This window comes from Gossypium hirsutum, chromosome D13, assembly GCF_007990345.1.
Source record: "Gossypium hirsutum isolate 1008001.06 chromosome D13, Gossypium_hirsutum_v2.1, whole genome shotgun sequence".
Lineage (NCBI taxonomy): Eukaryota > Viridiplantae > Streptophyta > Magnoliopsida > Malvales > Malvaceae > Gossypium > Gossypium hirsutum.
The window spans coordinates 5,403,865-5,475,953 of NC_053449.1; the positions used below are offsets into that span (position 1 = coordinate 5,403,865).

The 72,089-nt window shown below is 32.2% G+C and overlaps 2 protein-coding genes, 1 long non-coding RNA gene and 13 other non-coding genes across 37 annotated transcripts; 3 read left to right on the forward strand and 13 right to left on the reverse strand.

Annotated features, from left to right (window-relative positions):
• The first annotated feature begins 6,615 nt into the window (after window positions 1–6,615).
• LOC107920701 (ADP-ribosylation factor-like protein 8a) lies at window positions 6,616–10,397 on the forward strand. The gene is made up of 6 exons (XM_016850524.2): window positions 6,616–6,771; window positions 8,584–8,665; window positions 8,773–8,805; window positions 8,929–9,050; window positions 9,634–9,795; window positions 9,936–10,397. Exons 1-6 carry the CDS (start codon window positions 6,734–6,736, stop codon window positions 10,051–10,053), a joined length of 555 nt encoding a protein of 184 aa, XP_016706013.1. The 5' UTR covers window positions 6,616–6,733; the 3' UTR covers window positions 10,054–10,397.
• A 5,372-nt stretch (window positions 10,398–15,769) lies between these two features.
• LOC121225691 (uncharacterized) lies at window positions 15,770–19,380 on the forward strand. 4 transcript variants are annotated; one of them, XR_005923561.1, is made up of 3 exons: window positions 15,770–18,409; window positions 18,589–18,645; window positions 19,277–19,376. It is a non-coding gene; the product is annotated as an uncharacterized lncRNA (long non-coding RNA). The 4 variants fall into 4 exon arrangements; XR_005923563.1 differs by having other exon boundaries at window positions 15,772–15,954; window positions 19,277–19,380; XR_005923562.1 differs by having other exon boundaries at window positions 15,772–18,409; window positions 18,589–18,654.
• An 84-nt stretch (window positions 19,381–19,464) lies between these two features.
• On the forward strand, window positions 19,465–51,842 carry LOC121225689 (uncharacterized). Of its 19 annotated transcripts, none has more exons than XM_041110096.1 (8): window positions 19,495–20,983; window positions 21,061–21,127; window positions 43,192–43,232; window positions 45,071–45,179; window positions 45,276–45,315; window positions 48,233–48,329; window positions 48,437–48,476; window positions 50,942–51,842. In XM_041110096.1, the coding sequence occupies exons 4-8, from the start codon at window positions 45,147–45,149 to the stop codon at window positions 51,020–51,022; spliced, it is 291 nt and encodes a 96-aa protein (XP_040966030.1). In that variant the 5' UTR covers window positions 19,495–20,983; window positions 21,061–21,127; window positions 43,192–43,232; window positions 45,071–45,146; the 3' UTR covers window positions 51,023–51,842. The 19 variants fall into 19 exon arrangements, 4 of the variants coding, with proteins under 4 accessions (XP_040966030.1, XP_040966029.1, XP_040966028.1 ...); XR_005923543.1 differs by lacking the exons at window positions 19,495–20,983; window positions 21,061–21,127 and adding exons at window positions 41,357–41,570; window positions 47,696–47,871 and having other exon boundaries at window positions 43,023–43,232; window positions 48,007–48,329; XR_005923544.1 differs by lacking the exons at window positions 19,495–20,983; window positions 21,061–21,127 and adding exons at window positions 41,357–41,570; window positions 47,696–47,871 and having other exon boundaries at window positions 43,023–43,232; window positions 48,114–48,329.
• Window positions 19,719–19,790, reverse strand: TRNAP-UGG (transfer RNA proline (anticodon UGG)). Its single transcript has one exon. It is a non-coding gene; the product is annotated as a tRNA-Pro (tRNA).
• On the reverse strand, window positions 21,509–21,580 carry TRNAP-UGG (transfer RNA proline (anticodon UGG)). Its single transcript has one exon. It is a non-coding gene; the product is annotated as a tRNA-Pro (tRNA).
• Window positions 22,280–22,351, reverse strand: TRNAP-AGG (transfer RNA proline (anticodon AGG)). The gene has a single exon. It is a non-coding gene; the product is annotated as a tRNA-Pro (tRNA).
• Window positions 22,432–22,503, reverse strand: TRNAP-UGG (transfer RNA proline (anticodon UGG)). Its single transcript has one exon. It is a non-coding gene; the product is annotated as a tRNA-Pro (tRNA).
• Window positions 45,506–45,577, reverse strand: TRNAP-UGG (transfer RNA proline (anticodon UGG)). Its single transcript has one exon. It is a non-coding gene; the product is annotated as a tRNA-Pro (tRNA).
• TRNAP-AGG (transfer RNA proline (anticodon AGG)) lies at window positions 46,470–46,541 on the reverse strand. Its single transcript has one exon. It is a non-coding gene; the product is annotated as a tRNA-Pro (tRNA).
• Window positions 47,367–47,438, reverse strand: TRNAP-CGG (transfer RNA proline (anticodon CGG)). The gene has a single exon. It is a non-coding gene; the product is annotated as a tRNA-Pro (tRNA).
• TRNAP-UGG (transfer RNA proline (anticodon UGG)) lies at window positions 48,667–48,738 on the reverse strand. The gene has a single exon. It is a non-coding gene; the product is annotated as a tRNA-Pro (tRNA).
• On the reverse strand, window positions 49,628–49,699 carry TRNAP-AGG (transfer RNA proline (anticodon AGG)). The gene has a single exon. It is a non-coding gene; the product is annotated as a tRNA-Pro (tRNA).
• On the reverse strand, window positions 50,574–50,645 carry TRNAP-AGG (transfer RNA proline (anticodon AGG)). Its single transcript has one exon. It is a non-coding gene; the product is annotated as a tRNA-Pro (tRNA).
• On the reverse strand, window positions 51,321–51,392 carry TRNAP-UGG (transfer RNA proline (anticodon UGG)). The gene has a single exon. It is a non-coding gene; the product is annotated as a tRNA-Pro (tRNA).
• Window positions 51,843–52,964: 1,122 nt separating the features above from the next.
• Window positions 52,965–53,036, reverse strand: TRNAP-UGG (transfer RNA proline (anticodon UGG)). The gene has a single exon. It is a non-coding gene; the product is annotated as a tRNA-Pro (tRNA).
• An 800-nt stretch (window positions 53,037–53,836) lies between these two features.
• TRNAP-AGG (transfer RNA proline (anticodon AGG)) lies at window positions 53,837–53,908 on the reverse strand. Its single transcript has one exon. It is a non-coding gene; the product is annotated as a tRNA-Pro (tRNA).
• Between the last annotated feature and the right edge of the window lie 18,181 nt (window positions 53,909–72,089).

Consider the following 72,089-nt stretch of genomic DNA (forward strand, 5'->3'; position numbering starts at 1 on the left):
CTTAAAAAGTAAGCAAGGAATTTCATTTTATTTTCTTTTTAACTAGGAGTAAATTAAATGATTATACATATTTAAAAATAAATTTAAATGAATTTCATTTTTTGATGATATATAATAATTTGATTTATTGATGGTACTTAAAATTTTATGTTTTCAATACATCAAATACTAAATTTTAATTAATAGATTTAATTTGTAAATTTGTAACTAAATTACGATATTCTTCTTTTCATTCTGGTATCTAGACATTCTTTTGATCACAAGTGGTACCTAATTTATTTTTTTCCCTAAGTTGATATCTCTGATAGTTCAACCATTAGTCAAACCATAAAGTCTATTTAAATTTGATAACTAATTAAAATTTGTTATATGTCAAGAATAAGAAGAAAATTATTATTTTCGCTTTATATATATTATTGTAAATCCAGAGGTAAAAAAATATCCATATAACTTTCAAACCCTGAAGAATTTATTCTTTCGTAACCCCTAACGAATTTATAGGGTACCTTAATTCTTTTATTTATGTTTTTGTAATGTATGGTAATTGAGATTTTAAAAATCGTTGGCATGTATAAACTTTTTAGTATCCAAGTGAACGTTGAATTGTTCTTTCTTTTTTCTACTATTCTCTCTTGTTCTTTTTAAAATTCTCCTAGTTTATAATACGTTATTAGTACGAATTTACTTAAGATTTTTTGTTAGAATCAAATTTCATTTCTATTTTGATTCAAACTTGAATAATGTCAAATCTTACCAAACTTGAAGTTGCAAATCTTAATATATCAGACAAAAATTATTTGCCATAGGTATTAGATGCCAAAATTCACCTAGATGCTAGGGGCCTAAAGAAAACTATTTTAGCAAATAAAGAGGCATCTAATCAAGATAAGGCAAAAGTAATGATTTTTATTTGTCATCATCAACATGATGGATTAAAAGTAGAATATCTAACTGTAAAAGACCCTTGTGAGTTGTGGAATAATCTGAAAAAACAAATTGACTATAAAAAATGTAATACTCTCTAAAGCTCGTTAATTGGATGCACTTATGATTTCAATATTTTAAGACTATAAGTGAATACAATTCAGAAAATTTCAAAATTACTTAATTAAAATAATGTGGAGAAAAAATAACTGATGAAGACTTGTTAAAGAAAATATTTTAACTTTTCATGCGTCTAATGTGCTCATGTAGCAACAATATCCTGAAAAATGTTTTAAAAAGTATTCCAATTTGATCTCATGCCTTATGGTAGCTAAGCAAAATAATGAGTTATTGATAAAAAAAAATCATTGAATCTGTCCCATTAGTTTTACTCCATTCCTTAATGTGAATGTAGTAGTACATAACAATTATGAAATTAGAAATTATAAAGGCCATGGTTATTGACGTAGTTGAGGACGTGGTCATACTAGTAACTAGTATCACGGTGGTCATAATGGTGGTACTTCTAACCACAAAAAAAAAAAAGAATAACAATGAAGGGAAATAAAAAGGTGGCCAAAATAACCCTTCAAAGATAATTGAAAAATTATGCTATCGATGAGATATGAAGGGACATTAGTCACATAGCTATCATACGCCTGAGCATCTAGTGAAACTTTATCAAGCATTTCATTTAAAGGAAGAGAAATAATATTGAGACAAATTTTACACCCCAAAATGATGAAATAAAGGCTATTTTTTTTTGCAAAAGATGAAGATTTTTACTATGATGCTAAAGCCAACCATGCTTGCAAGGATGATGGTTTTTATGGCCTGAATGATATAACTCATTTGGATGTGGCAGATTTCTTTGAGAATTATGATACAACATAGGGATATGCTATTTTGCATGCAACAGTACTTGTGTGCATCAAGTCAACAAATTATAGTAATTATTCCCCTTTACAATTGGCTTTTGGTCAAGAGTCAAATATTATCCATATTAGAATTTTTGGATGTGCGGTATATGTTCTAATTGCTCTACCACAACGCATAAATATAGGCCCCCAAAGAAGGTTGAGAATGTTGGTTATGAATCTCCTTCTATAATTAAGTATCTTGAACAGTAAACTAGAGATTTATTTATTGCTCGATTTGTTGATTGTCATTTTGATGAAACAACATTCTCAACATCAAAGGGAGAGAAAAAATTGGTAAAAGAGATTACATGGAATGAGTTATCATTATCTCAATTAGATCCCCATATAAGTCAATGTGAACATGTAGTTAAGTAAGTTGTCCACATCAGTTTTGGGACGTGATTAGCTTAGCTTTCCTGAAGACCTAATTATATGCCCTAAGTCCAAACATATTAAAGCCCAATTGAATGTATCGATACAAGAGTTTGTGACGAGAGGCCTTTAGGGAAGTGTTTTTTAGGGCTTAAACATTGAAGACTCCATTTTGAGACAAGCTTGGCTCATGAACGTAAGCCTAGAAGTTGGACCTAATTCGAAGATATTTTTAAGCTTGAAAGAGTTAAAGTCTTAAAGTGAGTAGCCCAAATCCGCACACCTTTGAAGATCAGCTCATTTGAAGCTCATTTAGATCACTTGAAAACTTAATTATTTTATTTTTGGCCTAATTTTTCAATGGCCCAACTAGAATGTTTATTTTAAGCCGAAGTTAGTTTGTTTTCTTGTAAATTTGGTTCATGCACAATTCCCATAAAGCGGTCGAATTCACTTAATCTTTTCTTTCCTTCTTTAAGTTTCTTAAGAAGAAAATGTTATCTTTCTTAGCTGCCCACCTTTTTAGGCTAGCTTTCAAAGGATTTGTTTTTCTTTAGCCACCCACATTTTTAAACTAGTTTTTAGGGATTTGTTTCTCTTTTTTTTTTGGGGGGGGGGAGGGGGCAAACTACCAAAATAATGACTTTTGTTTATCTCATATTACATTTTAATCACTTATGTTTGAAATGTTACGTTTTAGTCACTTATGTCAACGTGTTGTAACGTTTTAGTTGCTGAGTTGTTAATTATCGTTAATGGTGTAACGGTAAGCTGACGTGGCAAGTTAAATCATCATTTCAAACAAAAATTTTAGGTTAAAGTATACAATTGGTCCCCATATTTTTTTTTCATTTTGAGTAATTTAACTTTTTTTCTTTAGTTTCCATTCCCTTCTACTTCTCCTTTTATTTTTCTCCTTTTTCCATTCCTTTTAACGTAATTTTTCTATGTTTTCTATTTGTTAAACTTTTTTATGTTTATGAAAAAAGAACAGGCAAACGCTGAAACCAAAGTAAAACGTGCTTCGCATATTCTCACCCTACAATTACAAACTCTCATCGTCTATCATCGCTTTAATGAACCAATTTGGATCTCTCAATGACCACCTTATTTATCTTACCTACAATATTCTCACCCTATCAAAACTACGTTGTTTCACAAATTCTTCAAACGAGCTCTACACTCTCAATGACTAAAACAACCACCATACGAAACTTACCCTCAATTTTACCCAAACCAGTTTGGCACCATGCTCTCTTTCTCTTTTCGGTTCATCCATGCTCAGCTTCCAACAAGTTTGCTTGGGAATATCCAAGAATGTTTAAATCAATTTTATTGTTTGCTTAATTTTATTCTTCAGAAAATAAAAGAAAAGGAAATGAATAATCTACATGATTCTGTAAAAGTTTAGAAGCAGAAAAAAATTTGTTTTGAATATAAAAAATTCAATTTATGTTTAGATTTGATTAAGAATATGAATTTTTATATTGAATAGTTAGATCCAATTTTAGTTTCAAAATTAAGTTATATTCAAATCGAGATTTGATTAAGAATGATTGATGTTCGATTTTGAGTGAAATTCAATTTAAGAATCATGTGAAAGAAATAAGGACTTGGTTTTTTTGGTGAGCAATGATTATGTTTTTGCAATGAAGAATATGAGAAGAGAGAAAAATAAAGAGGAAGAAAAAAAGTAAAATAAAGAAATAAAAAGAAAAAAATTAAATTGTTCAAAATAATAAAAGTATAGGGAGTAGTTTTAACAAAAGGAGAACATAAAAAAAACTACGTTAAAATAAATGGAGAATGGAGGAGAACAGAGGGAGAATGAGAAGAGAATGGAAAACAAATAAAAAAAAGGGAAAGTTCAAAGAACATAAAAGAAAAAAATTAAATTGCTCAAAACAAAACAAAAATATAGGGACCAATTGTATAATTTAACCTAAAATTTTCATTTCAAATGATGATTTAACTTGCGACAATTAACGCTCAATGATTAAAATGTTACAACACGATAACGTAAGTGACTAAAACGTAACATTTCAAACATAAATGACTAATATGTAACCTGAGATAAACAAAATTGATTATTTTGATAGTTTATCCTTTTTTTTCTAGCTCCATTCTTTTATAAAAAGGGGTAGCTCTATTCTTCTCATTTGCAAGAAATCTTTTCTTATTTGTTTTAGAAAAGTTTTCAACTCAATCTTCTTTAAGATTGTTCGTGGGAGTTCTTCATCCTTCGATTTACCAAGTTATTTAACTTGGATGGGTGATTAAAATCATTAGTAAAATTTGCTGAAGCTTATTGTTCAAGGAATTCCATTGAATGTTTGTTTCGAGAGAAAGGACCTTTTTTTTTCCTCTCTTTGAACATCAAAAAGGGAGGGAAATAAAAACAAGCAAATACAGAAAACAAAGGGGATTCCTTATCCTTCATTGTCTGTTTATCACGCCATCATCATTTTTAGTCTTCTTCCATCTTTCGTCTCGCTTTATTTATTCTTAAATTGTTTAAGTTCTTGAATAATTCATAATTTATTTATTTTTCGATTTCAGATTCAAGAGAATGAAATTTGGTCTCACCTTTTGGAAAATAATATTTGATTTTTCTGCTTCCAAAATCCATCAAACATTGGCCAAAGTTCATCTCTTCTTGTTTCAATATGTTTCTTTCCAAATTTTGTTTTATTTTCATTCTTTCTAATAATTTTTTTATTTATTTTCAAATTCGGTTCTAAACATTTCAACATCTTGAAATCAATCCACTCGTTGCCCTCTATCATTAGACATTGTAATATATATTAACTATATAATTAACTATAATCATAACTATTTTATTAATAATGTTTCTATTAAATTTTGAATATAAAATTAAGTTCATAAAAATTTATTAATATAATAATTATAATTATTTTGTTAATACTATTTGTGTTATCAATGTAATAGTTATTATCACTTAATTAGTGTTACAATATTTAACACTATAAATATATGCATTAGTAAGACATTTTCATTCAAAATAACATCTAAAGAATTAATGAAAAAAAATTCATATTTAATACTATTGGTCGCTTCTCATTTTTACATTACTTTTAAAAAGTTGTTTCAATATCTCAATTATTTTTAAAATTAATAGAATTTTATTATAAATTAGATCGATTCTCATTTAATCAATAAATATAATTTTTAAAAATTATAAAAATATATATATGATTTAATAAATTTTAAAAATAAATACGTAATATTACATACAACTAGACTTGTCTATGGGGCTCGAAAAGTATGAGGGTTTGGGTAAAAATTAGGCCCAAAAAATAGGTTTGGGCAAAAAAATAAAGCTCATTTAGAAAACGGGCTAGGCCTTGAGTAAGGCTTTTTTTTCCCGGCTCGGCCCAAATATGCAAAAAAAAACCTATTGTTTCTTGTTGCTATTTTTTTTATTATTTTGCTATTTTCTTGTTGTTTTTCACTATTTTGTTACTATTTCACTATTGTGTTGCTATTATTTTGTTGTTATTATTTGAATATTGTATAACTCTTGTTTTATTGTTGATTTTGTTACTATTTCAGAGGCATTTGCTTGTTAAGTTGTACTAATATTAGTGTTATATAAGTATACATATTTTTCAATTTATTTTCAATTTGTTGAGAAATATTTTTTTAATATTATATATATTAAAAATTATATAAAAATTTAATATGGGTGGGTTGAACCCAAATTTTAGCATTTTTATCCAGACCGGACTTGGACAAAATTTTAGACCCATTTTTCGGGCCAAACTCAGGCCTAGCAAATAAGTCCTAAAATTTTAATTGGGCCCGACGTATAGGCCTAACAAACAGACCTAAACTTTTGACTAGGTTCGACCTAACGTATGAACACCTCTATGTACAACATAAGTGACATAGAACTTGGCTCGAAATTATTCACTAGTAATTTTTAACAAAGCTTGATAATAATAGTTCTATTATTTTATTTTTATAAAGAATATTTATTGTAATATTTTTTATGTTTACAAAAACTTAAAATAAAAAATAAAAAATAAAAACAAACTTTATCTTAAATTCAACCATTGGACTATGGACTCGTAAGCGACAACCTGGAGATTGCAACTAAAGAGCTGGACCGTATAGCCCTCATCTGACAAATAAAAAAAGCACAAGTGTAGCCCGGAACGACGCCGTTTACCACTTCCCAAAAGTACTTTTGTTTTCATCTAATAACTCATCACCCACTCCGTATCTTATCGTGTAAACGACTCACAACTTATATGTCGCCAAGTGTAAAAAACGAGGTTTAGTATTGGCTTAAATTTTCCACTCTCCTTTTCTGGCGCGTGAAGACCAGAAGGGAACATTCTTTGTAATCATTTCATGGTTCAATTTTTATTTTCTTTTTATTGATTTAAACAGAGAGGGAATTCAATTCAATCGTTGAAAAAAAATTTAGAGATCCTTTTCAGCTAAAAAATTCAAACCCTAATTTCTTGAAAATTTTCTCTTACGGAAAAAAAATGGGATTATGGGAAGCTTTCCTCAATTGGCTTCGAAGGTAAGTTGTTTTGTTTGGTTACTGAGAAAACAAAGGAATTAAATAGAAAGTTTGAAATTTTAATATCTGTGTTCATTTTAAAGTTGTAATCTAAGCGAGGGTAATGTTTAAAAAAGAAAGATTCTTTATTCAATTCATTTTTCCTGGAAAATCTTTTTCTTGTTTATTATTGACATTTGAAAGTTGGATTGAGTAAATAAACGTATGGAATCAATCTATTGTGACCGGGGTTTTTTTTTTTATTCCCTTTTAATGTTGTTTTTTTCTGGATGCTAAAAATATGCAATTTTTTGTTTCTCTATATGTAAAAGTTATCAATGTAATAAATAACAATTGCCCTTTTAAGAAACATTATAAATTACTATAATGATGACTAGATTTTAAGCGATTTTTATGGTGCTAATTGGATGATGGGTAGTTAAGTTGATTACACATATGGTTGCCCTTTGATGCTTACATGGTTTGTTGACCATTCTATTGAAGTGCTTGATGTTGGTAACTTTTAAAAGATGGAGGAGACTGGCCAAGGAGGCCTTGGCTGTAATGGCAAAAGGCCTTGGGACGTTGAGCGCTCAGGTCCGAGTCCCAACTATTTAAATCATTTGTTGGCAAGTTAGTTTGAGTTGAGTTAATTATTCAATTCGGGGATTGTAATGATTAGTTTTGACAATAACCATTGACATCGTTGTAAGTAACTTAAAAAAAAGATAGAGGAGATTGGAGAGGAGTTTCTTTTTGTCATATCTATTCTCAAGGGGCTTGTTTTTTATACTTTAATTATATGTACGTGGCTTTGTAGAGGTATTTAAGCAAACAATGTTGATTGTCGCTTGAGGTCCAGCTTGTCCGGTTTTGCAGTTAAGAGTAATAGGATTATCTTGCTGAAGTACTTGAGAATTGAGATAAGGATGGCTTGTTATTCTGGGATAATCTAGATGGTGATGAATGGACCATAATGTTATGGTAGCAATGGTGTTCATGAGGGAAGTGCTGACTGCTGATGTGGACAATGCTCAGTTAGGAATTAGACTGGAGAGGATGTTTATCTCATCTATGCTCAAGGGGCTTTTTTTTTATGTTTGAATTACTAGTACTTGGCTTTGTGGAGGTATTTAAGCAAACAACATAGATTGTTGCTTGAAGTCCTGTTTCTTCTATATTGCAGTTAAGAAAATCATAGTTGCAGCTGGTGGCAGCAGCTATAGTTAGAGGGCATTGAGAGTAATAGGGCTATCTTGATGAAATACTTGAAGATAGGAGGGCTTGTTATACTGGGATCATCTAGATGATTGACCAATTTACCATAGTGTAATGGTAGCTACGGTGTTTGTGACGGAAGTGCTGATGTGGTCGACACTAAATTAGGAGAATTAGACAAGTTACTTGACAGAGTTCTTGTGGATCAGTTCTCGATTAAGGACTAACAGGTTTTGTAGCATATATCTTTCCTAATGGTGTATTGAACTAAAATAGCATCCTTCGGTGCCCTCCTACTCTTGCTTTTCTTCTCAAGCCAAATTGGCCAACTGCCGAAGAGCAGTATCTGTTATCTATTACTCAAACAAGAAGGAATTATATAACCTATGGTAACAAAGGAAGGTTTTGGTTATTGGCTCATAAACCCAAAACTTATCTTGTTTCCTTTGGCCATTTTATTCTTTGCATGCATTATATGTAATACTCGGGGAATGCCATACAATTTTCGAAGAGCTCCCAATGCATGTTTGTGATTGACCATTTTCCGGCATATTAATCTGATACATATTTGTATCTTCTTACATAGTGATTCTTATTATCTTTCTCCTCTTGTAGTCTGTTCTTCAAGCAAGAAATGGAATTATCCTTAATAGGCCTCCAGAATGCTGGAAAAACATCCCTAGTTAATGTCATTGCCGTAAGTGAATATTTATTTGAGTTATAACATTGTTTTGTTTGTTATTGTTTTTCTCTTTTTAGCTTGGTTCTGACTGCTAGACTTATTCTTCTGTATCTTTTTTCAAGACCGGTGGATATAGTGAAGATATGATACCAACGGTAAGTCATATGGAAAAAAATCCGATTCAAACATTGATTCTTGAAAATTTGGCATGCAGCATGTTTTTTCTGGTTCGGTATTGGGGTTGTTCCCTGAAATTTCCATATCTCTTCTGTTTGCAGGTAGGATTTAATATGAGGAAGGTAACTAAAGGAAATGTCACGATAAAGTTGTGGGATCTTGGTGGTCAACCAAGGTTTCGGAGCATGTGGGAGAGATACTGCCGTGCTGTTTCAGCTATTGTGTATGTTGTTCATGCCTTTAAGCTTTTATATGTCTCTGTATGATATATGTTACCTTGCAACATGTTACATTGTTTGATGTTACCATGTTCATTTAAGACATTCCTTTCTCTGTCTTGTTTCGAGTGTTGAACTAAGTTGATTTTCTTATATACCTCCTCATTTTTCTCCATACTGCCACCATCTGAATTTTCGGTCATTTAAGTTCCTTTCTCGTACCTTGAACACAGTTAAAAAAATCGGGAAAGGATCTATGTAATTCTTATTCACAAGTAAGCTATGCATTCCCTGAACAGTTGTGAATATGATTTGATCTTTATTTTCCACGAATTTTACAGTTAGCAACCCCAACAGCACCCCATGCTACCTGTTTCCTTGTCTTAATTACCAATAGAGAAATTTTAAGATAGCTTTTTTTATTTTTAAGACCTGCAAATCACTTATGTAAGAAGGATATATTGATACATGCTCTCTGCCGAGTAGAACATGCATGTGTTATTGCCCTCTTTGTGTAGGTAACTTTTTATTAGTATATTGTTGTCCAGATTGATGATCAACTAGTGCTTCGATTTTCACAATTTGCAGTTATGTTGTGGATGCTGCCGATAATGATAACCTATCTGTCTCGAGAAGAGAACTTCATGACCTGTTAAGTAAATCCTCACTGAATGGTATTCCCGTGCTGGTACTTGGTAACAAGATTGACAAACCAGAAGCCTTATCTAAAGAGGATTTGACAGAGCAAATGTAAGTGGAAGCTATCGGATAAGAAAGCTCTGAAACCAGTTCTTCTTTCTCCATAAATCTCAAAAGAAAAACCAGATTTATGTTGTTAATTATTGCATTGCATGATAATATTCATTCATGGTGCCGGCATATATATGCAGGGGGCTCAAATCCATTACTGACAGAGAAGTGTGTTGCTATATGATTTCGTGCAAGAATTCCACCAACATTGATGCAGTCATTGATTGGCTTGTGAAGCATTCAAAATCAAAGAATTGAAGTCTCAAAGTTTCTGTAACATTGTTTTTTGTTTTTTCAGTTTGTGATTATAATCAGTTAGAGGTTGCTTCTTCTTGTTCTCTTGGTCCAAGGTGGTCAAATATGGCTTTGCTGTTGGGTCTGTCTTTGTGTCTAACAGGGTTTTGTCTATGTCTGACACCATTGTCTTGATTTTTAAACTTAGCTGGTATCATAAGGTATTTATATAATATATTTGTTTGGTGGATGAGTGGGGCATAAATTTTGTTTTGATCCTCTATATGTACATATATTGGGTTGTAAACATGGTTAATGTGTTGTGGTTTTGAATCAAATAAAAGGTTATTGATACATTTTTAGTTCCACTCTTATGGATCTCATGTTTATGCAAAAAAAGGGTTAAATTCTATATGAAGTTCATATAGTATGCATTTTTTTGCAGATTTAATCCTACTTTTCAAAATATGTATTTTTAGTCTTGAAAAAAAGGTTAAATATGTATATATATTGATGCAATGTTTAGAATTACTTATAATTTCTCTCTAATTTTTAAATAAGAAGATAAATGCGTTTTAGTGCGTTCGGACTTACGTTTTCCTACATTAGTAATAATATTGATGTCAACCAATTTAAAACTCAGTTAGTGATGTAGTATATTTTTAAAAATATATGACGGCCTGACATATATTTTGATGCTTTTTATACAATTGGATGATATTTGTCCTAATGTATAAAAAATGTTGAAATTAGGCTTTGGTTTAGTTAATTTTATAAATTAGTTTTAAAATACTATGATGACATCATCCAACAAATTGAATATTACAATATATATCTTAGTTTAGGGTAAATTGCATAAAAGGTCACCTTAAAATAGAGTCGTTCTTATTTTGGTTACTTTAATTATTAATCGTCAATTTAATCACTCTAATTAAGATAATTGCTCGAATTAATTTCTGCTATTAAAAAATCACTAATCCACTAATGGATTGCTAACATGATTTTTTTTGACTAAAGTTACGAACATCTCTATAATTAATTCAAAATACTTTTTTTTTAAATTTATTTGCAACATGAAAATTAAATGATAAAATTATCAACATTTATATCCTGTTTAAGAAGAGAGAATATGGTAATCTCAATATCATTTCTTCCAAGACAGCAAAGTGCAGAGCTTCATTGAATAATTGATTTCATTGAATAATTGAGTGTTGGAAGGTTAAAAAGAATATTCATATCATTGTTTTTATTTCAAATAGTTTTTGGTTTTCAAAACCTTCTGTAAAAAGCCCCATATGCATGGTAGTGGATGTAAAAATAGCAATTTTTAGCCAAAATCCAATCTTCAAAACAATGTAGCTGAGCCATCCAAAATTGGCAAACTCTATGGTCGACCAAACATAACATTATGAAGGCTTAAAAACTTTAGACAAGGATGCCTCTCTCTCCATATATGTTTGTCCTTTGCATGGAATGGTTAGGTCACTCTGTCAACTCGGCACTATCGAGAGGAATCTGGAATCTTATACGCATTTCCCGCTCGAGACCGCCTCTTTCTCATCTCTTATTTGGTGACGACCTTGTCATATTCTACAAAGCGGATGCAAAACACGGCAAATTGCTAAAGGAAATCCTCCATGACTTTTTTGAGCTCTCAGTACATAAGGTCAATCCCAGGAAAACAAATATTTTATTCTCTAAAGGTGTTGAGGAGTATGTGTCATCCATGCTTAGCAATATGCTTGGGTTTCAAAAGGTTCATGATCTTGGACATTATCTTGGAGTTCCTCTCTTCCATCAAAGAGTTACAAACAACACCATGTACTTTGTGGTGGAAAAGGTTTAAATGAAGCTACAAAGTTGGGACGCGCGTCAACTATCTATCGCTGGTCGAACCACCCTAGCGCAGTCAGTTCTCCTTTCCATCCCAGGGTATTTCATGCAATCCATGATGATTCTTAAGAAAATATGCGATGAAATTGAAAGGTTGGCGCGGACATTCATCTAGGGCACCACAGATGATAGGATGAAGATGTCATTTGTAGGTTGGGACTCTGTATGCCAACCAAAGGACCGCGGTGGGTTGGGTATGAGACAACTACGTAACCAAAACATATCTTTCCTGCTGAAGCTTGGATACAATGTGGTTTCTAACGAAGAGGCTTTATGGGTTCGAGTCATCAGATCAAAATACGGGTTGGACGGTTCTTTAGCTGACAACATTAAGAGGGGTTTGAAGCTCATTTCTTTGGAAGTCACTCTCTAAAGTCTGGGGCCTCTTGCGCGAGAACATCATATGGTCAGTCGGTAATGGGAATAAAATCCAATGCTAGAAGGACCCCTGGATCCCTAATGTTGGCCCCCTTATCAACTATATCCCTAATCACATCAATATTAGTCCCGACAGCCTGCTTAGAGAATAGACCATAGAGGATGGCAATTGGAACTTTGACCTCTTGTAGACTTGGTTACCAGATGAGATCATTGGCCATATCAAGGGCATCCCACCCCCACATCTACTTGAAGGACCCGACATACTATCTTGGTGTCATACTTCAACCGGAGCTTTCACCATTAAAAGTGCTTTCAAAATGTTGAAGGAGAGTCTTAGAGCCCCAAAGATGAATTATGAAAGAAAGCGTGGAAACTCCTAGGACCGCAAAGAGTTCATTTTTTTCTTTTGGACTGTTTATAAGCAAAGACTCCTTACTACTGCGGAAAGGGCTAAGCATGGCTTAGCAGAGGACCCCTCTTGTCCAATTTGTAGTCATTCATTAGAGGATATCTTACACGTCATCCGAGACTGCACATTGGCTAAAGAAGTTTGGAAACAGGTAATCTCGAGAACCTAACAATTTAACTTTTTTCTAACGCTCTGAACGAATGGTTCTCTTAATCTACAGGTTAACCCAAGTTCCTACGGTGTGGAAGCTAACTGGGCGTGCCTCTTTGGGTTATTGGCTTGGCGCCTATGGAAGAATCGTAACCTCTTCATTTTTCAAGGAAAATTGTGGAGCCTAGAGAAGATAATCAAAACCTTGGCATCTTAGGCCAAGCATTTATCCTTGGCAAGTAGACAGGTTGCGGACGTTGAAATCAAAATGACTCGTGGAGAACCATTGGCAGGAGAGTGGACTTACCTCAACATAGATGGTGCCAGGGGATACAGCTGCAGGGGGAGTGCAGCGCGGCAAAAATGGAGAATGGATCCTAGGTTATAACAAGTACCTAGGTAATTGCTCAATCCTTGATGCGGAACTTTGGGGTATTCTTGACGGCCTAAAACTCATCTAGCGAAGAGGTGATGCCAATATGGTAATTCAATCTGACAGCTTGGAGGCAGTTAAAGCTAATCATGAAGTGCCTTGAAAACCTCACACTCTGCTTTAATTAGAAGGATACGTCACATCCTATCCCAAAAAAGTAGTTGGCTCCTACGCTACATTCCTAGGGAGCAAAATTGAAATGTTGATCTAATAGCCAAACTGGCCTTTGGAGAAAAGGAAGATCTTTGACTAATTGAAACCCCCCCAGAAGCAGTCTCAGCACTTATCAAAGCTGATAAAGAGAAGAATCTTTTGTAATTTATTTTCCAATTCAATAACTTAATTTTGTAAGTTTTTTTTCTCACCAAAAAAAAAACTTTTAATAATTACAATTGGATGGTACTAGACCTATTCACGGTTCGTATTACTCATCCAGGCCTGAAGGTCTGTCCAAAATTTGGAAGGATTTTTGCAAAAATATTAGGCCCATTTAAAATATGGGTCAGGCTCAATCTTGAACATTCAAGGCCTGAGCCCGGCTCGACCCGTTTTAAGTTTATAATACTTTATATTATGTTATTTTTATATATTATATAATTTATAACACATTAAAAAAATAAACATATACTAAATATATAATACTACTCTAATATAAACATTAAAATAATGTTAAGATCACTATATAAAAAATTTCAATAAATAAAAGATACATAAAATTATTAAATATTAAAATAAAATAAAAAAAATAAATATTTTAAAAAAATAAAAAAATAATAATAATATGAACATGCCTAAAATGGGTTTGGGTTAGTCTTTTGCAAATATGAGCAAGTTTAAGTAAAATTTTAAAGCCAAATTTCGAACCTAGCCGGACTTAGGCAAGTGTAAAATATGTTAACATCGTGGTTAGACCTAGCCCATGAGCACCTCTAGATGGTTTAATAACAAGCCAAATCATCTAACTAATGCCAACCGTTCCAAATCATCATCTTTCAGCTTAACCTGGTTGGCCTTAGTGGCAAAGCCAAGAGGGGCTGGCAGGGGCCCTGGCCCCCCCTACAATGAATTTTTTTATTTATGTCTTTTATAATTTATCAAATTTTAAATTAGTAATGGTAAAATTGTATTTTGGCCCCCCAAAAAATAATAAAAATTTGATTGAATCCTTTAAAAATTATAAAGATATAAACTATTAAAATAGTGAAATTGCATTTTTACTATCGTAAAAATATACAATTTAATTTCGGCCCTCTAAAAAATATTTTTATCTACAATAAACAACAATAACGAGTTTTTTTAAACAGAAAATCAATCACCCTAAATTTGCAATATATACTTCCTATTTCGAACTATTCATTAGTTTCTTCAAAATCCTCGTATCCATGTTTGTTCATGCATCTAATCAATTTTTTTTTTTTGGTTTTGCGTTGTGATGTTTGTTTGCTGAGAAAATGAGAGGTAATTAAAGCAAGGGCAAGTGAACTACTCATATTGACTGGTTCAAGCCATGGGGTTTGACCATGGACTCAGAGACTCAACAAAAAGCCATATAGAAGGAACATATAACATAATTTTTGGTTTATTTTCCTCTGGGGATTATAATCGTGGTAGTCTGTGGCGATAGGGTGGCCATTGGTGTTATGCTGGTGGGTGGGAGGATTCTCTTTTCTTAAAAAGGATTTAAATGTTGATGATGCTAATATTGAAATTTTCATATTGCAAATAAATAAATAAAAGTTTTTGACTAATTTTAGAGAGATCCCTAACTTTAGTCAAAAGTAAAAAAATTGCCACGCCAACAATCTGTTAGTGAATTAACGGAAATTTTAATGGAGCGACCAATTAGAACAATTATTTTAATCAGAGTGACTAAATTGACAAAAAAATTTAAGTGACTAAAATAAGAGTCATTATTTTAGGGTGACCTGCGGTGTAATTTACCCCATACTTTGTGTGTATAACTATAGCATAATCCTTTACTATTTTAAATGTCAAATTTTAGTTTGGTCCTCAACTATATTTAAATTCATGATTTAATATTTTTACTTTTTTAATATTAATAATCACTTTAATTTGACATAATTTGGTCTCTATTTTTATAAAGTCATCAATTAACCCAAATAATTATCGTCGCTAATTATTTCTATTAAAATAATTGTGTGAATTTTTTCTTAAAAACCTTTGCGATGCAAAAGAGAAAAGAAAAATCTTGCCAGCTTGATGAGTTAAAAATATATTTTTTAAAAAGTTCACCTAAGCGTATTAACTAGAATAACTAACAATCTTAACTATTTGTGGTAGCTAATGATATTATAAAACTAGATGGACCAAATTGCATCAAATTGAAATATAAAGATAAATCTAAAATTTAAGCATAATAGAAGGAGTAAAACCATAATTGAGCCACTTTAAAAATTAATTTAATTTGCGAGGGCATGAAATATTAAATTTTGACATTTACTGCCCAAAGGAATGTTTGCTAATAAAATAATTTGAAAATTATTTCGAACCCAAAATCCCAAACGAACATACCGGTTTTCGGTTGGCGGCTCCATTTTGAGTTTGAACCCGAGTCTTCATTCTTCGCTCCCTTTCCTTGCCGGTCCGGTTCCGGCGAACAGCCAAGGAAATGACCCGCCGACTCCTCGGAAACTAAGCGGTAACCGCTTATATGTTGATGCTATGTTGCTTGACGAGTTCTCGTGTTTTTTTTTTGTCTGTACTGTTTGCTAATTTGTGGTGAATTTTTTGCTTAATGGTAAGTGAAAGTTTCTCGATCGATGATTTCTCAAATTCTCCATATGTATTTTTTAGAGTTTTACATGAATTATTTGTTTTTTTTAACCTCTTGGAGCCTAGCCTAGGGTTAGGCTAACTCTTATAATTTGTATATTATGATAGAAAGGAGTTTTTCTTCACGAATTTCTAGAGTGGTGTACTCTTTAATTAAAGTTGAGTTGAAGCTGGATTCTGATGATTAATTGAATAAATTTGTTTTTAATTATTATCTCTTTCCTTCAAATCTTGTAAATTTGGATTTCTATCCGCTAACTTGTTTGAAATTTGAATGCTGGTAGAATTATAGTAAATGCCCAACCTTTGATGTTTAACGTAAATTCTTTTTAGTCATTAGCCCTTTTTCTTCAATAATCTGATAAATTTGGATGTCTGTCTCTTGAATGGTGTAGAAGAATGGTTTAAAGATGAGCTTATTGGACAATTAGGCTGTTAGTGACTGTTCCATTAAATGCTGTCCCTAATCCTTTTGTTTCGGGGGCTCTGCAAACTGAATGGCAAAGTCTTTTACTGAGGCAGTAAGGGGAGGTGCCATTAAAGTCTTTTAAGCTTGCTCCGTAAATGTAGGTTGTCAGGTGCTAATTTGATTCCTTTTTTGGCAGGGTTACGGCTAATATCTTTCATCTGAATACATTAAAATTACAATTATGTAGAATAACTTACTATTAAAAGATATTACATATAGATTTGTTCCTGATTGTATTTAATTTTGCAACTAGTTTTTGAAATATCTGGTCAGAAAACAATTAATGCATTAAAAGATGACTTTGCAACACATTCTTCTTGCGTAAAATTTCAAATGGATAAAAGATGGTTGAAAAGGAGTTGGGCATTATGAGAATCGGGGCCTCTCGCACACAAACTTAGAATTGGACCACTAGACCGAACACTCATTTGTTGTCTATAATTTACTGTTATTACATTTACAGGTAGTATTTTTCAAGAAATGGTGCATACCTTTTATTTATTGATGAACTTTCTCTGATCGGAAATAGATTGTTTGTGATCCTTTTTGCTATTGGAATTTACACTTATCATCACATCCCAAAAATTGGGTTAGTAGAATCTGGTTTGTGAAGTGTTCACGTCCCGATTTTTAAAATTATCTTTGTGCATTTAATAAATAAATGAGTTATTGGTCTAATCATTAAGTATTAGTTACATTGTCATTGAAACCCGAGTTTGATTCCTTTTCCTAGCATCTTTTCTATTATTTTGCAAATTTTACTTCAAATCCTAGTAAGTGTCACACCTTGTTTTAAAAATAAATGTTGTAAGAGTTTAAATAAGAATGAGTTAGACTTAGTGGTTAAGAAGTAGTGGTATCAGATTATTGTTCGCAATCCTGTTATAAGCCAAAATAGAGTAAGCATTGATCTCCAAAACCAAATCCGAAAAGCCACTCTCTTTCCTCTGTTATGGTTGAACCCTACAGGGTGGTTAAGGACTTAATTTTAGTTCATTCTCTGCGTTGGGTACAGATCTGAATTGGATCTAGTTATATCTAAGACGTAGGAGTTGCAGAATAGCGATAGAGTTTTGGTTTCGCGTTAATCAAGTGTGGGTCTTACCTTTGGGTGTTTTGGTGATAATTGTAAATTATGTGATATGCATGTTGGTTAATTGTACATGTTGATTTTTGTGCTTAGCCGAATAGCCTTGTGTTAGATACGGGATTGTCGATTATGGTAAGTGCTAAAAGGTGATAGCCGAATGTGCAAAGCCTTTATTTGGGATTAATTGAATGTGTAAGTGTTGATTGTAATTACTGATTGTCTGCTATGGCTGAGTATGCATAGACTGCTAATGTATTATATGGTATTGTTATCACATGTTTCCCGAATGTATGAGAAAATGCCTACTATTCTGTATTTACTAATTGCATGTAAAGCATGCCACTGTTACTGAATTACTGATCGTATGTTAAAACATGCCACTATTCTGTATTGTACCTATTCTATCATGCATGTTATGTGATTCTGTTGTATGGGTTGGAAAGATTGATGATTGTGTAGTTCTGCCGGTTTATTCGCAAATATGGGAGTTATGGCGGATAATCCGCAAATATTGGAGTTCTGGCAGTATAGCTGCAACATTGGAGTATTATTCGGAGTTCTAGCGGTTCGTCCGCAAATTTTTACTGGCAGTTTAACCACAAATTATTGTCATTTTATCTGCAAATATTATTGTTACTGGTGATTTATCCACAATGAGCTACGGCTCTTATTGTTATGGTGTGTACGGATAGATGAGTTCTGGGGAACTCATGGTGTGTAGTGGATGGATGGATAGGAATTTGCACTGACATCCATGGACATGTACATACATTCTGAGAACTCTGTGATTCTGTATATTTTGAAACACTGTGATCTGTGACACTGTTATTACTATTATCTCTATTTACTTGCATGCTTTTGTGATCTTTGGTACACTGATTTCTTATGATTAGGACTCATACTGAACATTCAATTTCACCCATTTAATTTACTCCTTACAGATAATCCTCAAGGTTAGGATTGGATTCGTCATACGGAGGTCTCGTCTCAGATTTTCAGTTAATAAAGTATTTTTAATTTTACTTTATTTATTTTGGTTTTATTTTTGGGACTATAAATTTTATTAATAATGAACCGTGGTATGGGTTGTTTTTATTTGGGATTTTGCATGCATGAAAATTTTTTGTGAAAACCGAACGGATTTAATAACCGGCTTAATATGATTTAAAACACGAATTTTCTTACAAAATCAAGGACATCACATTTTTCCGCTGCATAGTGATGAAACGTAATTTTAAATGTTTACTGATGAAATCAATTGAGTTTTTTTTCAAACGACACGATTTTCTAATAAATTGAATTTAAATTATAGGCAACCTAACAATCTGATGTTTTAAATAAACCTAAGGCAACCACGCTAAGTTTTTTTGGAAATTGATCAAAATAGTGATTTTTTTAAAACCAAACAGATTTATTTGACCATTATGATGGCTAATGTACCTTTTAGAATTCAACCATAACATCTAGGCCAGGTTTGAGAGGTTACACTTATTTAGTTATGCAAGAATACCAAAGTCTTCTATTTGCACTAGGATGCTTGCTAACTAATAGCTGTAAAGTCATTCTGTAATTTCGTTGACCTGGGTTTGAATCCTATTTTGACCTTTGGTTGGAGGCATTTTGGTGCAGAAGGAGGAGCTAAATGTAAGAGGCCTATAGCATGGAGTATTGCTTGGTGCTTCGTCAGAATGACATATGGACATGCTTCTTACCCAGAAGAAGAAAAAGGCATATTTGCTTTCTATTGCCCATCCCTCTCTCCTTTATTTTTTTGGCTAAACAGGTTATTGTCGATTAACAGCTTTATTCCTTTATTTTGACAGGGTTAAGGTAGAATTCCATTTACTAATGACCGTTATTCCAGGTATGAGCTAGCTTGCCTACATGCAAAGATAATACATACAGTCTACTTTATTTGTTTTTCGATTTATTTCTCAATAGTTATTGAAAAATGGATCAATCTAAGTCTCTAAAGTTCTGTATTATGCTCTTAAAGTTGACTTCAGTACAGATTCTTCTAATAAAATATTTTAGGATATGGGAACCAAAAGGAGAAAAAAGCAGGGTTATTGGGGCATTCCGAGAATCGAACTCGGGACCTCTCGCACCCAAAGCGAGAATCATACCACTAGACCAAATGCCCAATTTTTGGTATCTATCATGTCTGGTTTTTACTTATCAGATCTTTTTCTCATAGGACTCCTATGAATCTTCGACGGGGTCATTCTTGGAAGACCAAAATCTTCCAATTTCTCATTTTTGATGTGGTTCAATGTATCATTTGCCTTCTACGATTGGATGCTAAGGACTTTTGCATTAGCAACAGGTTACAGATTTCATTTATATTTTAATCCCAGACTCCCAGTTTAAAGTTATTAATTCTTAATACGGATCCCTTAGAGGCCAAAACATCTATAGGTTATGAAATTACCAAATCTTATAAATTTCTTTTAACCATGAAGAGTCTGGCCGCTAAATCAATAGTTTGCATTTAGAAATTAGAACATTTTGAATTATACTTCAAAAAAATTTTAAAAATGAAATTGCAGAACATCTAGGTAGCTAGTAGAATAAACCTAATCACCATATATTGTCCCGATAAAATTTTCAAGCTGGTTATCGAAGTCTTTAGGTGTTAATTTAGTTGGTAAAGTTGTTTGGTTATTGCTTGAGGATGTAGGTCTGAACCCCACCTTCATCAAAGGGTAAGGGAGTGGGGGTTGAGGGAAGGGAGAGAGCTAATCCACATAATGTAGCCTGGCAGTTGGATCAGGAAGAAGGAAATAAAAGCAGTCTTAGCAGATAGAGAAGACAGAGACTCACTCAGAAAGGAGGGAAAATACCTGGCAGTTGGACCATGAATTTTGATAATTTGTTTGTATTTTTATTTCTTTATTTGTTAAAATGCTTGACTTAATAGGTTGATGGCTAGTGAGCTCTTAAAAATATTACATATAGATTTGTTGCATTTAATTTTGTTACTCGTTTTTGATAAGTCTTGTTGGAAAACAACTGATACTTAGAAAGATGACTTCTGGTGACATTTTTCTTGCGCAAAGTTTCAGATGTATAAAAGATAATGAATCGAAAGCAGCTGGGCATTCTGAGAATTGAATTGAAACCTCTCACACCCAAAGAATCATATCACTAGACCAAATACTCATTTGTTGTCTAAATTTATTGCTATTACATTTAGAGGTAGTAATTTTCAAGAAATGGTGCATATCTTTATTAATTGATGAAATCTTTGACCCTCTGATCAGAACTAGATTGTCTATTATCCTTTTTGCTATTGGAATTAGCAATTATGCGAAGTGTTCTATTCGAACAAGAATGGTAACTACTTTAGCTCTAAACCCTTTCTGTAATTCTGTTCGCTGGGGTTTGAATCCTATTGTAACCTTTGGTTGAAGGCATATTGGTGCTAAAGGAGAAGCTAAATGTAGGAGGTCCATAGCATGGAGTGTAGCATGGTTCTTGGTCAGAATGATGGATGGACTTCTTACTCGGGAAGAGAAGGCATATTTCTCTTCTGTTGACTTTTCCTCTATCTTCTTTTTATTTTTTTGGCTAAACTGGTTATTGTTGATTAACCTGTTTATTCCTTTATTTTCTCAGGGGTAACACACAATTCCATTTTCTAATAACACCATTATTCCAGGTATGACCCTAGCTTTCCTACATGCAAAGATCATTCATACAGCCTAGTTTTTTTTTTTTCCCTTTTTCCTATGACTATCAGAAAATGGACCGATTATAAAGTTCTTTATTTGTTCTTAAAAGTTTGACTTCAGTGCAGAGCTATAATAAAATATTTTAGGATAAGATATAGGGAACCAAAAGGAAAAAAGTAAGATATTTGGGGCATTCCGAGAATCGAACTCGGGACCTCTCGCACCCAAAGCGAGAATCATACCACTAGACCAAATGCCCAACTTTTGGCATCCATCATGTCTGGTTTTTAGTTATCAGACCTTTTCTCCTAGAAGTCCTATTAATTTTCAATGGACTCACTCTTGGAAGACTTAAGTTTCCCAGTCTCACTTTTTATGTGGTTCAGTTTATCATTAGCCTGCTAAAATTGATTGGATGCTAAGGGCTTTTTAAATTGCATCTGCAGTTCAGCACCAGGTTACAACTTTTATCTATATTTTAAACCCAGTATATAGTTATCAATTCAGAATATGGATCCCCTATTAATCATCTATATAGGGTCTGGATCTCCCAAATTTTATAAATTTCTTTTAACCATGAAGAGTCTGATCGGCAATGGCCAAATCAATGATTTGCTAGTTATTGTACTCGGAAACTAGAATTTTTGGTTTATACTTACAAGAATTAAAAAAGTGAAATTACTGAACAACTAGGCAACTAGTAGAAACCTAATCACTATTAATGTCCTAATAAACTTTTCAATCTGGTTATCAAAATGTTTGTCATCTTAATTTAGATGGTAAATTTGTTTGTTTATTCCATGAGGATGTAGATCTGAATCCTATCTTCACTGAGGGTAAGGGAGTGGGGGCCGAGGGAAGGGGACAGCTAGCCAGGCTGCTAGTTGGATCTGGAAAAAAAAACAGGGAATAAAAAGACGTCTTAAGCAGAGATATGATAGAAATTAATTCAGACAGAGGGGCATTCCGAGAATTGAACTCGGGACCTCTCGCACCCTAAGCGAGAATCATACCACTAGACCAAATGCCCAGTTCTGATATTTATGATGTTTAGTATATTTGATCAGTCTTTAAAGTCCTATTAACTCTCAATGCAGGAAAATTACAGTTGGGGCATTCCGAGAATCGAACTCGGGACCTCTCGCACCCAAAGCGAGAATCATACCACTAGACCAAATGCCCAATGTTTTATTATTATAACATCTACGGCTAGTAAATTTTCAAGAAACATACCTTTATTTGTTGATGAGGTCTCTGATCACAACAGGATTGTTTTTGAGCATTTTTGCCAGTGGAATACATAGTAAAGTGCTTCAGAGTTGTTTATAGTACCTACAACCTAATTTATTGAGGATGAATACAAGTCTTTTATGCGTGCAAGGGATGCTAACTACTTTAGCTGTGAAGTCTTTCTGAAATTTTGTTGAGCTAGCTTGAATCCTGTTTTGACCTTTGGATGACGGCTTATTGGTGAAAGATACAAGAGGCTAAATGGAGGAGGGCCCGTAATATGGAGGGTAGCTTGGTGATTGATCAGAAAGATATGATTGTCATAGTTCATACTCAGGATGAAAAAGGCAGGATTCTTTTCTTTGGGCCATTTTTGTTTTGTCTTTTTGGCTAAATTGGTTGTTGTTGATTGACTTTTTATTGTTTTGCAGGGTTAATTCGGATTAAAGGTATGTGGCTGGCTAGCCCACTTGCAAAGATAGTACCTACAACCTAATTTATTATTATTTCTCTTTGTCAGAGGTCTTAATAGAAAACAGATCAATCTAAGTCTATAAACTTCTCTCTTGTGCACTTAAAGTTGACTTTAGGTTAGAATATTTTAGGATATGATATAGGGAATCAAAAAGCCAAAGCTAAAATACTTTGGGTTAGAAAAAAAAGCAGCAGCAATGCATCAAGGCATTCTGAAAATCGAGTTCAGAACCTTTTGTAACCAAAGTTAAAATCATACCACAAGACCAACTGCCCAAATTTTTGTGTTTACTATTCCTGGTTTATAACTATTGGATCTTTATCTCAAAGGGCTCCTGTTAATTTTCAGAGGACTCATTCCTAAACGACTATATATCATTTGCCTTGGATAGCCATTTTTGGTACATTACAACTTAGGGGAAGAGGATTACATCTGCAGGATTTGAACCCCGGGCGTTGAGGTATCGGCTTAACTGCTGCTCTCTTATGCTGTTGGCCATTTGCCTTCTATAATTGGATGCTAGAGGATTTGAAATTGCATAAAGAGAAGGTTGAGCTTTCTTCTATACTGCGATGCGATTCTGTATTTTATATTTTATTGTGATGCCAAATTCTCTTAACAAATGAGTGTTAGAATTGTAAAATAAATCTAAAATAAAACTTAATAAATCAGGATTTATCATGTCAAATCATTAATAATAAATCAAGAACAAAATTAGATGCAGAAATGTACCTGAATCCATAAATTCCTTGAAATCTACGGATCTTGGGGATTTGATATTCCAAATTAGCACAAAAAAAAAAACTTAGAGAATATTTGTTCTCTCTTTACTAAGGACGGGATATTAGAAAAGATATCTTGTGTGTAATTTGGTAACCATAACCTTAATATTTATAACATTAACATATTAGTTTTAATTCCTAATTAGCCCATCATTAATTAGAATTTGATTAGAACTCAATTACTAGAATATCTACACATATTTGACCCATACTTTATTTACTAATTAAAGCCCAATAAAATTTTAACCAAATTAGATTATTTTTAATTTGGGATTAATATTTTTACTAGTACTCTTTAAATGACATTACACCCATATGAGCAGTATGCTATTATAAAACCTTAGGTGTAGTTCCTTAGCAAACGGATCCGTAATCATGGAGTTTGTCCTAATATGCTTTATAGGCACCCGCCACTCTGAACTTTTACTTTAACAATCAGGAACTTAAAGTCTATGTGTTTTAACTTTAATGTACTTCTGTTGCTATTGGAATAAAAGACTATAATTTGTTTTCACAATTTGCACCTTAGTGACAAAATATTGTATCCATATTCCATCAAAATCGGAGTTCTGTATACCTGATGATCTCTAACTGATGAGATCTCCGATATGTGAGTATGTAATATTTTGTTCTCTAAAAATACCTTATAACCCTCTTGGATGCTATCCAATGGTCCAAACTAGGGTTGCTTAAAATATCTGCCTAACATCCCAATAATGTACACAATATTCCAATGTATACAAACCTGAATGTACATTAGACTTTCCACTGCTAAAATGTAAAAAATCTTATGTATTTTTGCAATCTCAAAACTATTCTTAAGGCATTGATTGAGGCTACACTTATTATTGACAAGCAGTATGTCATTAACATATAAAACCAAATATAGAACCTTACTCCCACTAAACTTATGGTATATACGATTATCAACAAAATTCATCTCTAAATCGAATAAGATAATCATTTGGTAAAATTTGTAATATTACTGATGAGAAGTCTGCTTAAGCCCATAAATGAAGTTATTTAATTTGCAAATCATTACCTTTGCATCATCAGACACAAAGTTTTCTAATTGCACCATATATATGTATGATTAATGTTACCATTGAGAAAGCATTAACTTAATATTCATCTGATGTAGCTTAAGGTCAAAATATTCCACTAAAGCCATTATAACCCTTTCTCTAATGGACGTTTTTAATGACATTCATTCTTGAGGTTGTTGAGTTTGTTTTTCTGAAACAATTACCTCATCTTGAATTGGGAGTTGTTCAACATTGTCTTATTGAGGCTCTGGATTCACTTTTTAATCAATGATAGGTATGAGAACCTAAACATCGTCAAAAGTGATAGTAGAAACTGAGTTAGAATTCAATTCATCCTTAAAAGCAATGTCTCTAACCTTATTTCTCCCTCCAAACTCAACATCCTAAAAGAATGTCGCAATTCTGATCTCAAAAATATTCCTAATTGTGGGATCATAAAACTCATAGCCCTTAGATCGCTCTCATTTACCTTTATACTTTATAGCATCAAAGAAGTCAGAAGTGATGTCATTTCAACCTTATCGTTTTTAGCAAAACGTTTCTCAATTTCGTCAAGGAAACTTTGGCCTGAGTAATCTTTTTAGATTCTTTGCCTCTAAAGGCTTTTGAAATGTTGTACTTCATGATCATTAGACTCAAGCAATTTGAACGACCCCATCTCTCAAAATCCCTTTTAACATAAGGGATGCTTTCCACAGTGGAAGGTACGGGTTGTTCTTCCTTTAGTGCAATGTCTATGTTCATACAACCAAACATTATAAGTAAGTGCCTTTTCCATTCACTGAAATTAGTCCCATTAAGCATGGGTATAGAATTTATATTAGCAGATATTGTGGCAGTGGAAGATGAATTAGCTGAATATAGAACAAAAAATAAATAAAAATAAGCTCACATCAATATTCACAAGTAAACAATAAATTTAGGATAATGACTAATCTCATCTCAAGATACCAAACACAACATTAATTTAAAGCCTTTGGACAGTAATATTAACAGTAAGCGGTACTGTTGTTGTAGCAATCAAACGTTGGCAATGAATTATGTCAAACAATGAGTTAATCTTTGGACTAACATATTGCTCACATAAAGTACCTTATAATTGTCACACATTTATCACTACAGATGTTGAAATTCTACCAAATATTAACTTATCTTTGGGTCAATTAATAAACGCATGAATCACAAAAAACATATAATCATCTTGATATTTTAAATAAACTAATCTATACAAAAGAGGTCACTTTGGCGGCATTTTGTTTCAACTAATCTATTTAAAATATTAGACATCGTTAATTAAAAACTAAAGACAAAATTGGAATTTATTTGTTTAAAAATATTTCTCTTAATTTCATCTTTCAATCAAATTAAAAGATATAATAGTATATATATGTATATATATTTATCCCAAAACAACATACAATGATGTTGACAAATATAATAATAGTTGAATAAATCATAAAGCATAAACAACCTCACATAAGACTTCAAATTTAAACCAAAATAATTTAAATAAAGGTAAATATTATCTCAAGATATCGGACACTCCATTATTATTTTATTTTTGGACAAAATATTAACTTGCAAGTGATATCTTGGTATAGTAATGAAACATTGACAATAAGAACATGTCGAACAATAAATCTTCCTTTGGACCAATTTATTACTCACATGTAAAACCGAATAATCATCACATGTTTATCATCATAGTTGCACATGTAATATTATTAATCATTCATTTGGGCTGATCAATATTAACATAACTTAAGTTACATGCACAGAAACTTTTATATTTTAAAGCAAAATAATTTATACAAAAAAATCACTTTGGTGATTTATTGCTTCAATTAAGTTATTTTAAAATATATATAAACATACCAATATTCAAATTTAAAAATTACCCAATAGTCAAATGTCAAAATTATTTTTTTATTACTTTATAGACTTCGAAATAACCCAAAATAAGGTTTTCTTAATAATGCAATAAAAAACCGAAAATCTTAATCTTTGACTGGTTTTTTTGTTTTTGTTTTGTTCCAAAACCATATATATCAAAACCAAACAGAAATAATGTTGTGGTTCAAAGCCAAATAATTAACAAGCACATGTATTCATAATTTGGCATGGACAAAAATACCAAAGCAATTTATGCATATACATGTATTCATAATCAAGTAGAAAAATTTACATTGAATTTACCATGTAAATCCAAAGTTGTATTTATGATCAAACAGATATTCACATGAATTCTTGAAAAATATTTTCAAGCTAGTAAATCTAAAAAAAAATAAAATCATAATAGTTGGCATATCCCACAATTCATGCAATAAACGATATTATCATAATTTAACCAAATATTTGGAACCATAAGATACCAAAACCTAAGATTATAAAACCAAAATATTTAAATATGTATGTGTCTTGGCAGTATAGATAATTGAAATTCATCGACTAATATTAATAGCTTTAAAATAAGCAATTATGCACCAAGAAAAGGAATCAAAATAGGTGGCGCAATTGGTAAAATTCAACAACAACTATGATGCAAAACATTAAACGTGAAAGATTAATTCATCTTGCACCAAAGCACCCATTAAATTGAATATATAACCATAACAAAAATAAATAAATTTAACAACTTCAACGATATTCATCAAAACTTAATTTCACCAATTAAACTATAAAAAGATATCTTATTGAATAATGGTTATAAACACCTATTCACGCCAACTATAATCATGCATTAATCCTCAAAATCATTGATATGTATATAATATATATATACACACACACAATATATACACAATTATAATAATAGAAAAAATAATATTGGCTTGCCTTGCATATTTCATGTAAACTCAAATTTATATTCATGACTAAAGACATTATCATAAAACTTCTTTATATGCACAAATACTTAAAAAAAATTCATAACCATCAAATATAAAAAGAATCTCAAATTGTATAAAAACCTTCATATGCGCAACCACTTATAAAAATTCATAGTCACCATATTAAAAAAATCCCAAATATTTTAATTTTAGTCGGGTTCCATAAGGACTAAAACTTATATAAAATAATTATAGCAGAAGCCAAAAGTAATCATTCGTATATATGAATTGAATTCAATGGTGAATATAATTCATCATGAATAAAGACAAAAGATGATAATTCCATATACATTTAACCACAGACAGAAAATTTAAAACAAATAGTGCTAAAAAAAACATCTTAACAACATTCATTTATTCGATTATAAAGAGAACTAACTTTCAAAACCAATTATATAATCTAATTGGAACTTCAATTGCAAAAAGTTGTAAGTCTATAACTTTAATCTAATAATGACTTTAACCAAAATTTATAAAATAATTGTGCGAAAAGAAGAGAAAGAAATCTCACAAATCAATTTTTATCATTTGATTATACATAAATAAATAAACCTTCATATTTCGAATAGCGTATGCAAATATTAAACTAGATTATATTTCTAAAACCCTAAAACTTTATTTAAAGAATCAAAACTCAAAAATTTTATCAAGAATCTCAAAGATTCAACATAATATATAATTAATATATCAAATCCATAAAATTAAAAAAGAAAAACGAATCAATCCAAAAATAATAAAGAATCAATTCATTCCCAATGATTCAACATGATGAAACTATGATACCATTTGTTAGAATTGTAAAATAAATCTAAAATAAAACTTAATAAACCAGGATCTATCATGTCAAATCATCAAGAATAGATCAAGAACAAAACTAGATGCAGAAGTGTATCTAAATCCATGAATTCCTTGAAATCTACGGATCTTGGGGATTTGATATTCCAAATTAGCACACACAAAAAACTCAGAGAATATTTGTTCTCTCTTTCCTAAGGGTGTGATATTAGAAAAGATATCTTGTGTGTAATTTGGGGACCATAATCCTAATATTTATAACATTGACATATTAGTTTTAATTCCTAATTAGCCCATCATTAATTAGAATTTGATTAGAACTCAATTAGTAGAATATTTACACATATTTGACCCATACTTTATTTAAGAATTAAAGCCCAATAAAATTTTAACCAAATTAGATCACTTTTAATTTGGGCTAACCTATCATGATAGTAAATAATAACATGTAATTACCCTTATTATATATGTAATGTCTATATTTTCTAACAATGAGGTGTCCGACTGCTAAATAGATGGTTTACCAGAACAATTAGGCAGCTATGCTGAAAGCTAATCACAATATGTAATGTTGAAATAACCCTTTTCAAGTGGAACATCTAAGTTTTTGGATGTTAGTTTTGCTTATAAATTGTTTCTCTTTTGCATAAAGGTAGCGGGGATTGTGGCCATGGGGATAGCTAGCCCCAAGTAAACCTAATTATGAGTCTGGGTTGATACGAATTTTTAGGCTCATTTTTTTAAGTTCGAGTCCAGTCTAAAAATAGGACTTAAACTTCTACCCATGTTCGGTTCAGATTAAAAATGCTAAATTCAAGCCTAACTCGACTTATCTGTATTAAATTTTTTATATTATTTTTATATAAAAATAAATTTAAAAAACATAATACATCAAATACACTAAAAATATTAAAATAAATGTTTACTACAAATTAAAAATACATTTTAAAAACAGCAAAATTAACAACAAAATAAGAGCTATACTATCTAAATAATAATAAAATAATAGCAATACAATAGCAAAACAACAACAACAAAAAAAGTTTAACTTAATTTGGGCCGCATTAAAAAAATCTTAGCCGAGACTTGACCTATTTAAATGTTGGTTCTTAATTTTTGTTTAAGTCCGTTTTTTAAATTTATATATTTTTTAAATTCTTTCACATTTTGAACGGGCCTTCGAGTCAAAAGATCACCCATCTCAAGTCTAGCCCCAAGTAGTGTAGCCCGGAATTTTTGTTTATTTGTTGTTGATGTTGATTTTTGGGATGATAATAAGATTAAGGGCATGGAAATTAACTTTCGAAAATAGAATAATTTATTTGTTTTTAATGTACTCACTGCAAAGAATGTTGTCAGAAAACAAATGGATCTAAAGTTAAGCTTCTGTATTATTCTACCAATAGAGTTGACTCAATGGCCCATTCTTTGTTGACATAATTCGTAACCTCTTGCGCCCTAAGCCAGAAACATACCAAATCCTTGGTTTTGATTTTTATCAAATGCAGACAATTTTCTCTTTTTCAATATATTATTTACATGTGTAAAATTCAATCATGATTTTGTAGAATTTATGTATTTATACACAGCATAATTAAGAATTTATCGTGCTATAAGGTTTTAGCGCGAGTTCATTTCTCACGACTCTTTATCGGAATAATAATTGATCTAAAGCTAAACGGAGATTAGTTGAGCGTGAAATTAATCATACTTGATTGGATTATGAATAGGTTTCAATGAAAAATAATGAGTGAAGAAGGGAGGATACTAAAAGAGCAATTACACCAAAATATAAAAAGAGGAAAGAAATGGCGGAATACTTTAGGCAAGAATATGCTAATTTCCTCCTCAAATTTAAGTGTGTTCTCGTGCCACAATTACAAGCATTTATATACACTCTTTAAAAAACAAATTTCACGTGATTTACTCTTAGAATCATGTTTAACAACCAACCACAATATTAGATTTTCTAAATATAGAATTTGTCGAAGTAAAAAATCTGATTTTTTTATCAATCTAAAAATAATTCTGCAATTTTCTATTCAACCCGGCCCCAATTTGTTTTTATTTCAATTTAGCTCGAATTTGTTTGTTTTTGAATTTCGGCACTCCAATTACGTCCCTAATAAAAATTAAGCAATAAATCACAAGCTTAATAGCATTCTATTCAAAAATTAGGTATATTAAACATATAAAATTAACTTGCTATCAAAACTTAATTGTTTTTCTATATCCATAGGAATATTATGCATTTATGATTTTTAACATCATTAACAAGCTAATTGTTGGCATATTGCTTAGAAATGCTACTATAAATGCATTTGATTCATGAAAGGATACGGGAAGAAAAAGTTCTTGAACTTCACCACTTTCTTTGAAGTCCTCATGCTACCTTCTCCATATGCTGTTCCTAATATGCATTCAGGCAATGGGGATTGGCATGAATCCAATCCCAATGGCTGAAGGCCTTCATCATCATCATCATCACTTGTGGGCAAAATAGTATATGAGGATTTGCAGGTAAAATTTGAAAAAAATGTTGGGCATTTTGTTTTTCAAGTATCCCATCAGAAGATATTACCAAATAGCTTATCATTTTTGCCCAAAGGTTCCCAATCACTCACTTCAGGCACTGATTGCTATAACACCCAACCTGTATATTTAGTGCCACGAAAAAATAATAATTACTAATGAAGAAAATTAGAAAATGTGTATATACGGAATGTTCATGCGTCTGGCTTTTGGCCTGAGTTTTAAGTTTGGAAATAAAAATGCCCCAAAAAAACTTGCATGCCACATTTGATTTTAAAAAACACTTCTATTCTACCGATTGAGTCTTAACTCGATTGGTACGGACATTGTTACTGATACATGAGGACATGAATTCGAGCACACTAAAACACATTATTTTCCTATTTATAAATTGAGAGTTATTGTAATAGTGTCGCCTCTTATGTTAGTTCTCATGCCATGTTTATATTCATGTTTTATAATTATATTTTTACGTGCTAATAGTTTATTTATATAGATTTTTTATGGGTTTTTTAAAACCAACATCTTGTTTGTGTTATATTTTGTTTTACATGAACTATCACAATGACTCGGTTTAGAGAATAATTTATGTATTTGTGTTATATTATGTCTAAATTTATTTCATGTTTTGTATAATTTTTAAGCGCGATTTAATTTAGAGAAAAATTAAATTTCCATTCTGCGTTTGTGTTTTTCCAATATTTTATACAATTTTACATGTTAATAATTTTTTATAGGTGGAATTTGACACATTTGTATATTTATGTAGTTTTCATATTATGTTGTATTTTAATTATTCCATGTCATTTTCATATTATTTCTTAGCTTATTTCATATATTTTCACAATTTATTACATTCATTTTATTTTAATTCCAAATTCATTTTTTGAGAATTAAGTAAAGCTTTTATATACTCATATTCTTTAATAAATACTGATAAAAAGACTTTAGTTTTAATAAGTTGGCATTGTTTGATGATATGAAATTTAATTTAAAAAAAATTACATGGGAACTGTTTACTAAATTGCACAAACATATAAATTTAAAAAACTTTTATTTTATTTGTTACAAATATATTGGTTGCAAAAGGTTGAATATCAACTAGACAATCAAGAGGTTGATTAAGTCTTAATTCGATTAGTATGGGCATTGTTGTCAAGTTCAAGTGCACTAAAACACATTATCCTCTTATTTATGGGTAGGGAAAGTGTTATGGATAATTCTAGATATTATATCAAAAAGAGCAGATATGATCAGAATATATAATGATATTGTTAAAAAAAGAAAACTATACAATCAACTACATTTATATTATTAAAATCATTTAACTTAATAAATTTTAAAAAAATGCAAAATATAAAAAAAAAATCATTTTTAAACACATTAACTTGTTCTCATCAGACCTATAAATCCTTTGGTAAAAGCTCTAAACAATTTCATTGGCCCAAAAAAAAATTAAACAAATTTGTATTTTGTATTTTATATTTTACTTTTTTTGTTTTGAAATTTAATTAGATTAAAATAGTTTAATAATGACCATTTGATTATAAATATTCATATTACTTTTTCCACAATCAATTGATTCGTGATAATCTTATAAATGTTTTATCGATTTAAATATATAAACCATTAAATAATTTATTTATTTATTTATTTGTATATAACTACCTTGGAAAGGAAAATGACTTAGGGCCAATTTAGCATTGCTTCTTAAAAATATCTTTGAGATAAAAAGCATTTTTGAGATAAAAAATATTACTAAACAGTATGCTTTTGAGCTTTTTAAAAATGCTTTTGGGACAAAAAAATGTTTTGTAAAAGCATATTTTAACTAAAAGCAGAAGTAAAAAATTTTAACTTTTACTTAAAAGTGTATTTTGGTCCAAAAATACTTGTGAGAAACAATATTAAACTGGCCTTAATCAACCCACCACACTCAAAATATCCCATTGCTAAGTTGTTTTAAAATTGAAGCAATCAAAATCCTATTTCTTCCTTCTCATGGGATAACTTTAATATAATGTTATAGATTTTAGTCATAGATATTGATAAATAGAATTAGTATCTAAATCTAATTTAATAGTAATATTTAAGCTTTGGTGTTATCTTTAATTGGGTTACCAACTCAGTTATAAAATTACATCCATTTTTAAGTTATAATTAATATTATTATGATGATATTTTTGTCTTTTTGTACCTTTATATTTTCTTTAAATAAAAGAATTACAAATTGCAAATCCAATAATCAAATACATGTTCAATACCAGTTAAATACAAGCTTGTAACCATATCGTAGGTGTGGCCTAGACCCATCCAAGAGCCAGATAGCTCGCCTAGCCAGCTAGCCTAATTTGGGCCAAGCTTGGACAAAGATTTTTGTACCTCGAGTTGGTCAAACCTAAATTCAATTTAAATAAAAAAAGTTTAGATTTAATTTTAATTAAAAATATTTATTTTATATATTTTATTAATTTTTAAATAGTAAAATGGGCTTTTGGACAGGCTTGGGCACCAAACCTCCATTCAGCCCAAGCCAAAATATAGGTCTAAAATTTCACCCAAGCCATCCCATGTTTGTAATGGCTAACCCAAAACTATTTTAGGTCTGCACATTTTTAAAAAATATATATTATATTCTTTTTAATTTAAAATTTAATAATTATATATACTTTATTTATTACATTTTAAAAAAAATGAAATTCATTAATTCATTCCATGAACGAGACTATATAATTGGAGGAAAAAAAAAGACCCGTTATAGGCAGTGAACGACAAGCTCCATCAACACGAAAAAGGTTTCAGCCTCAACATTTGACTCTATCACAACTCAAGCACGACAAATCTGGAGTGATTGTAAACACTTAATATGATAAGGAAATCAACCCTAGATGGTCCAAAGCAGTGGACAAAAATCGACAAAAGAAGCAAGCATCCACCAAATTGCAGAGGGCAATGATAAAACGATCCCAAAAATCAATTGCAAAAAGCAATATTATATGCATAAGCAAGACTAAAGAAACGTGCTACAAGAAAAAAAAACAAAAACTTATAAAAGTGAAACTTATTAAACAATGAAAAACATATAAAACTTAAGACAACATGAGTCCTAACTAACTCGTGAAATCATTTATTATTTTGAAATACTAACAAAATAGAAACAAATAAGAAGTCGACGAAGAGCCACCTACTTTCTAAGAGAAGCTACTGGTGGTCGGTGGAGTTTCAAAGACAACATAAACTGTCATTTATTCATCATAACTTGTGAAGATAACAAATATACCCATAAAATCTGCAAAGTGAAAGGAGAGAATATATATGGAGTGAATGAGGAAAAGAAAGAAAGAGAGAGTTGATGGAAGAGAGAAAAATGTGGCAGTAGCCAGCTATCGCTGAGAGAAACAAAAGAGAAAAAACAAACGACTTAGAGACCTTATTTATCACAATTTTAAATATGGGAATAATTTATATTAGGATGATTCTAAAAAATATAGTTTGTAGGCACCAATAAAATAGTGTCACGTCATTAAATTTTAAAGATAACAACATATTATTATACACTCATCTATATCTAATATATTCTCCAACTTAATATTACTTTAATTAAATTACTTAAAATAATTAATTTTAAAATTATAAACAAACATCTTTTCTTCTTTTAAAATTTTTAATTATTTTGTTTTTTTTTCAATAAGTTAATATTTTTTATTTTTGCGCAATCAATTTTAAAAATAATTAGTAATTGTTGTGTGATTTTTTTATGTCATTGACACATATTTTGGTAATTATTTTACCTAGAACCCTGAACCTTGAACTCAAACCCTAAACCTCAAGAATTTGGGTTTGGGTTCGAGATTTAAGGCTCAATGTTTGGGCTAGTGTTTGGGGTTCATGGTTTATGGTTTGGGTTTAGGTTTTGGGTTTAGGGTTCAAGTGTTTGGAGTTACGGGTTTGAGTTCAAGATTTAAGGGTTTAGGGTTATGAGTTCGAGTTCATGTTTAAGGGGTCGAGTTTAGGATTAGGGTTTGAAATTTTAGGTTTTGGGTTCAAGGTTCATGATTCTATATTCAGGATTTGAGGTTTGGGGTTTAAGGTAAAAAATTATCAAAATTATGAGTTAATGAGATGATTTTTTTGAAATGTTATTAAATAATTAAAAATAGACTATGAATAATGTGATGGGAAGGGTCCATAAAATAATTTCTCTATGGATGAGTGAATAATAATAATTTCATGTATTTAAAATTTGATGATGTGGCCAAATTTTATTGGTGCTAAAAGCCTTAGTTTTTAGGATCATACTAATGTAAGTTATTCCCTTTAAATATAGGTAACATGATATTTTTTAATGTTTACATTACAATATTATTTATTACTATAGGTTTAATTTTTTGTGTTGTAAATTACATAATATAATATATGACAAAACTAGAAAATGGGTCGGGCTCGTACCTTAATTGGCCTGAGCCCGACCCATGTTTTTAACTAGTCTAATCTTTTTGCCCAAGCTCAATTTCAGGCCTAATATTTTCGCCTAGACCTTCCCAAATTTCAGCCAAGCTTTCAGGCTTGGGTAGGTAGCTTGACCATTGAATAGGTTTGATAGCGAGATAAATTTGTGTTTTTAATATATTTATTTTGGGCTAATTATCGAATAGGATGCTACTAAACTTGAGTTTTTCTTATTAGGAATGAAGTTGGTGTGCAAAATCATACAAAAAGGGGGCTAAATTGGAACAAAAAGCAAAAAGAAGGGGTAGATTGAAATAATGAAGATTTGAAGTTGACTGGATAAAGATGGAAGGATTGAAGATAAAAAATTTGGTTGGATAAGGATCAAATTATATTTTGATATTGTCAAAATCTTATAATTAGTTTGAATTCAATTTTTAAAATTTTATTTTTAGTTGATATTTTTTTAGATAAACATGTTAAATTTAAGCACGAGTTATGTATATAAATATCTAGTGTTGGTGACACTAGACGACAGACTTTACTTTTGAATATAAAAAACTTCATTTCTTTCTTTTCATTTACGCATCAGTAAGCACTTCGCATTCTCTCATTCTTTTTCCCTATTTCAATATTTTGACTAATTTGCCTTTCAAGTCCCTTCTCTTTTCGCTTTTCACCATTTCCACTAAAACCATTTCTAGACTCCATTTAGCATGATTCATTTCATGTTTAACTAAGTCCCTTTTAGTTCGGTTATCGCTCCGACGAAGTAATCGTGAGATATGAACCCACACTAAATACTTTACAATTTGGTATTTGCTATCTCTCCAGTATATGGGATAGGACAAATTCGTCCCTTAAAGTTGATTTGGTTTCAATTCAAAAAGCGCGCATTGGGTTGGAATCGTTTGGCATACAGTTTGGAAGTTAAGTCGGCCGTGCTCTATTCAAAATCCCATGAAAAAATTCGCGTGTTCAATTGGGAAAAGCTAGTTGGATTCTGTCAAAGGAGATAGTGGTCGGATTTAAACGACCCACACAGTTGAGGCCGTCAATTCGAGTTGGGTTTTTCATATCGCAAGGCTGCCGAAGTCTTAAATTACGGGTACGTGTCACGTGGTTAGAAATTCAACAATGGTCGATTTGCAGGTCGTACCGGAACCGACTACAAGAGGAAAAGTTGGTGGTTTGAGACGTCCTCAATCGCTATAACCAACTTATCTGTTAGAAGGAAAAACCTTCTTTCAAGTATTAGTTCAAGTTCGGGGTATACTGAGGCTAAGGCTAAGCTTTAAAATATTTTATTTACCCATTTATTTTATTTGCTTAAATTTATTTTTGAATTTTTGAATATGTTTTCATTTTATTATCGATGATCACTAAACTAACTATAATTACGACAGATGCAAGCGCACTTATCGAACAATAGTATAGCTATGGTGAGTAGGGAATATCGTATCCACGAGGACTAAAAGTACAAGTAATTACCGTTTTTCTATTATTTAGCTGATAAATTAGGATGGTTGTTTTTAATCTAAATTTACTAATCTAATTTAACTAAGAACGCAACAGAAAATGAAATAGGAAATAATCGAAGATAACTAAAACCATTTCTAGACTCCATCTAGCATGATTCATTTCATGTTTAACTAAGTCCCTTTTAGTTCGGTTATCGCTCTGGCGAAGTAACCGTGAGATATGAACCCACACTAAATACTTTACAATTTGGTATTCGCTATCTCTCCAGTATATGGGATAGGACAAATTCGTCCCTTAAATTTGATTTGATTTCAATTCAAAAAGCGCGCATTGGGTTGGAATCGTTTGGCGTACAGTTTGGAAGTTAAGTCGGCCGTGCTCTATTCAAATCCCACGAACAAATTGGCGTGTTCAATTGAGAAAAAACTAGTTGGATTCTGTCAAGGGAGATAGTGATCGGATTTAAACGACCCACACGGTTGAGGTCGTCAATTCGAGTTGGGTTTTTCAAATTACGGGCACGTGTCACGTGGTTAGAAATTCAACAATCCTCAATCGCTATAACCAACTTATCTGTTAGAAAGAAAAACCTTCTTTCAAGTATCAGTTCAAGTTCAGGGTGTATCGAGGCTAAGGCTAAGCTTTAAAATATTTTATTTACCCATTTATTTTATTTGCTTAAATTTATTTTTGAAATTTTGAATATATTTTCATTTTATTACCGATGATCACTAAACTAACTATAATTACAACAAATGCAAGCGCATTTATCGAACAATAGTATAGCTATGGTGAGTAGGGAATATCGTATTCACGAGGACTAAAAGTACAAGTAATTACTGTTTTTCTATTATTTAGCTGATAAATTAGGATAATTGTTTTTAATCTAAATTTACTAATCTAATTTAACTAAGAACGCAACAGAAAATGAAATAGGAAATAATCGAAGATAACTAAAGACAAAAGACAATACTTAGGAAAGAATCCACCTAGACTTCACCTATTATTCCGAATCTGAAATAAACGATTTATTCACTTGTGTCTTGATCCGTAGAAATCCCTAAATTATGTTAATATCTCTTTCGAGAGTAAGAACAACTGACTTTAGGTTGATTAATTGAAATCTCTTTCTAATTAAAACCCCTATTGTCACATTAACTCGATCTATGGATTCCCCTATTAGATTTGACTCTAATCCGGTAGATTTATGTCGTCCTATTCTAGGATTGCTTGCAACTCCACTCAATTATGCCAGATCTACTCTTAAACAAAGACTTTTGCTCCACTGAAATAAGCACATTAAGCATGAATTAATATCCTGAAAATATTAAAACACGAAATAATCATACATAATTGTGAACAAGAATCAAGTATTTATCATGTAAATCAGAAATTAAATAATAAGATTCGTCATAGGTTTCATATTCCCTAGGTATCTAGGGAATTTAGTTTAATAAAGAAAAACCACAAGACATAAAGAAATTTAATAAAACTTCGAAAGAAGTTAAGAGGATATCTTCAATCTTGAAGGAGATCCGCTTCTGAGTTGGCTCCGATGGTGTTCTTCGAGTGGTTTATTCAATCTTTTCTGAGTACGCCCTAAGGTTTTCTTCTAATTGATGTTTATAGCCTTTAGAATGCTCAGAAAACCTAAACATTGGGTTTTTCTACGTGTTTGGGAAACATGGTGTGATATCGACATGGACTGGCACATGGGCGTGTGGTTAGCCCATGTGGCCAGCCCGTGTGGAAATGCTCAGGCCGTGTGGATCTTAGAAACAACTCTATTTGTCCGATTTTGGCTCGTTTTTCGCTTCTTTCGCTCCCAAAAACTCTCCTAAGTATAGAAACATGAATTTAAAGGATTAGGACCATCAAATTCACTAATTTACATCATTAATCATCCAAAAATGCATTAAGAATGAGATTAAAATATGTTACTTTTACATCTTATCAATTATATTTTCATATTTATTTATTTTATTTTCTCTATAAACTTAAATCCCCTTTTTATTTTTTAGCTTTTAGCACACAGGTGGGTACAACTGTACCGCAACAATAATTCTGGTCACAAGAAGAAGGAGAAATTGGATAACCAGTCTATGTGGATTTAGCCCTACTGCTCTATACTGCTATTTAGTGTTATTTTGTCGTAGAAATTTATATTTGGTGGTTTCGATGCCCCTCAAATTTTGGCGTCGTTGTCGGGGATTGGAAAAAAAATTATAAATTTTGTTTGTTTTCTTTATGACCAGGTTAGAACCGGGGATTCTTGAATTTGAACTGGAAATAGAGAAGTTGGCTCAAATATTGCGAAGAGAAGTTATTCGACGCGGTAAATGACCACATCCCAACTTCAAAGTAGGGTCTTATATCAAAGATATTTTCTCATTCGACGAACTAGACAAAATTGCAGATCAAACTGTACGCCGACTCGTAGCAGCACCATTTGAACAACAGTCACTATGCATAACTTAAAATTTTTTTTCCAATCCTTGACAATGACGCCAAAATTTGATGGGCGTCGAAACGACCAAATATAAATTCCTACGACAAAATAACACTAAATAGCAGTATAAAGTAGTAGGGTCGAATCCACAAGGACTGGTTATCCAATTTCGCATTTTTCTCGTGGCCAGAATTATTGTCGCGGTACAGTCATGCCTAAGACCTGTGCGTTGCAAGCTGAAAAATAAAAGGGGGTTGAAGTTGATAGAGAAAATAAAATAAAATAAATATGTAATGTAATAAAATAAAAACATATTCGAAATTGCAAAAAAAAAAATTAAGCAAATAAAATAAATGGGTAAATAAAATATTTTAAAGCTTAGCCTTAGCCTCGGTACACTCGAACTTGAACTGATCCTTGAAAGAAGGTTTTTCCTTCCAATCGATAAGTTGGAAATTTGATGGGCGTTGAATTTAACGAAAGTTGTGGATTTAATTTGATCTTTTTTGGTCATTGTACTTTTCAAATTTTAAAATTTCAGTCTTCACTAAATGATAACAGTTAAAATTATTAAGTTTTTTTTTTCAACGATTAAAATCATTAAGTTATGTTATTTCTAAAATCTGATGCGACAAATATATAATCGTATGTGTAATGCCGTGTTAACTGGTTATTTTCACATATTGCTCACTAAAAATTCAGTTGATGGATTAACTATTGTTATTTGTGTTAGGACTGAAATTTCAAAATTTGAAAAATATAGGGATTTAGAATGATCTAATTGGAGAATATAGACTAAATTTACAACTATACACATAGCCAGTGGCAGATGTAAGGGGGCTTGGCAAAGGCCCCGACTCCTTTAAAATGGAAAATTTCTCATTTAGCTCGTTTATAATTATAAACTTTTAAATTAGTAATGGTAAAATTGCACATTGCCCCACAGAATGATAAAAAATTAATTTAATCCTCTAAAAATTACAAAGATATAGGCTATTAAAATGGTGAAATTTCATTTTTACTATCATAAAAATATATAATTTAATTCCGCCCCCTAAATTTTTTTTTGACTTTGCCCCTGCCCCCTAAGCCGTATTTCTAGATCCGCCACTATGCATAGCACAAGACCAGTAAATGAATTTTACCAAACGAATTTAACTGCTACTATTTTAGTTAAGACTAAAATTTCAAAATTTAAAAAGTACAGAGACTAAAGGGACCAATTCAAAAAGTATATGGACTAAAATTTATCAAATTAAAATATAAGGACTAAATTCACAAGTTTCTCAAAGTACAGGGACTAAAAGAAAATTTAACCAATTATTAATTAATTTGTGAGGGCAAGACGGCGGAATTATTGACTGCCAAAGGAATGTTCGTTGACCCAATAATATTAGGTTTATTTTTAACCCAAAAGCACAAACAGAGAACCAGATTTCCCGCTGGTGAGTAATTTTGATTTTAGTCCCTCTACTAGGTTAATATTTAGGATTTAATCCTAAATTATAATTTGGTATAATTTGGCCTTCTAAGTTATTAGTAGGTTGAAACCAATAACCCTATTCATTTTTGTAGTTAAAGTGACAAGTAAATTTTTTTAAATAATTTTAAATGTGTAAATTTATTATTAATTGAATATAATTAATTATAATTTCACATCACTTTGACAAAATGCTTGAATAATAGCAAAAATATTCTATGTAATCTATTTAATGACAGTGGCTAAAGGTGCTATCAATTTAAATCTACTATTAACATTATTATAAAAAGTAGAGGGTTAAAACTGTTAAATCAAAATAAAAGGGGCAAAGATCATTTTTCAACATAATAGAGGGACTAAAAATAAAATTAGACCCCGTTGGTGACTCCGTTATGAGTTTTGACTCAAGTCTTCCCCTCTTCATTCCCCTTTCCTTGTCGGTTCCTGTTTTGACGAAAAGCCATGGAAATTAAGTAACCTAAAAAGCTGCTTTTTTTTTTTTTCAATTTCCCTCCAATTTTCTGTCATATGAATGAAGTAGTAATCGCTTGTAATTTGCTGCTGTGGAGCTTGACGAGTTTTCGTGTTATATTCCTTTGTATACTGTTTGATAATTCGTGGCGGTTTTGTTTGGCTTAATGGTAAGCGGAAGTTTCTCGACTGATGATTTCTCAAATTCATATATATATATTTAGAGTTTTACAAGAATTCTTTGATATTGTTTTGAACCTATTGGAGTCTAGGGTTAGGCAAAGTCTTATAATTTTTGTATATTTTTTTCATTAATTGCTGTACTAGCACACTTCCTTTAAGTTGAATTCTGGATTCTGACGATCAATTATTTCTAGTTGCAAAATTTGGAAATGGAAAAAGAAAGGGTTTTGAGGCATTCCGAGAATTGAACTTAGGACCTCTCGCACACGAAGAGTGAATAATACAACTGGACCAAATCTTCAATTATAAATGTTTGACTTGGATTTGTATCCCCTAACTTGTTTGAAATCTGAATGCTGGTAGTATTATATAATTATTCTAGTAGGTGGAATGCCCAATCTTTGATGTTTATCAGAAATTTCTTTTTGCCTTCAGGTATTTTCTTCAAGAATCTGATAAACTTGGATGTCTACCTGCTTAGTTGTTGTAGAAGAATGGTTTAAAGATGAACTTATCGAATGATTAGGCTGTTAGTGACTGTTCCATTAAAGCTGTATCCTTAATCCTTTTGTTTCTGGGGCTCTGCAAACTAAATGGCAGAGCCTTTTATTGAGGCAGTAGGTGGAGTGGAGGTGCCATCTAGTTTAGCTGTTAAAGCATTTAGTAAGTCTACATTTCTACTAATGAGTGAATACTACCTTGACCAAGTTTTGCACCTTTGCAGTGCTTTGCCTCTCTTTTTACTACAGTTGTTGCACCCCGCTTTGCCATCAACTTTAGATCTGGCGTTCTAGTTCACTAGTTTTTCTTGTCATAAACATTGGTCAAGAAGTATTTAAGCCTGCTCCTCAAATGTCCGTTCATTTACAACCAAAGCAAGTTGATTCCTTTGTGACTGGGATTGGGCGGTATCTTTTATCTGAAGACTCTGAGAGCTATTAATAAAATTACATAAAGATTTGCTCCTTATTTTATTTAGTTTTGCAACTAGTTTTTGAATTATCTTGTCAGAAAACAATTAATACTTTGAAAGATGGCTTCGGGCCACAATCATCTTGTGTACAGTTTCAAATGGATAGAAGATAGTGAAAAAAACAGTTGGGCATTCTGAGAATTGAATGGGGAACCTCTCGCACCAAAAGTTAGAATCACATTACAAGACCAAACACTTGTTTGTTCTCTATAATTTATGGTTATTACATTCAAAGGTAGTAGTTTTCTATAAGTGGTGTGTGCCTTTATTTATTGATGAAATCTTTGACCCTCTGATCAGAACTAGATTGATTGCGATCTTTTTTGCTATTGGAATGAATGGTTATGAAGTTATGCAGAAATACTTAAAAGTCTTCTATTTGCACAAGAATGCTAACTACTTTAGCTAAAGTCATTCTATAATTCTGTTGACCTGGGTTTGAATCTATTTTAACCTTTGGTTGAAGGCCTGTTGGTGCAATAGGAGAAGCTGATGGAGGAGACCCATAGCATGGAGTGTAGCATGGTTCTTGGTCAGAATGACAGATGGACTTCTTTTCTGTTGGCCTTTCCTTTCTCTATCTTTGGCTAAACTGGTTATTGTTGATTAACTTCTCTATTCCTTTATCTTCACAGGTATAAGACAGAATTCTGTTTTCTAATGACTGTTACTTCAGGTATGAGGCTAGCTTACCCACATGCAAAGATGATTCATACAACATAATTTATTCATTGTTCTATTTATTTCTTGAGACTCATTAGAAAACAGATCAATCTAAGTCTATGAAGTTCAGTATTATGCTCTGGAAGTTGACTTTACTAAAGATTCCTCTAATAAAATATTTTAGGATATAAAACAGGGAACTGAAAAGAAAAAAGGCAAGAAATTGGGGCATTCCGAGAATCGAACTCGGGACCTCTTGTACCCAAAGCAAGAATCATACCACTACACCAAATGCCCAATTTTGGATATCCATCATGTCTGGTATATAGTTAGTAGATCTTTTCTCTTAGAAATTCTATTACTTTACAATGGACTCATTCTAGGAAGACCAAAGTTTCTCAATCTCTCACTTTTGAAGTGGTTCAATACTTCAATGTATCATTGGCCTGCTACAATTGAATGCTAAGGGCTTTTGAAATTGCATTAGCACCAGATTATAGCGTTTATCTATATTTTAATCCCAGTATATAGTTATCAATTTGAAATATGGATCCCCTAGAGGCCAAAACATCTATAGGTTATGAATCTCCCAAATTTTATAAATTTCTTTTAATCACGAAGTGTCTGACTTTTTAATCAATAGTTTCATAGTTAGTGTACTTAGAAATTAGATTTTTTTGATTCGCACAAAAGTAATTTTAAAAACTGAAATTACAGAACAACTAGGCAGCTAGTAGACACCTAATCACTACTTAATGTCCTAATAAACTTTTCAAGCTGGGTCTTTGGACTTAATTTAAATGGCAATGTTGTTTAGTTATGCATAAGGATGTAGGTCTGAATCACACCTTTCAGCAAAGGGTGAGGGGTTGGGGCAAGGTGGGAGCTAGCTGCCTAGCCCATCTAGTATAGCTTGGTAGTTGATTCAGGAAAATGAAATAAAGCAGTCTTTGCAGACAGAGACGATGGGAACTCACTCAGAAAAGTGGAAAAGTACTTTGCCTTTCAGTTCTATGTTTTTCGCTGAAATATAAATAGGCACTCCAGTGAATGAGAATCGAACTCGGGACCTCTCGCACCCAAAGTGAGAATCATAGCACTAGACCAAATGCCCTATCTTGGATGTTTAACTGAATCTGTTTTAGTTAGTAGCTCTTTTCTTCAAATTGGGCTGAGTTTTGATGTTTGTCAGCTGACTTGTTAGCAAATTGTTCTGCTATGTGACTCTACCTTGGTACTCTAACAAATGGTTGAAGGATGAGCTTATTGGACGATTGGGCAGCTATCAACTAATTATTAAATTTTGCATCTTGATAACCTTTTTCGTTGTTGGACTTTGTAAGCTGAACAGCAAACTCTTTTACTGATAGAATACGTGGAGGTGCTATCTACTTTGGCTGCTACAGTCATTTGGTAATTTTACTAAGAATCCTGGAATGATTCTTCAATCCCACGTGCACCTGGTTTTGCGCCTTTTGCAGTGCTTTGCCACTCTGCTTAGTATATTAATTGCGTGCGCACACAAAAAAAAGAAAGAGAAAATGAGGTCGTTTTTTTTTTTCAGTTTAAGATGTTATTACATTCTGAGAATTGAATCCAGACACCTTGCACCCAATTTAGAAACATACCTCTAGACCCAATTTAGAAACATACCTTTATTTATTGATGAAATCTTTGAATTTGTGATCAAAACAAGGTTGTTTGTGATGTTTTTTGCTGTTGGAATTAACAGGTTAGGCAAGATTACTGAAGTCTTTCTCTTTGGATGAGGATGATGACTACTCTAGCTCTAAAGTCAATCTGTAATTTTATTGACCTTGGTGGGAATCCTGTTTTAACCTTTGGTTAAAGGCATAATTGTGTCAAAGGAGAAGCTAATGGACGAGGCCCATAGCACGGACTATAGCTTGGTTCTTGATAATGACGGATGGACTTGCTTCTTACTCAGAGCAAGGAAGAGGCATATTTTTTTTTCTGTTGGCCTTTCCACTTTCCATTCTTTTTGATGCTAAACTGGTTATTGTTGATTTACTGCTTTATTCCATTCTTTTCACAGGGCTATGCAGAACTCAATTTTCTTGCAACCATTATTCCAGGTATGAGGCTAGCTTGTCGACATGCTAAGATAGTTTATACAGCCTAATTTATTTCTTGGAACTTATTAGAAAAAGTATCAATCTAAGTCTATAAAGTTCTATATTTGTTCTTAAAAGTTGACTTTGGTACAGATTCCTCTAATAAAATATTTTAGTATATAATATAGATAACCAAAAGGAAAAAAGTGCTGGGGCATTCCGAGAATCGAACTCGGGACCTCTCACACCCAAAGCGAGAATCATACCACTAGACCAAATGCCCAATATCTGATATTCTTCACGTCTAGTTTGTAGCTATTAGATTGTTTTCTCGTAGAACTCCTATTAACTCTCAATGGGCTCATTCTTGGAATACCAAAATTTTCAAATCTCTCACTTTCAATGTGGTTCAATGATCATTGTCTGCTACAATTGGATGCTAAGGGCTTTTTTGCATTAGCTCCAGGTTACATCTTATGTCGATCCCTTAGAGGCTGAAACTTCTTTAGCTTATAAATCTCGTAAATTTTATAAATTTCTTTTAACTATGATGAGTCTGACAGCTAAATCAGTACTTTTCTAGTTGTTGTAGTTAGACATTAGTGTATTTTGATTGATGCTTCAAAATAATTTAAAAAATGAAATTGCTGAACAACTAAGCAGGTAGTAGAAATCTAATGCCCTAATAAACATTTCAAGCTTGTTATCAGAGTCTCTGGACTTAATTTAGCTGGTAAAAGTGTTTGGTTATGCATAAGGATGTAGGTCTGAATCATATCTTTCAGCAAAGGGTGTGGGAGTGGGGGTTGAGGTAAGTTGCGATCTAGCCCACATAGTATAGCCTGGTAGTTGATTCAGGAATAAGAAATGAAAGCAGTGTTAGCAGATAGAGAAGATGGGAACTCTCAGAAAGGTGGAGAAGTACTTCTGCTTTTAGGTTCGCTGGAATATAGATAGGCATCTCCAGTAAAATAGCTGAGCCTGCTTTTCAACGTGCATAGTAATTCTATTTATTTGTGCTGTTCAACAATAATGGCAACAATCTATTTATTTTTTACTCACTGCAAAAGAATCTTTTCAGGATACAAATAGATCTGACGTGACTTAAAGAGTTGACTTTCCCGTTGGTCCTCTGATCATATATTTGAAATTAGGGAAAAAATGGAAAAATGGCTGGGGCATTCCGAGAATTGAACTCGGGACCTCTCGCACCCTAAGCGAGAATCATACCACTAGACCAAATGCCCAATTTTGATGTTTGTACTCAAATATTTTTTTTACTTTCTAGGATCCTATTAATTCACATTGGTTAACATGATATGAGCAGTCCTTGTTTCTTCTCTTGCTTTTGATTTACTTCTATTGTAATTTCCTTTCGAATTGCGATAGTGATTTTCGTCTCTTGAATTTGTTGGAATTCTGTTATAGTTCCCCTATTAGAGTCTGATGCCACCATTGCCTCTTAAAACTTGGACCTTGGATTGGGATGGGATCTTTTTGTAGCATAGAAATGATGTTTGTTTATGCTTTATATTTCTTGCTTTCAGATTTGGGTGGACCAAACGAGATTTATGGACCACGAGTTTTGATAATTTATTTGTACATTATTTATTTATTAGGTAAATGCTTGGTTAATAGCTAGATGGCTAGCCAGATCTACCACAAACTTATGATACATAGAATGATACGATAAAGTGATATAAAGATGAGCTGACAAGACAATTAGGCTGGCTATGCTTAAAGTTCTGCAGAAAGTTTATCGTGGTTTGCTGTTTTATTTGTGTGGGCTGCATGCCAAATTAAGGAGAGGCTTCTTTTTATTTTAAGCTGCTTCTCAATTGTGTCTTCATTCCATGGGAGGTTGTGGCAAATCTAATGTTCCCTGATGTTTGGGAAGACCAACAATGTTGTTCTTCCTTTATGTTTTAGCGACAAATTACTGAATGATGTTAGCAAACAAATCAAGATGAAGTTGATAAATTTTTTAATTGTGCTTTCGAATTTGATTTCTGGTTAGATTCTTTTGATCATATTTCAAGTTGTAAGATAAAACTAAAATAAAAAATGGAGTTGGGGCATTCCGAGAATCGAACTCGGGACCTCTCGCACCCAAAGCGAGAATCATACCACTAGACCAAATGCCCTATGTTGGATGTTTAACTGAATCTGTTTTAGTTATAGGCTCTTTTCTTCAAATTGGGCTAAGTTTTGATGTTTGTCTGCTGACTTGTTAGCAAATTGTTCTGCTATGTGACTTCTACCTTGGTACTCTAACGAATGGTTGAAGGATGAACTTATTGGACGATTGGGCAGCTATCAACTAATTATTAAATTTTGCGTCTTGATAACCTTTTTCGTTGTTGGACTTTGTAAACTGAACAGCAAACTCTTTTACTGATAGAATACGTGGAGGTGCTATCTACTTTGGCTGCTACAGTCATTTGGTAATTTTACTAAGAATCCTGGAATGGTTCTTCAATCCCACGTGCACCTGGTTTTGCGCCTTTTGCAGTGCTTTGCCACTCTGCTTAGTATAGTAATTGCGCGCGCACACAAAAAGGAGAAAGAGAAAATGAGGTCGTTTTGATTTTTGGTCTAAGATGTTATTTCATTCTGAGAATTGAATCCGGACCCCTTGCACCCAATGTTAGAAACATACCTCTAGACCAAATGCTCATTTATTGCTCTAATATGTTGTTATTACATTTGTAGGCATCGCTTTTCAAGAAATGGTGCATACCGTTATTTATTGATGAAATCTTTGAATCTGTGATCGGGACTAGGTTGTTTGTGATGCTTTTTGCTATTGGAATAAACAGGTTAGGCAAGATTACTGATGCCTTTCTCTTTGGACGAGGATGATGAGTACTGTAGCTCTAAAGCCAATCTGTAATTTTGTTGACCTTGGTGGGAATCCTGTTTTAACCTTTGGTTAAAGGCATAATGGTGTCAAAGGAGAAGGTAATGGATGAGGCCCATAGCACGGACTATAGCTTGGTTCTTGTGATTGACAGATGGACTTGCTTCTTACTCAGGTCAAGGATGAGACATATTTGTTTTCTGGTGGCCTTTCCTCTTTCCATCTTTTTTGTCGCTAAACTGGTTATTGTTGATTAACTGCTTTATTGCATTATTTTCACAGGGTTCTGCAGAACTCGATTTTCTTGCAACCATTATTCCAGGTATGAGGCTAGCTTGTCGACATGCTAAAATAGTTTATACAGCCTAATTTATTTCTTGGAACTTATTAGAAAAAGTATCAATCTAAGTCTATAAAGTTCTATATTTGTTCTTAAAAGTTGACTTTGGTACAGATTCCTCTAATAAAATATTTTAGTATATAATATAGATAACCAAAAGGAAAAAAGTGCTGGGGCATTCCGAGAATCGAACTCGGGACCTCTCGCACCCAAAGCGAGAATCATACCACTAGACCAAATGCCCAATGTCTGATATTCTTCACGTCTAGTTTGTGGCTATTAGATTGTTTTCTCGTAGAACTATTAACTCTCAATGGGCTCATTCTTGGAATACCAAAATTTTCAAATCTCTCACTTTCAATGTGGTTCAATGATCATTGTCTGCTACAATTGGATGCTAAGGGCTTTTTTGCATTAGCTCCAGGTTACATCTTATGTCGATCCCTTAGAGGCTGAAACTTCTTTAGCTTACAAATCTCGTAAATTTTATAAATTTCTTTTAACTATGATGAGTCTGACAGCTAAATCAGTACTTTTCTAGTTGTTGTAGTTAGACATTAGTGTATTTTGATTGATGCTTCAAAATAATTTAAAAAATGAAATTGCTGAACAACTAAGCAGGTAGTAGAAATCTAATGCCCTAATAAACATTTCAAGCTTGTTATCAGAGTCTCTGGACTTAATTTAGCTGGTAAAAGTGTTTGGTTATGCATAAGGATGTAGGTCTGAATCATATCTTTCAGCAAAGGGTGTGGGAGTGGGGGTTGAGGTAAGTTGCGATCTAGCCCACATAGTATAGCCTGGTAGTTGATTCAGGAATAAGAAATGAAAGCAGTGTTAGCAGATAGAGAAGATGGGAACTCTCAGAAAGGTGGAGAAGTACTTCTGCTTTTAGGTTCGCTGGAATATAGATAGGCATCTCCAGTAAAATAGCTGAACCTGCTTTTCAACGTGCATAGTAACTCTATTTATTTGTGCTGTTCAACAATAATGGCAACAATCTATTTATTTTTTACTCACTGCAAAAGAATCTTTTCAGGATACAAATAGATCTGACGTGACTTAAAGAGTTGACTTTCCCGTTGGTCCTCTGATCATATATTTGAAATTAGGGAAAAAATGGAAAAATGGCTGGGGCATTCCGAGAATTGAACTCGGGACCTCTCGCACCCTAAGCGAGAATCATACCACTAGACCAAATGCCCAATTTTTAATATACTTCACGTGTGATTTGTAGCTACTAGATCTTTTCTCCTAGAACTCCTATTAACTTTCAATGGGCTCATTCTTGGAGTACTAAAATTTTCAAATCTCACTTTTGATGCGGTTGATTGATCATTTTCTGCTACAATCGGATGCTAAGGGCTTGATTTAAGTTAAGTTTTATATAAAAACGGAATTACTTTAGTTCTTTTCTGGAAAAGGACTTACACTTTTTAAAAGGGCTAGTCAATTTATAGGAAAAGGAACTTATTTTCTGTTGACATGTAAGTTTTTGTCCATTGACTAAGTTGTTTTCAACGAAACAAACAGAAGATAATGCAGAAAGCATTTTTCGTAAGTCATTTTCAATGAAACAAACGTACCCTAAATTTGTTTTAAGTTTGAAGAGTCTGACATCTAAAGCCAGTACTTTGCTAGTTATTGTAATTAGACATTTGAATATTTTGATTTATGCTTCAAAATAATTTAAACAATGAAATTGCTTAACAAGTAGGCAGCTAGTAGAAATCTAATCGCTAAATAATGTCCTAATAAACATTTCAAGCTGGTTGGGGTTGAGGTAAGTTGCGATCTACCCCACAGTATAGCCTTGTAGTTGATTCAGGAAAAAGAAATGAAAGCGGTGTTAGCAGATAGAGAATATGGGAACTCACTCAAACAGGTGGAAAAGTACTTTGCCTTTTAGGTTCTTTGTTGGTTCAACAATAAACTTTTGAAAATGGCAGCAGTCTATTTATTTTTTACTCACTGCAAAAGAATCTTGTCAGGAAATAGAGAGATCTGATATTTGACTTTTAGACTTCATTCTAAATGATCATATATTTGAAATTAAGGGGGAAAAGGATAAACTAGGGTGGGGCATTCCGAGAATTGAACTCGGGACCACTCGCACCCTAAGCGAGAATCATACCACTAGACCAAATGCCCAACTCTGATACTTGCAATGTCAAGTGTATTTTTTTCAGTTTCTGGGGTCCTATTAACCCTAAACCCTAAACCCATATGAGCTGCCCCTTGTTTCTTTTCTTGCTTTTGATGTTCTCCTAGTGTAATTTCCTTGCTATGGTGATTTTAGTGCCTTGCTTTTGTTGTAATTCTGTTCTAGTTCCCCTGTTAAGTCTGATGCCACCATTGCTTCTTAAAACTTGGACCTTGGATTTGGGTGGGATCTTTTTGTAGCATAGAAATGATGTTTGTTTATGCTTTATACTTCTTACTTTCAGATTTGGGTCGGACTAGAAGACAAGATTTGTGGACCTCGAGTTTTGATAATTTATGATACATGGAATAATAATATGAAGTGATATAAAGATGTGCCTACCAGACTTATGCTGAAAGTTTATCACGATTTGTTGTTTTATTCATGGGCCCTGCAAAGCCAAATTCAAGAGAGGCTTCCCTGTGTTTTAACCTGCTCCTCAAATGTGTCTTCTTTCCATGTGTATGAGATGCCATTTCTCTGAGTGGTTATGGGATCTAATGTTTCCTGATGTTAGTGCAGACGAATAGTGTGGCTGTTCCTTGTATTCATGGCCCCCTCATTACCGACTGATGTTAGCAGAAAGTTCAAGATGAAGTCCAGATAAAAAGAAACTAGGAATTGGGGCATTCCGAGAATCGAACTCGGGACCTCTCGCACCCAAAGCGAGAATCATACCACTAGACCAAATGCCCAATCTTGAATGTTTAACTGAATTTGGTTTAGCTATTAGCTCTTTTTTTCAAATTGTGCTAAGTTTTGATGTTTATCTGCTGACTTCTGAGCAAATTGTTCTGCTATTTGACTACTACCTTGGTACTCACACCAATGGTTGAAAGATGAACTTCTTGGGCAATCAGGCAGCTAGGAACTGGTTATTAAACTCCTATTAACTGTTGGTAGACCCATTCATAGAAAACCAAAATTTTCAGATCCCTCACTTTTGATGTGGTTCAATGTATCATTGGCCTGCTATAATTGGATGCTAAGGGCTTTTGAAATTGCATTAGTACCAGGTTACAACTTTCATATCTATATATATATAATAGCTGTTTATAGTTATTAGTTCAGAATATGGATCCCTCGAGAGGCCAGAACATCTATAGGTAATGAATTGCCTAAATTTTATAAATTTCTTTTAACCATGAATAGTCTGACTGCTGAATCAGTGCTTTGTTAATTACTGTAGTTGGACATTAGAGTATTTTGATTTATATTTCAAAACAGTATAAAAATTGAAATTATGAAACCACTAGGCAGCTAGTAAAAACCTAATTACGGTAAACTTTTCAAGCTGGTTATGAAAGTCATTAGATATTAATTTAGGTGGTAAAATTGTTTGGTTATTAAATAAGTATGCAGGTCTGAATCCCACCTCCAAAGGGTAAGGCAGTGGGTGTTTAGGGAAGGGGTATAGCTAGCTTACATAGTATATAGTCTGGTAGTTGGATCAGGAAAAAAGAAATAAAAGTAGTTTTAGCAGATGCAGAAGATAGGAATTCACTCAGAAAAGAGGAAAAAATACTTTGCCTCTTTAGCTCTATGTTTTTTGGCTGCACTATAGATAGGCATCTTCAGTAAAATATTTTAACCTGTCCTTTTTGTGGAATAGCTTTAAGATCAACAACAAAATATTTTAAACTTTTGAAAATGGGTCAATCTAATTATTTTACTCATTACAAAGGAAATCTTGTCAGAAAACAAATAGATCTGATGTTTTTCTTAAAGTTGACTTTGTGGATAGCTTTAAGATCAACAGTTTACTTTTGAAAATGGCACAATCTATTGACTTTGTGGATAGCTTTAAGATCAACAGTTTACTTTTGAAAAGGGCACAATCTATTTATTTATTTTTATTCATTACAAAGGAACTTGTGAGGAAACAAATAGATCTGATGTTTACAAGCTGATTCTCTGACCATATATTTAAAATTAAGGAAAGTTCAAGGAAAGGGGGTGGGTAGAACTGAACTAAGGACCTCTCGCACCCTAAGTGAAAATCATACCACTAGACCAAATGCTAAACTTTGTGTTTAAAATGTTTAGTATTTTCCATGAGTTTCTGAGATCCTTATTAACTCTCAATAGGCAAATACCACATGAACCTCTTCTCTTGCTTTTATTGTACTAAAGTTATAGTTCCCTGTTAGAGTTTGACGCCACCTTTGCCTCTTAAGCAACAGAGACTTGTGTTTTAACCTTCTACCCAAATATGTTTCCATTCCATGTGTGAGTTATGGCAGATCAAAAAGCAGAAAAGGCATTTTGGGGCATTCCGAGAATCGAACTCGGGACCTCTCACACCCAAAGCGAGAATCATACCACTAGACCAAATGCCCAATCTTGTTCTCTGTGATGTTGGCTTTTATATAGCCAAAGTAAGAACTGGATTGTTTGTGGGCTTTTCTGCTAGTGGAATTAGGGTGAAGTGCTTCCGAGTTGTTTAGAGGAGCATCCAGTAACACGTCCATTAGCTGTTTTGCGGGAATTGCTAATCAGGTTACATGTCCTAAAAGCATTTTCTCTGCAAGGCTCTGAAGGATGAGTGCTATTATTAGGCCAATGTTGGTCGGACTCTTTGTTTTTCTTGATGTACCAGTGTCCCAGCACTCCGATATGGCAATGTGATCTTCGAAGATCTTCCAAATACATGGAAAAACTTAGAAAACACTAATCATACCCGTGTCGGATATATACCCAAGCTGAAGAACATAGCTATAAACTTTTATACGTGCAAGGGATGCTAACTATTGTAAACTGTGAAGTCTTTCTTGTAATTTAGGTGAACTTGTTTTGACCTTTGGTGAATGGCTTATTAGTGCGAGAGATAGTTTGCAAGTTTTGGGTCTTAGGAATTCAATCTTTTGATTTGAACTTCAAAAAGGGTTCTAGAACAAAACTGCAGAAACAATTAGTGAATGTGGGCATGGCACAGCTAGCCTGAAGTTCTGTTTATTTGTTGCAGATCTCAGATTTTTCTGACTGTAAGATTAAAGGCGCAAAAAAATGAACTTTAGAAAATGGCATAGTTTATTTCTTATTCACTGGAAAAGTCTTCATCTTCTCAGATAAGCTTCTATTTTATTCTAGTTTTAGAAGCTGGTTCTATGGTAAGATAAAAAAAGGAAACAGTGTGATTGGGGCATTCCGAGAATTGAACTCGGGACCTCTCGCACCCTAAGCGAGAATCATACCACTAGACCAAATGCCCATGTCACTCTTTATCAGTTCCAGTTTTCAATTTCATTTTATCCTCCAACCTCACCCCAAAAAATAAAAATTAGCTCTGTATTTAATTTTTTTATCTCTTTTAATCAATGAACTCGTATTTTTTGTCAAATCATTTCAAAATTGATGAAAAAGTTAATATTTTTAAACTTTGATGATGTGGCGTACATGTGAATTGCCAAGTAGGTAGCATATAAGCACTTAATTAATTTTTTAAATAAAATATTTTTAATATTTTTTTTCTAATTTTAATTATTTTTTAAAAATAATGTATATATATATTTTAAATTTTAAAAAAATTAAGTAAACGTCCATTTACATAATAATTCATGTGTATGCAATGTTAGTAAAGTTAAAAAGTGTTATTTTATTTTATTTTGAGGTAATTTGATAAAATACACGTGAATAGAAAAATATAATAAGTAATTAAATAATGATTTTTTACTTAAAATAATAATTAATGAACGAAAAACAGAAAAGATAATGTTCCATAAAATTTAATTTAATAGACAAACGATGAATAGAAAAATATAGTTAAAATTTTATTCGAAAAAGCATATAGAAGAATTGGAGGGTTTAATTAATTAGTATTTATTATAATTTTCATTTTAGTTGTAGTGAAAATAGATTGAAGTCATTAAAAATAAAGTAGAATTGTCACATTAATTAAAAAAATTAAGTCTTAAAATGATCTTTAAATTACCGAAGCTTGACATTCTTGGTAATATCATATTATTGGCTTGAGGTAATGTTGAATTATGTGATTAGGGAATGTAAGATTTTCATTAATAATGTCGGAATTTAACGTTTAATTTCATTCAAAGTGTAACGTGTGATAGAACAAAAACTTTTAAGTTCATAAAAATAAAAAGCAATATGGAGACGAAAACAATTGAAACAATTATAGTTCAAACACAACAATTTTATGTTTGAAAAATCTAACTTAGGATATAATATTATCCAATCAATCAAAATCAACACGTCTCTATTAGTTAAAGTTCAATATTGCGCAAGAAAGTTCTTCAATACTAGACAAGAATACGAAAATCTCAAACAGAAGAATAAATAAAAACAGATAATAAGTAATTTGAACAAGATTATCCGATTTCCTAGCATCCAAAGTCGCACACTCACAAAGAAAATGTGCCTCCTACATATAGTGCCGACCAGCAGAATAAAATCAACTTGATAAGCCTTGCCAATCCATTGACAAGTCCCTTGAATCAAGGCTTCAACTACAATAGTGATAAAGTATCAATCCTTATTCGATAAGTTACTTATGATCACCTGTTAGAGAAAACATTTGTTCGTGCAATCCTATTTAGCAAACGATAGACAATTTCACTTTGGGTTGGAACCCTATTTAGCATTTTTGGCATTGTTTTGGTCCTAAATTTCATGTCTATATGCTTCCAATCTATAACAAATGACTAACTAATAAATAACAACAATTTGCAGATTGAGGGAAGATGGTAATTAAAAGATTTATTATTATATGAAACTCCCTGTCTTGAGCAAGTTCTTGAGTTTGAGTTTTAAAGAAGAAAAAAAAGAAGATGAAAGAACTTTGCTTTTTATGTATTTAATTAGAGGTTTAACTTTACCTAGCTCCGATTTCAAGTTAACCGGATTAAATTTAAGTTTAAAGTCAAAATTAATATGTTTAAATTCTCGTAGACTATTGAATAACCCAATTTGATTTTAAAGAAGCAATAACTCAAATTTATTTAACTTGAACCAAAAAAAATATGATTCCCGATCTCATAATTTACTAATTCATAATAAAAACTAATACAATGCGGATTGAGAATTCCTCGCCATGTAGCTGAAAATCTTGTTTTTCTTCTCTCAATAGCCTCCTACTTTACCCATTTTCTATGTTATGTTGTTGAGGCTTTTTATTTTTTCTTAAAGCATTCGCATCCAACATTCATATCAAAGAATTTAACCAAGTATCAATTTGGTCATTGCCGAAATCTTTAAACATATCACCCGTCTCACTGTCTGTCTTCTTCAGCTAATTCACCATGTAATTTAGTTATTATTATTAAGCCAAGGATTAGGTTGGCTTGTGGTTTTTGGGGCACGTAATTTAATTGTGGACACTCTGGGTCAATTGGTATAACAAAAGCAAATCTGGGTCGTTTCACAATAATAAATAACGTTTGGTCTAAGCCTTAATAGTTTATTCATAAATTGATATGCCACTTCCAACAGTCATGCTTGTTTGTTCATTAAAAGCCACCACCTAAAAGCCACGTACTGAAGGCACTGCTTCATATTTATACCAACAAGAAATCTCTCGATTTGCGGAGATTTTTAAATTTTAAATTGAAGTTTTTTTTTCTTTTAAAAGAGAGATTATAGATGGGTTTAGATGGGCGATTGAGTGTGGTGTGGTACGTTATGATGCGTTTAGCATATTTTTTGTCTCACACTATAGTATCGTTACAGTATCTAATCACACCGCTACCGCCATTTGTAAGTAAACGTACCGCTCATCTAAACCCACCCTACGATTTATTTATTTATAGAATGACTCCTGTATTGGACCTAATTGCACTTAATGATTATGATTTGCAAATGGGAGATTTATTATTATTATTATTTAATAATTATTTTTTGACACAATATTATAAATTATTCCCAACTCATAAATAAAAAGATAAAACTGGAGGTCAAACAAGTTGAACTTTCGATTTTTAATAAAATTGAACGGTATCACCACTTAAAGAAATTAAAAGAAAATTATAGTAATCAAAAAATCATAAAAATTCTAAAATTTTGTTAAAATAAAAAAATAATTATCCAGACTGATTTTAATAACTATCACTTTATTTACTAATATTGAGGCCAAATATTTTCTTTTTCGTAATATAGAGAAAGATTCATGGGTTTAATGGAGGGTCATTCTCAGTCAAGACTGAAGACCCCATTTGTCTGGTTTTTTGGTTGGGCTTCAACCCCACTTGTCGTTTCAGAGGGAAAATATGGGTTATATTTTGGCCATTAAAAGTTGGGTGAAAATACCTACCAAGTCCCTCTATTATACAACCTTAATCAAATTAGTCTTTCTATTATGAAATGAATCGATTTAATCATTGCACTATAAAAAGAATCAAATATAACTAAATTGTAATAAAATTAACATTTATTGATTAAAAATTACATGAAAATTGTTTTTGTTTTTCATTTTCGACTCAATTCTAAACAAAATATTTCAGTTCCAAAATCATAAAAAAATTTCAAAATATTAATTATGCCTAACCTGTAAACTAAACCTTGACAATAAATGATTTATTTTTTGAAATTTAATTTAATTTAGTTATTTTTTCTTAGTTGGACGTGCTTCATAAGTTGAATGAATTCATTTGGGTTCATGAAAATATTTGGTACATTTTTTTTAACGAAAGCGGATGGATGTCGCTAAATTCATCATCGTTTTATTTTGGGTTTATTTTGCAGGAATAAATGGTAATAGGAGCCGAAGGCTTGGCCCTTAAAACATTTTCTTGAAAATTTTATTCATTTCTTAAGATTTTGAAAATTTTAATTATGTTAATTCTATTTTTTTTTTGAAAATTTCATTAAACTCCATAAAAATTTTGGAAATTTTTAGAAACTAATATGGATCATGTTAAATGAAAAAAAAATCTTATTCTAATTTCTTTCAGGGGTTTTTTATTTTGATATTGAGAAATTTTATATTAATTCTCAACATACGTTCCTAAAAAACTTATTTCTTAGAATATGGTTATTTAGGAGTACCTTAAAACTCAGGGGTGTCGAGTTTAGTATAGGGATTTTGATCATTGAATTTTTTTGGAATCAAGAAAGAAACAAGAAAATTGAATTTCGAGTGATAAGTCTGATACCCATAAGTGTTAAGTTCAACCTTATTTATTTAAATCTGAACTTTGAACTTGGCTCTTATTAGTATCAAGTTCAGATTAACATTTTGACTATTTACTCTTATTTGTTTCATACTTGCAAAAAGAATATGTTTAACGGTAAACAAATCAGACTTAGAACCTAGACATTTATGGGTGTTGAATTCGGCTTTACTCTATCAACTCCCATGAGATCAACTTCAAACAAGTAAGAGTCAATAACCAAAATGCTAAACTAAACTTGACATTAATAAGAGTTGAGGTCTGAATTAAGATTTAAATAAATAATCTCGAACTCGACACCTATGAATGTTGACTTGTTAATTAAAATCCTCTTTCTTTATCCCTTTTCCTACCTTAAGAAAATTCATCCGTAAATTTCTCAATATGAAAGTAAAAAAGAATATTTCTTCATATGGATCCCTTGATTTTTTTTAACTGTAGACGATAGATGACAGCCGTCGCTGATGCTGAGTTTATCCATACTTTTCACGACAGAATCCATAGGGACGCCCATGGCTGCTGCAGTACATTACAAGCCCCATGGCCAAAGGGCTCAGCCGCTCACTCTATGACTATGTTTCGGTGACTTTATATATACATACACAGACAAAATATGAGCTGAAGGCCACATATTTAAGTAAAAGACACACTACTCATATAACCATGTGAGCTTTCATTTTAATCGAAAGTCTAGTCAAACTTGACAATGCATTAATCCAAAAATCATGCCCTCCAACCACTTGTTTCTTATCCTTTTATTTTATTTATTTTCATTATTGCATATAATGTTTATATAAGTATAAATATATGATTATAGTACAAACAAGTTAGGAACTGAAACTTAGGGCCCAAGGCATCCGACTTTATCAATAATATTAAACCCTCATCCATACTTCTATTGCCTCTTTCCTTTTTATATGGTTGAGTCAATCCAGTTTGAATAATTTTAAATAATTTTTTAAATTCAAAATATTTATAAATTTTTTAAAAAAAACATAAAATCTGTAAAAAATACATAAAGAAAGTAAAATTTAAAAAAAATGTTCTAAAATAATAATTTTGGGACCTAAATAAGTTAATTAATGATTCAAGTTTATAATACTAAGGTATCTTATTTTTTATTATTATTTTGCTTTGAAAAAGTTTTCAAATATATATGGTTTTAAATTTATGTTCTATTTGTAACAAGATCTTAACTTAACTTGAATAATTTCACTCAATTTGACTCAACTTGAATTTCATTGCACTTGACTCGATTCGAAAAAAAATTAAATTGAGTTAGGATGATAAAATATGACTCGTCAACTCGATTAACTTGAAATATTTTTACTCGATTCGACCAAATAGTCACCCCCGCTAGATTTGGTGAATGATTTTGCAGCATAGCATTTTTTCTTTTCCGACTAGGTTGTTTACATTGTGTAGTTTGAGATTTATAATTAAGGTAAGTGATATAAATTTGCAATAAATATTGAAAATAAAATTACGGGTAAGTAATGAAAATATAAAACTATTCCTAACCACTTCCCCAATAATTAAAACTAATTAAACCACCTAAATTATTCTAATTAATCACTAATTAATGATCTACCATTAGACCAACAATAATTCCTGGAAACCTCTCGGTTTAACTTCCCAGATTAACTTGGTTTACAATACCAACCCGAAATCAGCACTTTTACTAACAAAATACAATTCATGACGAAAACCAAGAATACTGGGTACGAACATGCTTGGGAACCTTATAGAGTGTCAACATTTGAGAATATTGAATAATTCCGGCCTAGATTGCATACTCTTAGCTTTCTTGAGTTTTGGGTGTTTATTGATGTAATTAGGTTATTTTAAGATAATTTATGTTTTTTAGACAATTTTTGGAACATTTGGACAAGGTATTCTTTTTCCTAAGAGGCAGTTAAATTGTCATGTGTTTAACTAGTTGGCAATGAATTCTAATACTTTGTAATACTTATCATGTGTTATCATTGAATTGGTTAATATGGAGGGTTAGATAATTCTAAGCCTTATAAAGGAAGCAAATCTCATGCTCTTCTCATTTCCTTTCATTTGAAGAGAATTGCTTTAAGAAAAGTCTAAGTCATTTTTTAAGAGTTTCCCAAGTAAGTTTTCTAGTTTTCATTATTTGGTTTGCTTTTGTCTTCTTTTTCCCTTTAGTCGAATATGGTTCTTTCTTCTAGTCTATTTTGCATGCTTTTTGTTATTCTTTCTTGTCTAAATTGTTCTTTTATTCTCTCGTGACCATTGTTTTGAATTACTTATCCCTTGTCTCCATGTTCAAAGTTATCATATTTCTCTTGTTTACACTTTATTTTCTATACCTAACCATATTTCAGTCTTGATCTCTCTCTTTTGGACCGAATTCTAGTTATTTTTGAAGTTTTGATCTTCATTCGATTTTGTTAAAGATTATTAGGTTGAATTGTTATATGAATCCTTAGGCTTTCCTTTTCTGACACTTAGGTCTGATCTTGTCATTTATTTTTGGTTTATTTGTTATGATCCTTTTAAGTCTTTACTTGGCCAAATTTTAATATGTTTTTGTGGGTTAAATTTTAACTAATTCTTTCCATGATAATCCATCAATTGAGTACTTTATGTGCAAGTAAGTTAAGTTTTACTTAATTTATTTCTTTCCAAGTTATTTAGACTTTTACTTGACTTAGTATTTTTCAGCTTTGTAGCCTATGTAAAGGCATCTTTATATTCATTGCACGTCATGTTTTTCTTGATATTAATAATGTAACAACCTTACCCAACCCAATTGTCGGGTTTGAGCTACGAGATGCTACAGTTGTTTTCAAAGCAACTACTGACAAATTCACAGTAAAATCATCATTTCACATCGACATTCACGCAATCAACAACAATGCAATATTGAATATTATGAACATTCTTTCCCGAGTCTTATATTAGCATACAAATGCTTTAAAGTCTACCCGAGATCGAATAGAGATCTTTTTGCAACATTTTTAAAATTTTAGATCAATTATATCATAAAAATCATTTTAATATTCAATCATGTCATAAACACCTAGATATTATGATACACAATTAAATTCAAGCCTTAATTGAGCTTACAAAAGCTCTTTTATAGACCTAAGCATGAAAAAGAACCAAATTGCAATGTTTTTAAAATTTTCAGAAAAGGTATTGATACCCCATAAAGGTACTGATACCATTTTGGCCTTCGATATTTCAAAATAATTTGAATTAAAATGAATATATCGATACTAGACATAAAGTATTGATACATTATCTCTGTATCAATACTATTTTTAAGTTTGATGTTTGAAAATTTAAGAAAAATCACCAATGTATTGATACCTCTGAGCCAAAATGTCAAAAATTTGCATTTTGGTACCTTCTTTATGCCAACTTAACATTTAATGCCTTTGATTTCTACAAAACACAATTATACCAGCACAAAACCATTCAAAATATATACCAACACATGCCATTAACCATCTTCAATCAACCAAACCATTCTGCCTCAAATTGGCACCAAATCAAATAAAAAACAACTTAATCCAATTCAACCTATATAATATACTTTTAAACCAGTCAAACCATCATTTAACCATGACATCTCAATTTCAAATATAACATTTGAGGATCATTACAAATTCACTTCCCAAAATACCATTTCAATTGCCATATTCATCATTAAAACCATTTACCACAAATATACCATTTCAACCAGTAATGTCCCTATGCAAAATTACCAATTCATATACTGCATACACCTCCAAAGTCAATTACCAAAACATTCAATTGAAAATCAAATATCGTACACATATATCCAACACATATATCACCACATACTAATTCATCCAACTATTATCATTACTCAAAATTATACATAACATATATTGAAAATCAAATATTAATGGAGTTTGACTCTATTCACCACACCTATATATATGTTACAAAAATCAAACTTTGAAATGATGAAAAAGCTACGAAATCAACAACGAGATAGTGTGAGCTTCTGGTTGATCTGCTAGACACGTTCCGCAAGTGAAGAATGCAAGGACAAAGAAAAAAATGGTATAAGCATATTAAATGCTTAGTGAGTTCATAATAATTTCACTCCATTTACCTTAACATTACATTAATTTAAGTAATTGAAACACATTGGCATAAATATGGTGTTCCTTTGGCATCCTTGTACTTTCATATGCAATTCAACAATATAACCTATAGATTAGTTCTTTAACACAACAAGCTCATAGTGCTCATTCCACATACATGTACAATCGTACACATATATCCAACACATATATCACCACATACTAATTCATCCAACTATTATCATTACTCAAAATTATACATAACATATATTGAAAATCAAATATTAATGGAGTTTGACTCTATTCACCACACCTATATATATGTTACAAAAATCAAACTTTGAAATGATGAAAAAGCTACGAAATCAACAACGAGATAGTGTGAGCTTCTGGTTGATCTGCTAGACACGTTCCGCAAGTGAAGAATGCAAGGACAAAGAAAAAAATGGTATAAGCATATTAAATGCTTAGTGAGTTCATAATAATTTCACTCCATTTACCTTAACATTACATTAATTTAAGTAATTGAAACACATTGGCATAAATATGGTGTTCCTTTGGCATCCTTGTACTTTCATATGCAATTCAACAATATAACCTATAGATTAGTTCTTTAACACAACAAGCTCATAGTGCTCATTCCACATACATGTACAATCATACCACTTATATCATATACTATTCAAATCATGCTCATTTAGCGAACCTAACGTTTAAATTCATATTCAATATTTTTAACTATTTCATTTCCGTTTAATTACCATTTTCGCCCGGAGAACCTTAGTAAATTGAATTCAGATACATGGGACTGATTTGCTTACATAAACTGACATATTTGGCTGCTCACACAAGCTTCATATCATGGTTACTATACAAGCTTTATTCGATGCTACTCACACAAGCTTCAAAGAATCCACAACACGTGTTGGATCTCAAGCCATCGATAAAGGATAATTTGATGCTACTCACACAAGTTTTAGAGAATCCATAACACATGTTGGATCTCAAGCCATCGATAAAAAATGATTCAATGCTGTTCATACAAGCTTTAGAGAATCGGTAACACATGTTGGAACTCAAGCCATCAATCATTAAATCCCTAATAAAACAACCAATTCCTTTTTCAAGCATAATGACATATCATTCATATCATAAACATTTACTAGTTCACATGACATCATCATTGTGTTTGTACCATTTCGAACCCTATAGTCGTATACATACTTTTCATATTTCAAAAAACAATCCATATACATTTTAAACCTTGTAACAACATCATATACATATCATCCAATCATATAACAATTTCACCTTTATTTGATACCAAGTATCTATTCATTTTTATCATATATTTCATATTTTATAATTTAGTCCATTTGATACAAAAAAACATTATATGCATAACAATTGAAACTAAAAATCAAAACAATATAATACAAACATATCATAAATTAAAAAAGTAAGTCTACTATGAACTTACCTGACAAAACAACAAACAAATAAGACGTCGAGGACTAATCTAAAATTTTGTCTTTCCTCAATTATCCTTCGATTAATTAAATTCTTGATCTATGTGATATTTCATTTCAATTTATCAATTCCAAATATCTTATATCATTCTATTATAAGTATAAGCCAGTTCAAATTCATTTTTTTGAATGTTTCCTAAAATTTTGCATTTTATTCAATTTAGTCCCTAAAATCAAAAGCCTTGACTTTCAAATTTGAGCCTTGATTTTAAAATCAATCTCAGTATCATCCTTCTACAACCTCCTATTATCCATAATTATAGAAATTCAACATCAATTTCAAAATTTATGCACTTTAGTCCATATGTTCAAAAACTAGCAATTAAACTTTACAAACTAGTCCTTTTTCAATTCTAATCTTAAAAGCTAACAATTTAGTACCAAAAAATTCAAGAAATCATAAATGAAACCTTTTGAAGACTTTAACAATTTTATAAATTGGTACATGAGTTAGCTAAATCAAGCTCTGAGGACCAATAGCTTAAACTACAAAACCCTATTTTTTTCCTTTCTCACCCATAACAAGTTGAAGAAGATGAAGCAAAGTTGTCATCTTTTATTTTATTTTGTTTTATATACTTGGTTTAATAACTAATTAATTATAATTTATTTAATTAAAATTTAATTAACATACTTAATGATGATTAACTAAATTGGTGGATAAAGTTGTCATCTGTTTGGTGATTTAATAAAGGTCCAATTGTTCAATTGGTCCTTCAATTAATTAAAAAGCCACAGCAATTAACTTTTACCACTTTTACAATTTAGTAATTGTACCTTAATTTACTATCCAGATGATAAAATTAGTGGATCAATTAAACTTTATACTAAAATCGTAAATATTAAATAATGGGGTTCCAAAATCCTCGTTTTCGGCACCACCAAAAAATGGGTTGTTACAAATAAAATACTATTTAGAGTTTTTTTTGTGCAAGATTCATATCTTGTTTATTTTCAAAAGTTCTTTTTACTTAATCTTATTCAAGATTTCGGGAGAAGTTGCTTAAACTTCAATTTGCTAAGAAATCTTTTTTAGAGGATTGATTAGAGTCAATAATTGAGTTTGTTGCGACAATTCTATCTTTGAGGGTTCAATTGGACATTTTATCCATCTATCCATCAATTTATTCTTTCATAGTTCACATTCAATTTCGGTTTCTTTTTAATTTATTTATTGTTGAATTTGATTTCCTAATATTGTTTTTTGTTTAATTCAATTCTTTTGGTGCAAGAAGCCTCACAACCTAAGTCTGCAACCTTGGTCAATCATCTCCCATCAATTGAACCAAGCTTCTTCTTTAAACTCACTTTTCCTTTAAATTTCTTAGTTTTCTTATTTCGATTCTAGTTGATTTGCTAATTGTTTATTTTTTTGTTCAAGCATCATTCAAACTCCTTAGGCTAGAAAGAACGATCCTCTCCTTTCTCCACAGAGATTACTGATGGTCACAAAGCTAACTATAAATACGATAAAAGCAAGCGCACCTATCAAACAATAGTATAGCTACGGTGAGTAAAGATATTGTATCCACAAGTACTAAAAGTATTAGTAATTAATATTTTTCTATTATTCAACCGATAAATTGGAGTGATGTGTTTTAATCTAAAACTACTAAACTAATTTAACTAAAAACACAACAGAGAATGAACCAATGAAATAATTAAATATTAACCAATGAAAGAGACAATACCCAGGAAAGAATCCACCTAGACCTTACCTATTATTATGAATCTAAATTAAATGATTTATTCACTTTTCTTTGTTATCTGAAGTTCTTGCTTTTTTATTTCGAGTTCCTTTTGCTTAGTCTCTTGTAACAGCCCGTTTTTAGTGAAATCGAAATAGTGGTTTCGGGATCACAAATATAAAGTTTAAAATTTTATTTTAATATTATTTTAATATCTACAGCATGATAGAATGATAGTATAAAAATTTCGTTAAGAAAGTTTACCGTTTGTATGCTTAATTTGTGAAAAAGGACTAAATCGCGTAAAGTACGAAAGTTGTGTTGTACTAGTTAAAGGTGTTAAATAGCTATAAAACCTTAAATTGGAAGTCCTTATGTGGTAATTAGACCATTAAATGAGTTAGTGGATGTGCATGGCTTGGTAATTATGAAAATTTTAAAGTTAGGTAAGGGTAAATTGGTGATTAGGTAAATAAAGGTTAATTTAATAAAAGAAAAGCTACCATCTTCTCCCATTCATTTCACCATAGCCAAAATTCACCGTAAGAGGGGAGAATAAAATTTTTTCAAGCTTTTCCTTTGCATTTAAGTGAAATCTTGTCCCGTTTTTGTTGATTTTTATGTTTTCGGGATCGTTTTAGCTTAACCTAGCTAAATAGAGGACTAATTTGCAATATGGTTGAAATTTTAGGGTTTTTCCATGAGATTATTTTAGTTTTTTTTAAAGTTTAATAGAAGAAAATGAATTTTTATTGTTAATTAAACAATTTTTGTGAAGTGAATTTTAATGAAAATATGGATTAAGGGTTAAATTGAAAGATATAAAAATTGTGTTAAATTTGTGAATTTGTGAAATGTATGGGCTGCTATAAGCATATACAGAATTTAGCTAGGCTTAGATGTGGATGAAATTACATGAATTTCATTTTACGAGCCTAGGGACTAAATTGTAAAGAAGTTATAAGTAGAGGGGCAAAATAGTAATTTTTTCATAACATGAATTTTGGATTGAATTGAATAGAATAAAAATTAAATTAGTTAAATTTAATTATATAGATCAAGAAAATCATCGTTCGGAATTAAATCGGGGAAAAGATAAAGTAGTGGACTAATCGATCAATTTTTTCCATACTAATTCAAGGTAAGTTCGTATGTTAATAAGCATTAAATTATACGTGTTTTAAATGCTTTATTATTATAATTGTGATGATACGACTCCCCAAAGATATTCAACGAAGTTTCAGCTATGTAAGGATCCCAGTTGAACTTTAGGAATAAATAGGATACAAATGACATGTCATTAGGGGTTACCGTGTTTTGGGTGCTGGTCTCGTACGTCCTACCGATGGTTGAGCTTTCGGCATGTGTTGCGGTTACTTTACAGCTTGTGTGAGCAGCACCGTGTAGCTATGTCTTGATTGGCAGCTTGTGTGAGCAAACCCAGTTATGGCTCGAGAGAGAGCATTGATATGAGATATGAGATAGTGGTGGTTTTGACCACGTATTGGCACTTAGTGTGCGAGATACCCGCGTATCCGATAGTATTCCAAATGGTTCAACGGGCACAATGTTGTTACGAGAATTATACGAGTTCAATACGAACTAGTACAGGTATTTATGTGAAATACGATAAGTGGTATATATTGACATATGAATTCATGGTTAATGATTATGTGTTAGGCTTTTGGGCCAAATTGGCTTGTATTATGCCTTAATGTTGCTTACCTAAATTGTGGTTGATTAGTAAGTTGTATTTTTAGTTATACGAACTTACTAAGCTTAATTGCTTACTCTGTTTTATTTTCCATGTTTTATAGTGCTTCGGAAGCTCGTTCGATTTGAAAGTTGCCAGAGATTGCATCACACTATCAAACACTTATTTTGGTACTTTGGACTTTATATTTTGGTCAAATGGCATGTCTAGGTTATTTGGCTAAAGTAGCCTATATGTTTTGGTCATGTATTTAGCCATTTGATTTGGCTTGTTTTGGTATATTTTGTTATGTATATATGAGTAAATGGTCTTGCCATATTGATGTATGTTTGCTATGTGAATGCCTTAGTTGTGAATTGGTATTTTGAGTACCAAATGGTTGAAATTGAGAAGTGGCATGCATATTAAATTTTAGGTACAATGTCTCGTATATGTGTTTGACCATTTAGGTAAATGTTGGAGACAAATTTTGGCATGTTATAAATGGTCTATTGAGGTACCTATGAGTATCATTATTGTGTGTGATATTATAACATGTTATAAACTTCATATTGGTTGGTTTTGAATGCCTATTTATGCAATGATTGTATGTACATTGTTGAGCTTAGGTTGGTACCAATTTGGATGAGAAATATAGCTTGGAAAATGACCTATTTTTGTCTTAACACCCTGATATTTCTATAGAAAGTAAGCTAGTAGCTTCACACGGCCTAGCACACGGGTGTGTGGCTTGGTCGTGTAGCACAAGTTAGTATACCCTCTAATTTTCACACAACCTAGCACACGGCCTGACACACGAGCATGTGAGGCCATTTCGAAGGGTACACACCTAGCACACGGGCGTGTGGTCTGACCGTGTGTCCCAAGCCAGTGAGTTACACCGGTATAGACACGAGCTGGGTCACAGTCATGTGTCCCCATTTCGAATGCCCACACGGCCTGGCCACACGGGCGTCTGTCTCCTGCACATTGAAAAATTTTAAAGTTTTCTTAAAAAATTCTTTGAGTACTCGATTTAGTCCCGAACCATTTTTATGTCTATTTTGGGCCTCGGGGGCTTGTATTAAGGACTATATGAATGAATTTGAATGGTTTTTGTTTTGTATGAGAAATAAATATGAAATGTATGCTTTTTTATTAATAAATTTGGTAATGCTCCATAACCCTGTTCTGGCATCGGATACGGTTTAAGGGTGTTACATTTATTGGTATCAAAACTATGGTTTAGTCAATTCTCAGACTAACGTAGCGTATGTGAGTCTAGCTATACATGTCATTTTATAACTTGTGATAATGTGATGTCTCTTGACAGTTTAAATCATGTTTTTATATAGTAATGGATTCCAACCGAGCAGAATCTGATGATGTAGAAAGTAACGCGCCGGCCTCCATTCGAAGAGCAGCGCAATCTGGATCGAGACCCGTATCTGAGGGTCGTGGAAGAGAAGCTAAGGAAGCCTTCTTCCAAATGATGAACAAGTGGTTCATTGAGTTTGTCTGAACAAATACGGCTGCTCAGCAACCTCCACCCCCACCTTTTCCCCAACTAGTCCCTATAGCTCCTCAAGTTTTATAACCTGTACGTATGAGTAAGCCACCAGTAGATAAAATTTAAAAATATGGGGTCGAAAAGTTTAGGGCTACTGTTGATGACGGTCCGGAGAGAGCCAAGTTTTGGCTAGAGAATACAATAAGAGTTTTCGATGAGTTGTCTTGTACTCCACAGAATGTGTCAAATGTGTTGTGCCTCTTCTGAAAGACGTCGCATACTAGTGGTTGAGCACGTTAATTTCTATAGTACTGAGAGACCGGGTCACATGGGAATTCTTTCAGGCAGAATTTAGAAAAAATACATAAGTCAACGGTTTCTTGATCAAAAGCGCAAGGAATTTCTAGAGCTGAAACAGGGTCGTATAACCATAGTCGAGTATGAAAGAGAGTTTGTTAGACTGAGCAAGTATGCCCAAGAGTGCATTCCAATCGAAGTGGTTATGTGTAAACATTTTGAAGACGAGCTGAATAAAGATATTAATATTTTAGTCAGAATACTTGAACTAAAAGAATTTGTGGTTTTATTTGATAGAGCTCACAAAGCCAATGAGCTTAGTAAAGAAAAGATAAGAGCCAATTCTGAGGCTAGAGATTCGAGAAAGAGGTCAACGGGTAAATCATATCATTCATCGTCAAAAAAATCAAAAGATTTCTATAATCGCTCGACATGTTCAGTGGGGTATTCTAACAGAGATCGTGGAAAGTAACACGCAAGTCTAAAAGCTCAAGCCACTTCAGTGGCGAGCGTTGGTAGTGTTAAGGCCAACAAACCTGAGTGTCAACGGTGTGGTAGACGACATTTTAGAGAATGTCGAATGAATGACAGAACATGGTTCAGATGTGGCTCGCAAGAGCATTTCATTCAAGATTGTCCTAAGTTACCTGAGAAAGACAAACTTTTGACTGCTAGACTGAGCAATACAACTGCAAGAGAGAGACCACTTTGAAATACTTGAAATATGAATGGTAGCAGAGGTGCAACAAAGGATTCTGCTGTGAGATCAGAGGCACGGGCGCCAGCCAGATCTTATGCTATTCGTGCTCGCAAAGATGCATCGACTCCAAATATTATCACTGGTACTTTTTCTCTTTATTACACTGATGTAACTACTTTGATTGATCCCGGATCAACACATTCTTATGTATGTACGAATTTAATGTCTAGTAAGAGTTTACCTGTAGAGTCCACTAAATTCGTGGTTAGGTATTGAACCCTTTAGGTCAGTATGTCCTAATAGATAAAGTTTGCAAGAATTGTCCTTTGATGACTCGGGGTTACAGTTTTTCGGCCGATTTGATGCTTTTACCATTTGATGAATTTGATGTAATTTTGGGTATGGATGGCTGACTCTGCATGATGCGGTTGTAAACTATAGATGAAAGCTTATTGTATTGAAATGTTAGAATGGTGAGACTCTTCGTATTGAATCCGATGATTCAAGTGGGTTGTCTATTGTGATATCAACTATGTTTGTGCAAAAGTATGTGAGAAAGGGTTGCGAGGCTTACCTTGCATATATATTGGATACTAAAGTGTCTAAATCGAAGATTAAATTAGTGTCAGTGGTTAGTGAATATCCAGATGTATTTTCAGAAGAATTACTCGGGTTGTCACCGATCAGAGAAGTTGAGTTTGCTATTGAGTTAGTAGCAGGAACATCATCAATATCAATAGCTCCGTACAGAATGGATCCTAAAAAGTTGAAAGAGTTGAAATCTCAGTTGCAAAAGTTGATAGATAGATGTTTTGCGCGACCGAGTTTCTCGTCCTAAGGTGCACCAGTTTTGTTTGTAAAGAAGAAAGTTGGATCAATGAGATTGCGTATCGATTATTGACAGCTTAAAAAGGTTACGATTAAGAATAAGTATCAATTACCTAGAATTGATGATTTATTTGATCAACTGAAAGGTGCAACGGTATTATCAAAGATTGACTTACGTTCCGGTTGTTATCAGTTGCGGGTTAAAGATTCAGATGTGCCAAAAACTGCATTTAGAACCAGGTATGGGCACTATGAATTTCTTGTTATGCCATTCGGGTTAACTAATGCTTCTACAGTATTCATGGATTTGATGAATCAAATCTTTAGACCGTATCTGGACAGATTTGTTGTTGTGTTCATTAATGATATCTTGATTTATTCCCAAAACGAGTCTGAACATGCCGAGCATTTGAAAATTGTGTTACAAACTTTGAGAGATAAACAATTGTTTGCTAAATTCAGCAAATGCAAGTTTTAGCTCCAAGAAGTTGGATTTTTTGGACACATTGTTTCGGCGGAAGGTATCAGAGTTGATCTGAGCAAGATTTCAATAGTTGTTGACTGGAAACCACCAAGAAACATATCCGAGGTTAGAAGTTTTCTAGGATTAGCGGGATATTATCGGAGATTTGTAAAATGGTTCTCAATGATAGCTACACCGATGACTCAGTTATTGCAGAAAAATGTAAAGTTTGAGTGGTGTGAGAAATGCCAACAGAGTTTTAATCAGTTGAAAGCACTGTTAACCGAAGCACTAGTTTCGGTTCAGCCTGAGTCGGGTAAAGAATTTGTGATTTTCAATTATGCGTCATCGAACGGTTTGGGATGTGTTTTAATGCAAGAAGGCAAAGTGATAGCGTATGCTTCCAAACAATTAAAGACGCACGAGAAGAATTATCCTACACACGACTTGGAGTTGGTTGCGATCGTATTTGCATTGAAAATTTGGCGACACCATTTGTTTGGTGAAAAATGCCGCATATTTACCGATCACAATAGTTTGAAGTATCTGATGTCCCAAAAAGATATGAATTTGAGACAGCGTAGATGGCTCGAACTATTGAAAGATTATGAGTTAGTGATTGACTATCATCCGGGGAAGGGAAATGTAGTCGCGGATGCTTTGAGTAGAAAATATTTGTTTGCCTTGAGAGCGATGAATATGTGATTAACATTGTCTGACGACGACTCAATTTTAGCTGAGTTAAAAGTTAAACTGTTATTTCTTCAGCAAATCTGCGAGGCTTAGAAATGTGATAATGAATTGCAAGTTGAAAGAGTACAGTGTGAGTCAACTACTGATTCAGAGTTCCAGATCGGATCCGATGATTGTTTGTTGTTCCGAGGTAGATTTTGTGTGCCGAAAAATACAAAACTTATACAGAAAATTCTACACGAAGCTCATAATGGAAACTTATCTATTCATCTTGGAAGTAACAAAATGTACAGTGATTTGAGATAGATGTACTAGTGGTTGGGTATGAAACGCATCATTTCTGACTCTGTGTCCAGATATTTTATTTGTCAACAGGTCAAAGCCGAACATCTAGTGCCTTCAGGACTATTACAACCAGTGATGATACCGGAGTGGAAATGTGTTAGAGTTACGATGGATTTCGTATTGGGATTACCTCTATCTCCGAAAAAGAAAGATGTTATTTGGGTCATTGTAGATCGTTTGACGAAGTCCACACATTTTATTCCGATTTTCGTATAGACTTCTTACTTGATAGGTTGGCTGAGTTGCATATTTCTGAGGTAGTCAGATTGCAAGGAGTGCCAGTCTTTGTTATTTCAGACAAAGATCCGCGATTTACATCACGATTTTAGAAGAAGTTGAAAGAAGCTTTGGGTACGCAGTTGCATTTTAGTACTGCATTTCATCCTCAAACCGATGGTCAATCTGAGAGAGTGATTCAAATTCTCGAAGATATG

Bases quoted from the DNA above. Each gene is read 5' to 3' on its own strand.
- LOC107920701 (XM_016850524.2), top strand. From the start codon at position 6,734: ATGGGATTATGGGAAGCTTTCCTCAATTGGCTTCGAAG. The intron at 6,772-8,583 runs GTAAGTTGTTTT...CTCCTCTTGTAG, and splicing joins TTCCTCAATTGGCTTCGAAG to TCTGTTCTTCAAGCAAGAAA. The intron at 9,796-9,935 runs GTAAGTGGAAGC...ATATATATGCAG, and splicing joins GAGGATTTGACAGAGCAAAT to GGGGCTCAAATCCATTACTG.
- LOC121225689 (XM_041110096.1), top strand. From the start codon at position 45,147: ATGGACTTGCTTCTTACTCAGAGCAAGGAAGAG. The intron at 48,330-48,436 runs GTCAAGGATGAG...TTATTTTCACAG, and splicing joins TGGACTTGCTTCTTACTCAG to GGTTCTGCAGAACTCGATTT. The intron at 48,477-50,941 runs GTATGAGGCTAG...TCTTACTTTCAG, and splicing joins TCTTGCAACCATTATTCCAG to ATTTGGGTCGGACTAGAAGA.